General features: G+C 34.1%; 6 protein-coding genes across 8 annotated transcripts in view; 5 read left to right on the top strand and 1 right to left on the bottom strand.

Annotated features, from left to right (window-relative positions):
* LOC133187389 (uncharacterized) overlaps positions 1 to 12,643 on the bottom strand; it is a 15,149-nt gene extending 2,506 nt beyond the window's left edge. The window contains exons 1-3 of one of the 3 annotated variants that reach the window (XM_061322742.1): positions 12,577 to 12,643; positions 11,775 to 11,886; positions 1 to 1,062 (exon numbers count right to left, since the gene is read on the bottom strand). The exon at positions 1 to 1,062 is cut by the window's left edge and continues 2,506 nt beyond it. In XM_061322742.1, coding sequence (XP_061178726.1) covers positions 1 to 968 — 968 coding nt within the window. In that variant the 5' untranslated portion in view covers positions 969 to 1,062; positions 11,775 to 11,886; positions 12,577 to 12,643. Of the gene's footprint in view, positions 1,063 to 4,006; positions 4,198 to 8,616; positions 8,637 to 11,774; positions 11,887 to 12,576 lie in introns of those variants that run through there. The other 2 variants (XM_061322744.1, XM_061322743.1) reach the window with 2 other exon arrangements.
* A 4,821-nt stretch (positions 12,644 to 17,464) lies between these two features.
* Positions 17,465 to 25,079, top strand: LOC133187988 (solute carrier family 49 member 4 homolog). The gene is made up of 11 exons (XM_061323378.1): positions 17,465 to 17,711; positions 17,941 to 18,031; positions 18,445 to 18,608; positions 20,092 to 20,143; positions 20,373 to 20,470; positions 21,331 to 21,460; positions 21,924 to 22,032; positions 22,260 to 22,327; positions 23,341 to 23,459; positions 24,534 to 24,716; positions 24,961 to 25,079. The coding sequence occupies exons 1-11, from the start codon at positions 17,465 to 17,467 to the stop codon at positions 25,077 to 25,079; spliced, it is 1,380 nt and encodes a 459-aa protein (XP_061179362.1).
* A 391-nt stretch (positions 25,080 to 25,470) lies between these two features.
* Positions 25,471 to 46,868, top strand: LOC133187717 (uncharacterized). The gene is made up of 5 exons (XM_061323119.1): positions 25,471 to 25,500; positions 43,848 to 43,978; positions 45,063 to 45,227; positions 45,349 to 45,474; positions 46,553 to 46,868. Exons 1-5 carry the CDS (start codon positions 25,487 to 25,489, stop codon positions 46,654 to 46,656), a joined length of 540 nt encoding a protein of 179 aa, XP_061179103.1. The 5' UTR covers positions 25,471 to 25,486; the 3' UTR covers positions 46,657 to 46,868.
* On the top strand, positions 26,203 to 34,434 carry LOC133187716 (protein rolling stone-like). The gene is made up of 4 exons (XM_061323118.1): positions 26,203 to 26,451; positions 26,850 to 27,072; positions 29,292 to 29,396; positions 33,859 to 34,434. The coding sequence occupies exons 1-4, from the start codon at positions 26,305 to 26,307 to the stop codon at positions 34,263 to 34,265; spliced, it is 882 nt and encodes a 293-aa protein (XP_061179102.1). The 5' UTR covers positions 26,203 to 26,304; the 3' UTR covers positions 34,266 to 34,434.
* Positions 46,869 to 53,391: 6,523 nt separating the features above from the next.
* Positions 53,392 to 55,663, top strand: LOC133187392 (uncharacterized). The gene is made up of 4 exons (XM_061322746.1): positions 53,392 to 53,659; positions 53,798 to 54,038; positions 54,481 to 54,632; positions 54,828 to 55,663. Exons 1-4 carry the CDS (start codon positions 53,620 to 53,622, stop codon positions 55,139 to 55,141), a joined length of 747 nt encoding a protein of 248 aa, XP_061178730.1. The 5' UTR covers positions 53,392 to 53,619; the 3' UTR covers positions 55,142 to 55,663.
* A 379-nt stretch (positions 55,664 to 56,042) lies between these two features.
* On the top strand, positions 56,043 to 66,993 carry LOC133187393 (uncharacterized). Its single transcript, XM_061322747.1, has 4 exons — positions 56,043 to 56,828; positions 60,790 to 61,000; positions 61,089 to 61,222; positions 66,027 to 66,993. Exons 1-4 carry the CDS (start codon positions 56,768 to 56,770, stop codon positions 66,332 to 66,334), a joined length of 714 nt encoding a protein of 237 aa, XP_061178731.1. The 5' UTR covers positions 56,043 to 56,767; the 3' UTR covers positions 66,335 to 66,993.
* Positions 66,994 to 72,089: the final 5,096 nt, after the last annotated feature.

Here is a 72,089-nt window from a genome sequence, read left to right as displayed (position 1 = left end):
GAAGATTTTGGTTCTGGGTTAGGTTCAGGTGTAACAGCAGGTTCACTTGTTGGTTCTGCTGTTGATTTTGGCTCAGAGGTTGGTTCAGAAGAGGACTTAGGTTCTGGTTTTGGCTCAGGTGTAACCAACGGTTCACTTGTTGGCTCTGCTGTTAATCTTGGTTCTGAAGTTGATTCAGAAGAAGTTTGCTCTGGAATTGGTTCTGCTGTAGAAACTGGCTCACTTATAGGCTCTGCTATGGATTTAGGTTCATGTGTTGGCTCAGGTTCTACAATTGGTTCTGCTGTAGATACTGGTTCATGTGAAGGCTTAGGTTCACTTGTAGTCTCTGGTTCTGCAGATGGCTGAGGTTCAGATGTTGGCTCTGAAATAGGCTCCGCTGTTGAGTTTATCTTGTGTGATGGTTCAGGTTCACTTATTGTTTTTACAGTGGCTTCTGGTTCAGGTATTGGTTCTGAGGTTGTTTTTGGTGCAGGTTCTGATGTGGACTGTGGCTCACTTGTAGATTCAGGTGTTGTCTTTGGTTCTATGATAGGTTCTGAAGTTGGGCTTGTTTCAACAGTTGGTTCTGGCTCACTTTTTGTTGTTGGCTCAGGTGTAGCCTCAGGTTCTGATTTTGGAACTAAAGTTGAATTTAGCACAGAAAGTGACTGAGCTGTGACATTGACTGTTTCCTGTTTAGCTACTTCAATTGTTTCATTTACATTTTCTGCCAAACTTAAGCCACTATCTGTTCCATTTAGCCTTTGATAACTTTCACTAACATTCAGTTCTGCATTAAAGGTATCCCTCACATATCTTCCAGGTTTAAGTCCTAAATGCATCAGTAAAAGATGGCCTCTAATTTGGTTGACAACAAGGTTCAAATCCCCACCTGAGGAAATCCGAACTGAGCCACACCCATCACACCAAAACAAAATCAAAAACACTGCACCAAAGAGAGAGACTGTGATCCGTAATAGGTTCATCCTATCTATGGTTTACTTTATAATGCACATTGTTTTCAATGATGTCAGTGTTGTATAACTTTGCCATGCATTCTGGGCTAGTCATTGTTTAACTCTGCAAAAAGAAAAAAAAAAGAATATTTTAATTAATTACATTTTTAAAATGCACTCTAAAAACAATGACAATTTAAATAGTTGTTTCTGTTAATAAGGTATAAATTTCTATCCTTCAAGTTTACATAACCTAGCTCATGATTTGTAACACTATAGACCTGCTTCACTCACATTTTCTGACATTTGACAAAACAGAAAATGGATGTTGGATTAAGTTGAAAGTTAAATGCTACACGTTAAATCCTTTTGCTTTATTCTAATTAACATAATCATTTTAATTTCATAAATGTCCTTTAAAGCGACTGGATACAGGATTTGACTTGTATTTAAATGTCAAAAAATTTTACTCGGAAAAAGATGGTACATGAAAATTAGTCAAATCCGGTTCCGCAATAAAAATGTTAAAAAAGATAAACAAATACAGCATTATTTACGAGGTATTCATCTCAACTGGCATTTATCATTTACAGATTACTGACCCCTTCAAAAAAGAAGAAAAAAAGGGAGATGAATCGTAACATGATGTTACCCAATACATCATGGTAATGTCCGGTTAATGTGGACATTTTATGATGATTAGGAACTGTAACGTTAGGTTTGTTATGTGTATTGCTGGGCAGTCAGTGAACATGTCAGAGCCAGACACACATCAGATAGACACTATATCCAATAATCATGTTATGTCCACTAAGGGAAGTAAAGCAGTACTGTTTGTTGACAAGCACCTGTTTCATTTAAGAATGAGCTACAGACTACTTATTTTTTATATTTTTTTTATATCATATATATAATGTTAAAGAGTTTTTCCTAGTGCAAAGAGGGTGCCAGATGATTGCATGCTCCTTTGTCAAACATTAAGAAAATGTGGTGATACAAATTGCACTATAATCAAATGATAAAATAATCATTTTTAAAAATATTATAATAATCATATTTAATTTGTGTAACTTTGTACATCTGTACCATGGAACTGTCATCAAACAGTAAAAATGGGCATCACAAACATAAACTCTGACCTCTGTTATGCAAAATAATTGGCTCAAAAGGGATATTTCATAATAGGGGCAATAATGGGGCAAATTTTTTGGAAACATTTACAAACGAAATTTAACATGACTTCCTCAAAGTAGCACACATATCATGCATTCATAATTTTTCAAATAATATGTTCCCCTTTTTCCTTTGCATTTTAGCTCTATAATCATCATTCATTTTAACTTATCCATGCCTTGTTTACTGAAATACAATATACTGTTTTATTTCCTCTCTATAGACATGATAGAGGTTAACAGGTAATTTGAGGTTTTTTCCTTTTATCTTTTTCTATTTCTTATTTTTCCCTGTTGGCAGCAAAAAGTGGTAACTTTATGTTCCCATTAATTTAAAAAGACAAACTATATATATCTTACAATATAAATTTGATTATAAGGATATATTAAAATTACATAAACAAACTGATAAGGAAACCATGAAATGCAGTGATACATTACATATGTAAACTAAGTATATAACAGGTTTATAAATTCAACTTTCTCAGGTACGAACAATAAAAAATAGGTAAAGGAAATCAAATTCCATGCAAGTCTTGCAAAAAAAAATATACATGTCAAATTTAAAATGCTTATAATTAAAACAAGACTTGCCTGATTAAATGAAAAATTGTTTGAAAAATACATGTACATAACATATCACATATTAATAATTTTACCTGATATATAGTATTTAATTATCCAGTGTCTGATTCATCAAAATATTAGGTGTAAAAATATACTTAAACTTCCTCTTCAGTCTATAAAAACATTGGCTTGTAGCCGGTGCAAATAAAAAATCCAAGGCAAAGTTTATGGCTAATTAAAATCAAAACATAAAAAATGTGTGTATTCTCACTAGTATAAACACACAGTCATGCATCTTTTATAAGATATCTAATGACTTCAGTGAACTTTTAGCAATTAATCTTGAATGATTGATCACTGCAAGTTACCAGGAAAGAAATATAAACTTTTAACACTTGAATATTTTACACAAAAAAAGAAAGTTGATTAAAGGAATATATTTGCCAATAAATATCTACAAACCTTAATTTCTGATTTGCTGTCCTCTAGATCAAGCAAAAGCACAGAAAATGTTAATTTGCTGTCAATTTCATCAATATTGTGTATGACCTTAGGATAATTCAAGTCATAAAAGTTATTAAGAACTGACCCCTGGGCACCTGGTTTGACAGAAAAGTGAGTTATCTAATGGGCAATCATTTACAGCTAATGGGCCCAAGTCATTTAACCTTAATTCGAACACAATGACCCGTACTTTGGTAAATGTACCATGAGATACAAACTGAGAGTAAAATTTTGTTATGTAGGAAGTTTTTATAAGTTTACATATATTAAATAAATATTGCACTATTGGTTGAAGCCAAAAATCAGTTAAATATGTATATTCATGCAGTTAACATCTGGAAATGTTTAAAAGGAAAATAACCCCAGCTAGTACAATGCTTAAAGGATGAAATGTTGTTCTTCAAATGGAACCTTGTAAAGTACAATCTAATTATTACAAAAATGTAGGAGGAAAATGCTTGCACCTTTAACAAGATTTATGTGCCACACATGCACAACCAGTTAAACATAATCCACTTCAGACTCAAAGTCTATAATTTTTTTGTTGCTTAATGCCTATAAACTGAAGATTAACCGAATTATGTTTAAAGGAAAAATGGCTAATGATACAAAACTGCAAATTGTTAAACTAAATCATACCTGAAAAATGACTTTATATATTCATCCAATCAGAGAATTTCTCAAAAATGAATCAAATACATTTATAACAATATTTCTCAATTCAGAGAACACAGCTGGAGTCACATTCCAAATTGCTAATTTAACTGAAGAATGTCTAAAGAGACATTAATTTTGTTGTTGGGTTCCAAGAAAATGCACAAATACCTCCAATAAAAAGCTTGTTTCATCATCTCTGACATGTGTTTTACAAACGGTCAGCATGTCCAGTAATGTCCATGCAGGGCCTCTGGCCACCTCTTCCTATCCCATGATATAGGTCTCTGACTATTTTGTACAGTATAACAAAGAGGACCTTCCCAATAATATTCATAAAAAAGTCCCACATTACTTTATGCGAGTCATGTCCTTTGATTTATGCGGTTCTGTTACAACATTACCTGACTATACTAGCTGTCACACAACAAAGACAACAGAAAAGTAAACAATGAACAAAATAAAAAATGATATGCAAATGACAAAATGAAATATATAATAATACCAAGAGAATTATTTAAAACCTATCACATTGACATTATACCATTCGCAATGAAAAGACTTGAATAAATTGGTGGGTTACACAATACTAGCAGGTGGAATTTTAGTTCCTGATACATTATGTAGAAGTTAAGTGTACAAACAATAAGGAATTGTGTATAAAAATCAAAGAAAACCCATCTTTGCAAATAAGGAAACTCCATTAATTTCATCAAGAGTGTTATCTAAAATCGAGCATTAATTATAAAATGACATTAATTTGTCCCAATTTCCATTCTAATTTTTCTCAAAACTTAATCTTTCACTTTAAACAATTTGATCAAGTTCAAGTTCAAGTTCTTTATTTCTTTGCGTCATACGACACATCAGATTACATATATTCATAACTAAACATATATACAATATTGTAAAATATAACAATATGAGAGTGAGCATAATCAATTAATACATGTACCTGTCAACACCTATATGTAGCATATCCAAACAAATTCCACATCAAAATGAGCATGCAAATGTCCCACAAAAAATATAAAAATCAAAAATAAAAATAATATGTAGGCAATAATTTCAAAATGCTTAAAAAAAGAAGAAAAAAAAACTTACAAAACAAAGTGCCTTCTATAATAATTTCCCTGTCTTTCTCTACATCTATAATGGCATTTTTACAGCTTTAGGGGTCTGTATAATAAAAAGATCTTTGACTTCTACATTAGCTACCTACACACCATGTCTTTAACCTCTCGACCTTTCCTGTAACAAATCAACCTTATCCTGATTAAGATTCACAGCCTACTGTCTAACCTTTCACACCAATACTTATAAATCACAGGGTTAAAACTCAAACTTGATACCTTCATATACTAACCTAAAAACATACTATATTTCCTTCCTTTATTTTCTGAATAAAGTTCTGCAGTCTATTTTCAAATATAATTTTATGGCCAATTTTGATTTAAAATCATATATGATGTATCAAATACATGTACATGTATTATATGTACAGATCAGAGAAAATCTTTACATATAAATTTACATATATAGTACTAATGTTATTGAAAATTATCATTTACAAATTAAGGAAAAGATTCGATCTTTCCATAATGGACCAATCAAATTGACAATTCTCAATTTAAAATTTACCTGTGTTATAATAGGCAATCTCAGTCTAAGCTTGTCCCAGTGAATGAGCTAGTTCTATATTGCCCTAATCCCCACTATTAACACATTATATGACTGACGTAAACATCTAAAATTGTCCACCTAAATTTTCACGTCTTCTAAGTCATGTAATTCAGTACAGTTGACATCAGAAAAGAATTATTTGTCATCTCTATTCAGGACATTACATTTCCTGTTGGTGATTATATGAGATAAGGTTAATAAACTGACCGAAACACATGATGCATCCTCCATAATAAGTTTATTAATGAATATAGAAGGTGTGAAGTTACTGCAAAATATGTAAACGCATTCAAATTCAACTGACCGAAACACATGATGCATCCTCTATAATAAGTTTATTAATGAATATAGAAGGTATGAAGTTACTGCAAAATATGTAAACGCATTCAAATTCAACTGACCGAAACACATGATGCATCCTCCATAATAAGTTTATTAATGAATATAGAAGGTGTGAAGTTACCGCAAAATATGTAAACGCATTCAAATTCAACTGACTGAAACACATGATGCATCCTCCATAATAAGTTTATTAATGAATATAGAAGGTGTGAAGTTACCGCAAAATATGTAAAAGAATTCAAATTCAACTGACCGAAACACATGATGCATCCTCCATAATAAGTTTATTAATGAAAATAGAAGGTGTGAAGTTACCGCAAAATATGTAAACACATTCAAATTCAACTGACCGAAACACATGATGCATCCTTTATAATAAGTTTATTAATGAATATAGAAGGTGTGAAGTTACCGCAAAATATGTAAACACATTCAAATTCAACTGACCGAAACACATGATGCATCCTCCATAATAAGTTTATTAATGAATATAGAAGGTGTGAAGTTACTGCAAAATATGTAAAAGAATTCAAATTCAACTGACTGAAACACATGATGCATCCTCCATAATAAATTTATGTATTAATGAATATTGAAGGTGTGAAGTTATGACAATATATGTACTAAAAGGATTAAAATTCATGTGCAAGGCAAAGCTGCACAGTACAAATGAACTCTGAAAAAAAAAAAACACAACTGCACATATGTATTGACAATTATATGTAAACAATTCATAGTTTTCTATTATTAAACATTGAATGTTTTTGCTGAAATTTTGTTCTTTTACCATGAATACAGTAGTGATTCACTTTTCATTTCCACAAGTTATCTGTAAATTATGTGTAAATTCTATTTCAGATGCCAATCTCTCTGTAATGTTGGGTGAAAACTGTGTTATAGCGTATATATTTATAATAAGCTCAGTTTGTGTAAAATTTGTGAACCGTTTTTATGAACAGTTACTCAGTATTACACATCAGTATAGCTCATTATCATGGTTAAATTTTTTTCCCATTATGTCTATTTAGCAGAATGTACAAGTGGATGAGTAAATTTTATATGTACCAATATCATGCTGATATAAATAAATGCTGCCAGATGTGAAATCATGCCAGTACAATAATTGGGGGGAGGGGGGGGGGTTGAGTTGGGGGGTTAGGACAATTAAATTACTTGGCAATTTTTTATATGACATATGATATATATGACGCCTGGACTTATCATTTCACAAGGGGTCCTTTTCTGTGAATTTTTTTCATTTCTTTACATAGAAATTTTAGAACACTGAAAATCCAAAAGGGGGGGGGGGGGGGTCTGGACCCAAACCTACCCCCTCTAGGTCTGCACATGTTTAACAACCAATCAGGGACATTATTTCATATTCTAAGTGCAATAATTAAAACAAATTCAAAACTACAAGCTACTGTGTGAAAAGTCAATGTACTCAAAACTTCAAAGTTAATATATTCTATGTAGGGTAATTCATTAACTAAAAAGACTTATTTTTTTAAAAAATCATTTTTATACCTACTGGGCCAACAAATGATTCCTTTTGGAATGTCAAATTATAATATATGACTTATAATTTTATATCGCAGGTCACAAACAGTACTACTGTATTGCCCAAAGGGAAAAAAAATCAGCAAATACCCTACAGAAGGGGAAGACGGAAATGAGGGGTGAAAGAAAGACGAAGAAGAGATGATCGAGAGAGGGGGATGGAGAGTAGGAGGGGGTCCGGATTAGGTAAGAAGTAGAGAGTAGATCGATACACAATCTAATTAAAATAAGATCTAACATGCTTCCATGGTTTTTGATATGTTGTGTACGTTATCAACAAACAGGGAGTGTTTATTTAGATCCAATTTTAATTAGATTTGATTAATACACAGATAAAACTACAACTTACACATTTTAAAATAAGCAAACCTATAAACTTTTAGGAGTAGGTTCATCAAACATGAACATTTGAAGTGTATCATGTGTATGTTGAACAATTGTCAAATTTCATATGTGCATGTTCATTTAGTAAGATATTCATGCATATGCAGTAAGCAAACATAAAATAGTGCATTCAAAATTGAGCATGCTTTGTGTATGTACGTGTTTTAATTAAATATATTAGAGGGTATTTGAATTAGCGAACAAGAAGCAATGTGAAAGGCTCTAAAATATGATTATGATATGATATGATTATGCTAATATAAGGATGTTTATATTACATACAGTATAAAACATTAAATAAATGTAAATGAACATACAATTTGTACATTAAGCACATGTTGATTCTTTTTTAATTATGATAAACATGTCTTAAAACATACAAGTATGGTTTCATATACTGTATGTTTTCCAATTTTATCCATTTTTCCTTCTGAAAATTATTAAGAAAATATGCAAATAACAGTTGGAAAAAGTAAAACAGAAACTGGGACGAGTGAAATGCGAGAAAATATATGGTTCACAGATGTAATACCTATGAGTACATGGTTAATAGACATACAGTAAGATAGTGAAGATTTAAAATCAATTTATCTATTTGACAAATAATTTCTTTTTGAACCAAAAAAGTCGTTAAAACTAAATGTAATTAAGAGCTGAAAAAGTTGTCAATATGATATAAATACATCTGTGATAACTTGAACAATTGATAGACTGTCACATAATCTAAAAGTCTGCAATGTTTACCAACAAAGCATGCAGTATGTGTAGAAAAAATAAATAAACACAGTTAATAAGGAAAATCAGATACATACCATACAATATAGGAATGAACTGTACACAGGGATGGTGTATTGCTGTTGATTAAAACCCTTAGTCACTTTTCCCCAGGCTGAAAAAGAAAGCTCTGATTCAGAGTGTATACCTAAGTGTTATTTAATCTGTATATAGTACTCCTTCATTCATCAGTGTCTCATGTCCATTTAATGATATACCAATGACTTCAATTTAAATCTTATCCACATAAATAATCAATGATACTCTATTGATGTTTTAGCAATTCATTGGGAAAATCTCTTAAACGTAATCTTCACTTTGGTTAAAATCTTCTGGATGGATACACATATTTGGACAAAGGCTTAAAGCTTTTAAGCTTGTGTTAAGTGAAAGTAATTACAATTAAATTTCTACAATGTTAATATTTTTCCTCAACTTTTGACTTTGTCAACAAGTGTCCCTTCCCATTTCAAACATGATGTTATTGAAACACATAATTTAGGTTTTGCAATTTAAGCTGGAAAAAAAATTAAAACCAACAGAACTGTGATGATTTTTTCATGATTTGACACACAATATTTCATGTGTAGGTAATTCCTATCCTAGTCTGATATAAGGACCCCCCCCCCCCTCCATATAACTTCTATTCAAATGCTGTTACTTTCTACATGTATTTAGGGTATCATTTCAAAAAGCTATCTGCCTTGTATTCATTCTCATCTCATTTCTCATTAATCAAAATCACAGATATCACCAAATTACAGCAGATTTAAGGGAAACTCCAAATATTCCTCTCTGATCAAAACATAAAATGGAAAATGCATATTGGCACTATACATGTATGTTATAAAATTCTGTGAAAGTATCATTAAATTTTTTTCAGTGGTATAGGAGGAGTTGCATGATAAGAGATGGGTAGCCTCCACTGTATATTTCAAAGAGAATGGTATATATAATGTCCACTTTTTTCTTTACTGGAAACTCCAAATGTGCAAATGTGTGTCCAATGGAAACATAAACATGAGATGCACAATGCTCCTAGTTATAAAGATTTTGTGTAAATTTCATTAAATTGCATTCACTGGTGTTGGAGGGGTTGCAGAAAGGGATGGCTACCCCTGCAAGTACCGGTATTATAGATGTATGGAAGGACAGCCACCCCCATCACTATATGTATAACCCCCCCCCCCCCCCTTTCAAGCAGAGGGAATAATGACAAAGATCTTTATATATCTTCTTTTGTTGGAGGTATTCAAATGACACCATGAGACATCTATCTGAATTCTCATTTAGTATGAGATTAGTAAATGACAAAGATATTCTTATCAAATTAATTATGCTGACCATGAAGATTTTTATTATATCATAGTGGGAAGCTACAGAATTTTGTCAGAATTTCCCCACACCTGATAAAAATATCAGTTTGAAGAAAAACATCAATGGTACTGCCAGTCAGCAGTGTGAACAGAGACATCCGGCAGGACTTCTGCATTATCTCTGCAATTTCAGCAGAAAATTATACTGCGGCGCATGCTTGCCTTGCATGGGTTTTCACTTTCTGATAACTACATAGTACAGTGTAGGGTGATTAATTTCTTCACATATGATAAAAAACATATTTGCTTCTGTACAAGGACCATCTATACACTAAATAAAAAGAAATTTCTTTTTGTATTAATTTTGGACAATTCTAAGTTGATAATTTTGTGAAAATCATAATGTATAAAATTGTAAATATTGAGCTATCATCTACCGGTATATAATTTTCAACATATGTACCCTCGGGAAAACTGTTCAAAGACAGTGGAGAAAATTGATGAGCAGAAATCACTGTTGTTAATTTCAAGTGGGGAAAATATATGTGTAAATATTGTATGCAGTGGATTTATCTCAAGTGGCTGCATTGATTACAAAATGAGTAATACATCACTGTAAATTATTCAATTCACTCTAACAGAAGAGGAGAAAATGCAACAGACCAGAGCGGGATTCAACTGGGTACCCTGAATCTCCAATCAGGTGCTCTACCAACTGAGATATCTGGTCAAGTGATTAATCCTGTCTGACCACCACAAAGGTGTTCCCCTCCAAAGACACCAACCCAAGCTCTTCCCTGGCAGGTCTTTCATCTGTCAATTCCAGGGCAATGTATGGCATTGGCACCAAATGTAACAGGAGAGGAGAAAATATGATGGATCAGACTGGGATTCAAACCCAGGCCCCCTGAGTATTCAGTCAGGTGCTCTACCCACAGAACTATCTGACTACCGACAATCCAACCCATCTGACCACCACAATCTAATTTGAATCAAAGGGCAGACCACTCTAATTGCATAGAAATGCTACAGATTCAGAACTCTTTGGTGTGCAGTGTATAGAGGGTTCTTAAAAGAAAAAAGGGAAAGGCGCACATACAAGTCTTTGAACAAAAAAAATTCAAACATGCACTAGCCCCCCCCCCCCTTTTTTTTCTCTAATTGATGTAAAGCTTCGATCATCAATGCATGGTTCCTTGAGTGACTGTAATAAATGCTTAAAATTTTAGGGGATAATGGATGCATCTATATAGTCTTAAAAATTTCCAGTTCCTTCACATGTGCTCTCATGGGGAATCATCCCTCCTCTGAATGCCTTAAGAATGAATGGAGTTATAGATATATCCCGAGAAATCCCTGAAATTTAATATTTCAAAAATTTGTTAGTATTCTTGACAGCTGGGTAAATGTACATAAGTCTAATTCCATAAGGCAGTCATTACAAGACCATGTACATGTATGTGTATTATAAAGGATATCTTATCAAATCATGATCATGATGGAAACTATAGGTTTACATTTTAAGGGGGGATACTGTGGACAAATTAAAAGGTTATAATTTCATCATGCAGCTTCACAACTACATGTATTAGTACTGAAACAGATTCACTAGTCAATATCAAGACTGGGAGTCACTTTTGAAGCCTTGACTGCAGGAATCTGATAGCCATATGATAATAAGTCAACATGAAAAAACATTTATCTTCTATAAGGGTTGTACACACATCAGAAATCTCTATCATGCATGCATTCTTCTGTGTAATTAGGCTTGTAACAAAGAGATGCCACCCATTCTTCATGTTCTCTCACTAGCCTACAACCTCCGACATTTGAAATCCGTCTGCAAGTGTACAACTGATACAAATATTCTGCATACTGACCTCATGTTATCCCTAAGCTTCTGTCTATAGCTGTATACTGCCTCAGCGAGTCTCAGTCATAATTAGGTTCTGGATTTTCATAATACCCCTCCCTGAATTAAGCCATGACAGCCTGTCAAAAATAAAGGAAATAAAAAAAATTTTTGATAACAATAAATTGTCATATTCTCTCATATTTTATCTTTCTACCGTCAATTGATTAAATACATCAGATTTTTGCATATTATTATGCAACCACAGATTTTTGAAAAACATGCATTTTACATCAGACCATCTGAAAATCTAACCATAAGTCATTGACATACTATATATCTATAAAATTCATAACTTGACAAGTTATAGCAAAATAGTATTATAACTTGATGGAAAAAGTGCATATGAATCTTCAAACAATTGAAATAAATCTGATTAATTTTAAAAGTAAAGATACCTTTAGAATACATTACAATCATCACTCATATTTTCACACCCAACACATTGCATCAAGTTCTATTACAAAACTAGCTAAGCTGATATTGACAGAATATTTGCTGTGTTACCACGCTCCCTTAACTCTCTATAACTTATCTTTAACCAACATCTAATAAAGTACATAGCCAGTTTAATGTATGCTGTTCCAAGGTTATGAGCAGGAAAAATTTCATCCACCCAAATATATTCTCAGAACACATTTGATAAAGTTATACTTTCTATCATATTATTTGTTAATGAAAAGTTCTAGGATATTAATTTCTTTTTCTCCATTTTCTCACAGTGCTTTGTTATATTGGTACACTGAGGTAGTACTTACAGAAAAGCTTACCCCCTCAGAAATCTCCAATTCCAACATTCCAACATGTAAAACTACCAGTTAATAACACATCACATCAAATTTCCATCAAAAAATTCTCATGAGGGTGTAAACTAATTTAAAACCAACTCATATAAACTCGACACTCCCAACACAAAGAAAGAAAAAAATATAACAATTACCAGCCCAAATGATAAAGCTGGCAAAGATACTGAATAAAAATCTCTCTCATGCTAACTTCAAGGGAAGCAGAATTTTCATAATCACCCAGGCAAAACAAGGTCTTGTACAAACTGTTTACAAATGTGATTTGTTAATCCTAGCACTGATAAATACTGGAAGGTGTTATAACTTTATCCTTTACCCCTTCCTGGAGGAAATGGGAGGAGGGGTTGTTACTGTGGGGGGTCAACTGATCATTAAGAAATTTTGTCCTGTATGGGAAGTACCAACTGTCAGACCTGATGGAATATACTGAGAACCAGCGTCACATGGTACATAACATTAATTTAACTAGCTTATCAACGGTATAAAAATATCTTTCTGCAATCCATGTTTATCACATAAGATGGCATGTTTACTTGAACTGAGGTATATGTATCACAGAGATATTACTCTTATATAATAAAAATAAAATGTTTCAAATTACATCATGTAAACTAAACCTAAACAAATCATATAAACACGAAATATTTATTGAACTTAAAATGTTCACAACATGATTTTGTTGAAGTGAGAACACAAGATTTGCAAGATATCATATACATGTTGCATGGTGTTCAAAACTTGACAGGGTTCCTTAATTATGAGGCAAAATGCATTTTACACACGCCTGAACCACACTGTTGCAGTTTTGTTCTTGGATCTGATAAAACAAGTCAATAAATGTGTAATAATTATATCAAAGACAGTTGCTTGCAATAATGATATTTCCTTAATATGCAAAATGGATGCATGAACTTTATAATCTCATGCATTAAAGAACAAAAACCAAGTCAAAGACAGAAAATATAAAACAGAAAAAATCAAGCATTAAGGCTGCCATATATTTAAAAGTAACACAAGAATTCTCTGAATACAGGGGATAAATGAATAGCTAGGGATTATAAATCATCATCAAAAAAAAAAAAAAAAAATTACTACATGGTTGGCTTAAACTGGCCAATAATAATTCCAATTAACGTTTTTTAGGAACACCAGGTACATGTACCTCTACAACATCTTGGAGCTATCTGATTTGGTAAATATAAAGGGAGATTTACCTATAAATTTTATAAATTCTAGGTAGCAAATTCCCCTTTTCCTTCCAGATTATCTGTTCATCTTGGAGGTAATTATTAACAGTACTGTTTTCTTAGATGTTTAAATTGGTCTCTTCTAAAGATTAGGGTAAAGATTGTACATGCTACCAGTTTCAAAAAATTGAATCTCAATCTTTCCATAAATTATTAAATATATGGCATAGTGAGTTTGGAATAAAATTAAATGAATTATTTTTACTCTTAAAATGATTTAAAATTCAGTTATTCAATACCTGTGAAGTATATTAATTAATATGAATAACTTAGTTATCAATATATGGTACTTCAGAGTTTTTATGATTTAATCCATACAGGTTTTGCATATCAATTTTACTTGTCAAAGTGTCAAAATCTATTTTTCTTCTAATAAATCATGAACAGTTTCATAATTATTTAATACATGTCAATATTTGATAAATTGGTAAAAGGTATCATGGTAAATTATGCAAAAGAAATATACATTTATTTCAATCTGTGTGTACAATCCAAGCGATAAAAGTCTAAAAACATTCTTGGCATAACCCAAAATGAAAGATGATGGCATTATAATAAATACAGCTTCCTGCTAGATGTCAACCAAAATATCAATTGAGACTGATCTTTGTAGCTTCCTCTTTCAAGAATTATGAACATTTCAATAAATATTTGATATTCAAATATTTCCCTATAATTGTAAAAGTTTCCAATTTTATATTCATGAACTAACACCTTGTAAAAAAAAAAAAATAAAATAAACACACAGACGTCATAGGTATATCAAAATTCATAAAACATCTTCAAAATTCTGCATAGTCTCTTATGACTGTATACATAATGAGATGTAGATATAAGATAGTCTTACAGGTAAGTATAAAATGCTGAGGTTATAGGTCTATAAGGAAATACATAATGACATATACATGTATAAAGTATATAAATGTTTCCCATATTTCATTAATCTCCATTTTCCAATCTGCTCTATATGTGAGGACTGTATTTTGGCTGCTGCTTTATTCAGGAATCACTCTTTTTAAAATATATAGAATGAAACCTTGACAATAATACATGCTGCATGCATGTAATTAATTCAACTACACGATAGATGACATCAATCAGAACCCTGTCAAAACAAGACAAAGACAGTAATAGTTTAGGCTTAGAATATTTTTTTTCTACCGGGTATTTCAACTGGGGAAAAAAGAAAATAGTGTTATTTCCAACATGGATAAGCAATCATATGATCATGCATTAATAATATGTCAATGATTAATAAAAGATACACTGTATATTAATAATTTTAATTATTTAATTCTGGGATCAAAATAAAAATCTTACATGAATAGAAGTTTCATGGGGGGGGGGGGGGGGTAAAAAATAACAAATAAAATATGTAAAAATCTATGACATAATACACTTTCTGCCTCCATATCCTCAATGTAAGCTTAAAAAAATCTTTTTCAGTTCTTTAATTCTTTACAGAACTGATAAGAATTGTACAAGCCAAATGATATTTCAATTACAGTCCATATCATATAATTGTAACTCTTCAACAAATTTTGTACATACCTGTGGTTTCCCTGCCTCTGTGTATAATAATTGTGTAAAACAAAGAACTGTAAATTAACACATGCTTGGTGAAGACTGGATGTTGAAGCTAGAATGTCTGAAGTGTACAACTTCCTGTTTCAGATTTTCATTGAAGTGGCTTACGTACAAGATATTTTTCCTCTTTCATCAAGACTCTAAGCATCTTAAATTCTTTATCTTTGTTTCTGCTCATAATATAATTAATTTTCTAACTAAAGATATGAATTTTCAGATGTTAAAGAATGTGAAAGCCATATCCTAATGGTGGGTTTTCATATACTATTGGTATTTTCATTCCAAACAAAAATGATTCATCCATGATTGTTGATAGAATTGGAAAATATATTCATTGATTGTAACTTCTCTTTTGGAAAATGCTTCTTGTTATTAACCTTCCTTAATATCAAAATCTGTAAATTGTACAGGACACCACACCCTCTCAAAAAAAAAAAAAAAAAAAAAAAAAAAAAAAAAAAATACAAACAAACAAAAGAAATTACCATTTGTTTCATTGACACTTTTGAAGTCATTTAAAAAAAATGTAACGTTAAAAAGTTAACGAGGGTTGTATTTAGATATTTTATATATATATATATATATATATATATATATATATATATATATATATATATATATATATATATATATATATATATATATATATATATATATATATATATAAAAGACAGGAAGTGTCTAACGCAGTAATATCTTGGTAGCAGTGTAGCAACTGTGCAGGTGCTTGTTTCATTAATCATCACTTTGTGTGTGCGATTTCCTCTTTAACCACAAAACAACAAGGTCATTCAATGTACATGCCCTACTTCAAATAATGCATAAAAATCATTACAGTGATAACCAGGTGAGCCCCTGGCCTTTTGTGAGGAGGAAGGCGCTTAGCACAATACAGGGGCGATAACTCTTAAATTTCCCTTTCACTTAAATACCGAGATCACATAATGCCATGTGCACTCGCTTACTCCGAGCCTTAATATGTTGAGATGATGTTTCATTTTCTCTGGTATTACATTAAAAAGTCCTATGTATTCATTTAATTGTATGTGGCGCAAATTAATACCCTCACCCCCTTAATCCTGAATGATTGATATATAGTGACCCGCCATTGACATTCTATTTGAAGAGATCTCGAGCATTATTTATTAGTTCTACGTGTTGCTGCTGCTAATAAAATAGTATTGATCATCTTCTCATCTTGTCTCCATGATTATGCAATGTATATATACAGTATGTCACACCACGTACCCTAGAGTGTAAAGTTGCACTCTTAATTACTTATCCCGACAGAGCACCAACATCACAGCCTGACATTCAAACTCCTTAAGCTGGAGTTATCTTTCCTTTCCTATACCGTGTCTTCCACTCGAAGCAAAGGTACTCCCCAAAATATATAACATGTACATTGTAAAGCTGTTGTAGTCGACATGTTTATTCCTAACATTGTCCGTTACATATAAAGTTTAGAAGATATATTAATTTTAGATGGGAGCTGGAGTACCTATCACTATGGATTTCAGGTCCGTAGGAAGCAATTTTCAGTTTTTTTTTTTTTTGGGGGGGGGGGGGCACAGTCATACATCAACTACCAAAAAATCCTTGAGAAGAAAAAAAAAAACAAGGTCATCAGACGTTTTTATTGAGGGGACACAATCATACAGTATCTATGTTTTCTATAGTACTCTATATATCGGCAAAATTATTGGGGGGCACCCCCCGTACCCCCCCGGTTCCTACCGGCATGGATTTTATTTGTACTATATGCACATGTATATGTATAATGAAAATGTGGTTTAATATTGGATTCATGCGCCGAACATGCATACATATACCTGCATATGTACGTAATTTAAAAAAAAAAAATACATACATGAAGATTACACTTCGTATCTATGTACCTACGTTCCAATTTTCAACAAAACGAATTCCTGTGTATCTCTCCCTCTTGTACCTGACCTACCCCATATCAAAGCATAAAAAAGTGAACTTCTGAATCAAGTATTTCGACATCAGATAATATGGACTTAGAAAAGGATAAACAAATCGACGAAACGAAACTTTATAGACGAAGATGGTACATTTTGTTTTTGTTTTCACTGCTTGCCTTTACCCAGGGAGCTTACTGGAACACGTGGGGGCCTATCGCGGAATCCAGCGAGGACGCACTCACATGGGCGGACAGTGACATCGCTTTGTTTGAAAACTGGGGACCCATTGGGTACCTTGTGGCCGGATTTTTCGCAGCTTGGTTTGCCGACGTGAAAGGTATTCCAACACGGAACATTTGTTTAAAGCATCAATTTTGGAGGCGCTTCGAGGCCTTCAAATACCGAAGCAATATTTTTGGTCTAATGGTAAAGCTGATTAAATATTATGTTTTTTGAAGATTTGAAGATAAATCGCATATGTTGACATTTGTCGTTAAATTTGTATGTAATATTTCCAGTTTTAAATTGTGTTAGTTATTTTAAAGATAATCCCTGACCTCTTTCAGGATTACGATTTTCCTGTGTAATATCGGCGTTCCTCGTAGCTGCTGGGGCGGGGGTTCGATGTATTACAATCGAACACCCGTATGTGACATGGTAAACGTTTTATTCATCTATCAAAATTTATGTGATTTGATTTATTTTTCTTATGATAACACTTGCATTACGTATACAAGTATGCAATCAAAAGAGAAGAAAGGAGAGTGGGGCTCTTTGATACTGAACTAGTTAGCATGTGTGGATCCATCAAAAAGATAAACAAGTGTACACACGTATACTTTAAGCAATTGCAATAATCTAAATAATATAAGTGGTAAGCGAATGTTCATATGAATATTTCGAATATGATTAATTATATTATATAATTAAAGTATAGGTCATTTAATGAGTCAGCAAAAACTAAACACTGCCATAATCATATTTAAAACAATGACACTCAAAGACAATGTACATAACTTATACATGTATGTGAAAATATTTTACGTTTCATATTCCCCGATCCATTACAGGACTGTTAACATAGGTCAGGCGCTGAATGGATTTGCTGGTCCTATTGCTATGGGTGCCCCGCCTCTTGTTTCCACGGTTTGGTTTCCGGTACGTGAACGAACGACGGCTACCAGTATTGGATCAGGGTTTAATCTGCTCGGAATTGCCATTTCATTCATCATAGGTATAGAATAGGCCTATCATATAAAATGAGGGAGGTTGCCCAGAAAATATTGTTTATGTTGTGGTGTCACCCGCATACATATGAAAAATATTTTTCCTGCATTTTTTTAAAATTATTTATAATAGTTAAACATTTTAATCTCCAATTTGTTACCCTAAGCAATAGCTAATGATTTCTTTTTCTCCAAATAAAAATAATAAACATAGATGTTCAGTAATTTAATTTTTCCTTTCTGTCATTTTTGAACATCATTAGATATTTGCCCCTTACCTAGGTATGCACCCATTAAGTATAAATGCATTTAAAAAAAAAAGTCCGTAAGATGTTGTGACGATATGTGCGGAATGGGCGACAAAGTGTACATACATGTACATATGTATACCTTTCATATACTGGTACATATTGTGGTCGCGACGTCGACGGCAGCGATGTATGCTGGGAACATTTGCATATTTTGTTGCCAAAAGTATTTGTTTTATGAATGTTTACTGGGGTCGAGGGGGGGGGGGGGGGAGAAAGGCAGAGAAGGATATTTTTGGTACTTAAGAATTAATATTAATGGTGTTAACTGCATCCTCCTCCTTCTTTTACAAATGAATAAATGTTATTTGGTATATACGAAAATACAATATAACACAAAGGATAACCCGTGAAAGCTCGAAAGCTTATTTCCAACGGGGTCCGTTATTGCACGGACGTTGCAAGGGGGGAGATTTCTGTGGGAGGAAATGGAGTACCCAGAGAAACCCACATGTCCGAGCGCGGGCGACAACTTTCTCCTCTCACGTACAACCACTGCTGTTCACAGGGATCGAACTCGGGTCGCAGCGGTGAAAAAGCGAGTGAGTGCGCCAACCATTGTGCTACCGGACACTTGCACTACCCGCGCTCTTCACAGTGTGCAACTTATATTTTGAATTGCAGCTGCTTCATTTGAGTTTAAAAAAATGACAAATAACGTTAAAAAGGAGCTTACAGTGAATAATCTAGCTAATTAAAATTGAAGATTATTATAATATATTTTTAACTTGTATACCATATTTGTGTATATCAATCTTACGTATATCGATACTAATAGACTATTGTGCTATATCTCACCTCATGAAGTTGCAAATAAGTCAGATGGGCGTTGCGTATATCGCATTCCACCATTTTTTGAGATAGTAGTGTCAATGGATATAATATTTGCACGTTTTAAGATCTAAGAGTTTTATGACACAAAATTAATGCAGGAGAAGCTTTGTTCTAACCTCCAGGAAGGGGGGGGGGAGACCAAAGCATACATCCAATTAATAAATGTGAATTTATTTAATATTGAATAATAAATAAATAGGATACTCCTCATCTGCAAATTTACAAAAATGATGACTAATATCCATTGAAAATTGCGGAAATGAAAACAATTCTTTCTCAAGAAATGGCGATCCAGGAATGCAATGCGCCACATATCTGATTTATTTTTATTGGATTTTGTTGTTGACAGGACCACGTATTGTAAAAACTTCTCCATCAACATTTGAAGTAGAAAATAAAAGGTATAAACAATATCTTAATCTTTTTGGTGAATTTTTGTTTTTAAAGAACTTGTGTTATCATAAAAGAAAAAAAATCTTATGAATATAGAATCGCATGAATTGTAGACCAGATGGCTTAATTTTCTTTCCAAATAAATTATATGATTTTTTTTGTCTTTCAAAAGCAAATATCACAAAATTTTCAGTTGAATAACCTAACTTTTCTTATTTCTCCTTTTCATTTTGCAAGTAATCAGACTGTGAACCTCAATGACACCCCAGTCGAGAGTTTCATCCAGGGGCGGATCCAAAAAGAAAAGGATGAGATTATGCTTTTAATGTATGTCGGTAGGTAAAATTATATATTGTAATACACCTTTGATTGGCCTTAATCTTCTCTAGTTTATGTCATTCTTGAAATATTCAACAAATCAAAGCACTCTTTTTAGTTTACCCGGAACCAAAAGCTTAACAGGTTTTAAGTGAGTTTTTCTGATCACCTATCGTCTCTTTGTCTGTCTGTTAAACTTTTCGTATTTTCAACTTCTTTTCAAAGAACACTTTACCAATTTCAGCCAAACTTACTATAAGGCATCCTTGGGTGAAGGATCCAGAGATTCAAATTTGTGAAAAGAAATGAACGGGTCCCGTTTAAATGGGAGATAATTAAGAAAGAAAAAAATATGGTTCGAATCTTAAATGTTCTCCTCAAGAACCTTTGGGTCAAAAATTACAACACTTTGTGAGAGCTTCATGACATAGTGTAGATTCACGATTATTCAAATCATGGCCCCTGGAGTTAGGGTGGTGCCACAATGGGGAACCAAAGTTTTACATGTGAATACATCTAAAAAAAATCTAAAAATCTTCTCAAGAACAGCAAAGCCAGGATGACATAATAATATGGAATCGAAGCATCCTAAAGTAGTTTATATTCAAGTAATTTATTCAAATCATGGCCCCTGGGGTTAGGATGGGGCCACCTTTGGAGATCAAAGTTTTACAAAGGAATATAAATGTATAGGGGAAAAGATCTGATGAGAAAAATCAGGTGAGCGTTGTGCCCCATGGACCTCTTGCTTTGTTTGATATATAAGACCTTTTTGATAAACATTCATATTCAATGTATATGATAAATGAATCTTTCAGAAGCTGTAAATTGATTGAAAAACGGAGAATTTCATTAGTTGTTTTCTTGCATGTTGTAGAGTGTGCCTGGGCGGTCCTGTTATTCCTTGCTATGATAATTTATTTTCCGAACAAGCCACCACTGCCTCCAACAAAAACAGCTGCCATTCCTCGAATTGAGTTCAAAAATGGACTAAAGAAGATCGTTAGGTACTTTATCATGAAAAGAAAAAAATTGCTTTAAAGGTTTTCATCAATGAAGGACCTGTGAGGGAGGGGAGGGGGCATGTGCCAGTACATGATATAATATGTTATATAACGAAAAACCAAATGAATTCATTTTTACTTTTGCCCCCCCCCCCCCTTTCAATAATTCAATAATAATGTCTGATGACTCCCACCTTTTCTTTCTTTAAGTTTACTTTGCATGTGGAGAAAGTTCTGTTACCCTCCCCCACCCATCCTCGCAAGCCAGGGATCCTGAGTCAACACGTCCAACGGCAACGTGTTGACTCAGGACCTCTGTCTTGCGAGGATGCCACCCCCCACCCACCATGAAAATACTCTCAATGTGCCCGAATTTGCTCCATTATGAACTGAAGATAAAAAGTTATGTATTGTACTTTAAAACAACGACTGATTCTATCTAATTTTCGCCACTTTTTCTTAAAAGACTTCGTGAGTTTTGGATCATAGCAGCCATATACAGTGTGTCTATGGGGGTCTTCAATATTTGGCAAGGTGTCCTGGATGTCTACTTAAAACCACATGGATTCAGCCAGGTCTGTAGACACTTATATAAAATCATTAAAAGTTTTCAAAGAAGCTGTCTTTGAGTAAAACCAATATAGACATGTGTATGCATTTAGTGAAAAAGAGGGTGAGTGAGGTATACTTAATGTTTTTACGTATTCATTCTGCGAATTTGGAAAGTGTCCGAAAACAGAGTGCTCTGATTTCCCTCTGCATTCCGTCGGTCTTGTATAAATTTTGTTTGCTCTTTTTTCAGGACCAGGTGGCATGGCTGGGAGCATCTGCAATAATGGCCGGATTTGTATCTAGTGTTATAATCTGCAGGTCTGTATAACTTTCTTCATGAATCATCACTCCAGTTTCCTTTTTGACAGGTTATTCAAATAACTGTACTAGATCTGATCCATATCCTGTTCATTTTCATTTAGCAAAGGAGCTCTACGTGAATGAAAAATGTGTGTGTATGTATTGGGGGGGGGGGAGTATATAGGTCTTGTAGAGTAGGCTTTTCCCTCGAATCCTCCCGGAAAACTGGCTCTAGAGTAGGAACCCCCCCCCCCCCCCCCCGAAAAATAGGTCTAGAGTAGTATTTCCCGTAGCTACGGAAAAATGACTCAAGAGAGTAGGATTTTCCCTACGGAAATCCCACATCTGATTCAGTTTTCTAGGGGAAATTCTACTCTGTGTAATACACGTGTAGTTATAGAGTGCGATTTCCTCCAAAGCCAATCCCCCCTCCCCCCCCCCCCACCATGATGGGCGACACATTGTTACAAGTGTCTCTTCTTCAAAATGGTGATCAGTTTCATTAAAACAAGCGGAGTATGAAAATCGAAAATTTTAAAATCTAATTTTTCTCAGTAACTGTTCGACAATTCTTTTTGAAATATTAAACTATATAGTCAAAGTGTTTTCTGATAAAAGGTACAATATAATTGTTTGGACAAATTTTAACTGTATCCATGGAAACAAAAAGGATTTTTTAAAATTTTAAATGTGTTTTATTTTTCTCCAATTGTATTTCAAACTAGATGTACATATTATATTGAACTCCAAGATTGTGTTGTTTAAATATCAAAAATAGCTGCCGTTGTCATGGATCTAGAAACGTTTCATTTTGCAAATTTTAAATTTTTAAAAATAAATGAAACGTTTCTAAATCCATGGGAACGGCAGCTATTTTGGACATTTAAACAAGAGAGAGAGAGAGAGAGAGAGAGAGAGAGAGAGAGAGAGAGAGTTTCATATATACATGTTTAGACATTCTGCATTTTTTCGTTTAAAAGAAATGTATATCATTCGCAGTTTTTGTGAAAGAGTTGTTCTTTACTTTTTAGATTTGCTGACATATTTAGTCGACATCTTCGATTTTTCCTAGTTGGAATGTATCTAGTTGGAGGAGCAGCCTTCCTTTGGTTTATTTTATTGGTAGAAGATATATTACCAGACTCAGAAGGTATTTAATTATAGTAGTAAAGGTTTCATCTACGTTTTCTAAATAATTATTATAATTACATTTAAAATACCCACTATATTTTGAAACGCCCAATTTTATCTTTTGGCCAATAATTTCTTGACAGTTTTCTTAACTCTTATATTCTTAAATAAAGCCATGCAGCGGACTTCTCGGAGACAGCTGGCCGTGCTAGCTATACTGCCCTCCATACTGAAATCTCCCTAATGTCCGTCTGTTTGCTATACTGCCCTCCATACCGGAATCTCCTTAATGCCCGTCTGTGTGCTATATTGCCCTCCATACCTGAATCTTCCTTATTTCCGTCTGTGTGCTATACTGCCCTCCATACTGGAATCTCCCTAATGCCCGTCTGTGTGCTATACTGCCCTCCATACCGGATCTCCCTAATGTCCGTCTGTGTGCTTTACTACCCTCCATAACGGAATCTCCCTTATGCCCGTCTGTGTGCTATACTGCTCTCCATACCGGAATCTCCCTTATGCCCGTCTGTGTGCTATACTGCCCTCCATACCGGAATCTCCCTAATGTCCGTCTGTGTGCTATACTGCCCTCCATACCGGAATCTCCCTAATGTCCGTCTGTGTGCTATACTGCCCTCCATACCGGAATCTCCCTAATGTCCGTCTGTGTGCTATACTACCCTCCATACCGGAATATCCCTAATGTCCGTCTGTGTGCTATATTGCTCTCCATACCGGAATCTCCTTTATGTCTGTCTATGTGCTATACTGCTCTCTATACCGGAATCTCCCTTATGTCCGTCTCTGATTCGGCCCTTAAAATTATGATTCCTTATATTAGATTATTTTGGGATTGGGGAATTATATAGGATTTATAGCCTTGGTGTGTGTCATATTATTTTACTGGTTATAAATTTGTAACGACATTAGAGTCATTAATCTTATTTTCATTTCTACTACATTTCAAATTACAAGTTATTTCAAGATATACTAGTAAATTAATGTAGAAGGACAAATTAAGAAAGTATTCCGTTATTATGTAGTAAGTGAACGAGTAAAACCTTTTATTTTGCGCATTATATTTCCATTGCAGTATCGCTGTACATTTCCATTATTCTTGGCACCCTCTGTCTCCAGGCCTCCACCCCTCTGTACTTTGAGATGGCTTGTGAAGTTTGTTATCCTGTGGCCGAGGGACTAACCAATGTCCTCCTCACTATACTGGTCAACCTGGCCAGCTTTATATTCCTTCTCCTACACATGATTCCAAACATAGGTAAACAAACATAGGTAAACAACATAGGTAAACAAACATAGGTAAACAACATAGGTAAACAAAACAATAATTCCTTGCAATATAAATATTCACAAAAGTTCACGTGAGAAGATTATGGTTCACTAGCATCTCAAGTCTTTAGCAGATTTTAAATTTTCATTTTTTTTATTGAGAAATTACTCAACTAAGCTTTCATCTTTAAATATGACATGGTTTTTACTTTGTCCGTCTGTTCGTCTTACAGGGTCGGCGTGGGAGAATTGGTGTTTGTTAGCAGTTATCGCCCTTTGTATCCCGTTCATGTACTTGTTTAAAGACAGTTACAACCGATCTAATATCGACGAAGATATCGAGAAACTTTGATTTTGTTTTGTATCAAAAGCTCCCATTATAGTATTTGTAGCCGATATAAATTACATGCATTTTTGGTATAGATATTTCCGCATTTTCTCCCCCTAAAAGTGATCTTGTTGACATTTTTTAAGTCATTGCCCTTTTTTTCACAAAGGACAATTAAGTGTTTTGCCTACTTGATAAGCATTTGTTAAGATAACGGTATAATTATATTACTATACCAGTCTAATGATTTCAATCCATTTGGCACAATTATCGCGCGGTCACTGATCACTCAGAAAGTGAGTTATGTTCATTGTGTGACGTAATGATTGTTACACCATAACTCAAATCCCGAGTAATGGTCAGGGCCCTGAGCTCAGTATCGGAGAACAACAAACTGAAGATTTGTCCTTTGAGGTCAAATATAATAATACATGGAACCCAGTGGGTAAGTGTTCTCCCATCCTTCTTCTTTTAAAAGGATTTTAAATAAAATTGACACTAAGGATGTATTTAATTTCAACACAATTTTAAACTTTAAAATATTTTTCAGAGAAAATTTAAAGCACACTATATTCTTAATAAACAGATCAAATTACATAATATTGTACTAAGCATAAAAAGATTTACCTTTTTTAATTTTTTTTTTTGGTTGTTGTAAATTTTCATGTAGATGTATAACAATAGCGCTGTATAAAATATAGAAGACATACAATTGACGATGACTGTGCACATTTTTTGGAACAACCTTATCACCTATCTTATCTTCGTGTTGTCCAATGTTATTCAATCATTATGAGTTTTGAGAAGTACAAAGAGATTTAAAAAAAAAACATATTAAAGAATATATCAAGTATCATAAAAATGAAAGGTAACTCCAGTTCTGAAATATAATAGCATTTAGAAACAAGCAGACGGTAATGAGATTATCTCGGACAATCAACGTAAAACGTATAATCTTCAAGAATGAACTGGACGACATTTGTGTATTGAATTCTTTTATTTACCATGTCTTTGTGAAGTCGTCAATGTTTAACTTTAGTATTATATTTTCTGTAAGGCTTTTAAATTATCTTTACTGTAGGAGGTAAACATATACAAGTAAAGTTCTGGTAGGGGAAATGAACAGCAACCATAAAAGGCACTTTTCGCCTCAAGTTGCTATAAAACGGAAAAATTATGGGTTTATTACAATCGTGCGTATATAATTTATTAATACCGCAAGGATTGTAGAATTTATGACGGGTATCGAATGAAGTTGACAGATGTCAGCAACATGAGTGTGGATCCGGAGTCTGGAAAATCGACAAAGAAAACCTGTGAGAATGTCAAGGAGGAATTTAGGCTGCAGAATTTTGGATTTGGTGGCAGCCATACCAAGTATTTTGTGACGTCTCAGGTAAGTGATGAGCTGGGAAAAAGTCATATCCTTGGACCCCTCCCGTTTTAAGATGCATGGCGCAAAATAAGAAAAAGAGAACACGGAGAATTTTAGTAATAATTGAATTGAATGTTGAAAAAAGGAGGGGGAGAATGTACATTTGAATTTTCCGATATCAATTATAATCACAACAATGCAAATTTACATAATAATCTTATTTTATATTGATTTGTTATTTTTTTAATTTGATAAATGTTCATATTTAATTTTTTAATTAATGCTTAACGTAATCTGATACTATCAACAATCAACATGTAGAAGAATCAATTATATATATGTATGTTTATATAAACCAAGTTTTTGTGAATATGTATAAAAACGTGAAGATAATGTACGACTTGATTTCCATTAATTAGTGCTTCCATCAAAAACTCTTCTTCCCTGTATGGACTACATTATGGGCCGTATTTCACCTGGTGGTCATTTGTCTGCAGTTTTACTTCGAAGATGACCACCCAAATCCCAAATGGCTAGCATACCTGACAAACTGGGGATACACCACACTGGCGATGTTCTCTATCTTGGACTGTGTTGTTACTTTATATGCCAGTATTTCTAATGAGGAGCTACTTGAAAGTGGTATGTATTCAAAGTTAATGTGCGTAATAGGATTCTGAAGCATTTTTTTTTTCATCAGCCTTTTCTTACACCCCAATTTCCTAAAGAGTACAAACCTTGTACTTGCAGGCCCGTAGAACGCGGGGGGGGGGGGGTCTGAATTTTGCCATAGCTAAATTTTCCTTTAGATGCTGGTTATCCTTCCCCTACTTTTTGATATTGTAATGTCGAGCACTGACAAATTCCAGGATTTGGACGTTAAATTCGTTTTTTTTTTCTTTGTTTGTCAGATTTTTTTGGGAAGTTGCCCCCCTCCCCCCACTTTTGAAACCGTTGCTACAAGCCTGTCTTATAGGCTCTTCATATTTGGTACAAAGAGCTACAGGTACATGTACCTTCTTATGCATACATTATGAAACATACACACATGTATGCATGCATAGTATTATTATAATAAGATTGCATTGTCATGAGTAACTTCCATGATTTGTCATTCAATTTTGCATCGGGGGTGGGGGTACGCCGTCAAACTCTGACAGATTTTTCAGTTTTGCTAAAAATAAAAACACATGTGGAAATGCTTTAAAAGATTTTTTGAAAATATGAATATTTTTAACCATGTAGCAACATACATGTGATTTCGGGGGTAATCTGGACATAATTTCTATTCACACCGTCAATCACAAGTATTGCGGATACTGCAGTTTCGTTGCTTTTCATAAACCTTGACTGCTTTTTCCCTTTTCAATTTGCAATCACATGAAAACCAAAACCAAACATAATTAAGAAAACCAACCAAAATTTATTACATGTTGAGCTTGATTATACAATCCGCTCTTTTAAATAAAATAATGCAGTTTCTATGTGACTTGAAGGACGGTAAACTTCTAAGTAGTACTTAAGACACGACACTGCATTCATTTAAGAGATCATTCGAGTTTTCTTTTTAAGCATAAAACTGATCTTTTGATACATGCAAATGAATCTTTTAGAATTAAAATCACAACTTTATTTACTTACTTCAAAATATCAATTCGCAAGTAATGAAGGAATTCGATATTTGATTAAAATCTAAAAAAAAAAAAAAAAAAAAATGTAAGATCACACTTTACATCGCGTGCAAATATAAAATAAAATAAGATCTTATGGCGGGTTTCTTATTGATTTAGTGTTAGATTACGTGAAAGATTTAAAAAGAATTAAATTTTGTCAAGTTTGAAAAACAGTCTGGAGGTTTTAATTATAGCACATTAAGAATTATCAGGAAATACTCGAAAACCTTATGCAATGATTCTGCAAACACGACCACACAGATTTTTTCCTTTATATACACAAAATCATTTTGGAACATTTGTTAAAGTCCTCCAATATACATGTAATACAATGAACTATATGAAGACTTGGAAAGTGCGTTGGGTGCGATTGCACCCTTTTAAAAAAACACATTGGAAAATATCTTGTTTGAAACAAAATAAATTCATTATTCACCTGTTTAAAGTATTGCTGGTAATTTTTTTTTCATTTGCTGAAAATCTGACTTCGATGAAGAATGCACCAGAACCCACCCATTCTGAGACTGAGATGGGAGTATCCCTCTCCCGCAAATTCCCTTTTTAAAGACACTCTGGCGACGACCCTATATATGCTGATCTACAAATTCCTTATTGAAGAGCAAACTAAGCGGAATGAAATGATCTCAGCAATATAAATCTAAGATTTTTGTCGTTGCTTGCATATGAGTTCAACAAAATACAAACTAATGTTCATAAAGAAATGTACATTAGTGCCCCTCCCCAATTTGTGCAATTATTGGTGCTATAGGAAAAGAACTTTAAAAATCCTTCTTCTCCACAACAGTAAGTATTATAAGTAAGTCATGCTGTTGGTCATATGAAATTAAGGTATCCACGGATTGTTTAGATTTAATCATTGATCAGGATGAGGCCACAATCTTTTAATTTTTTTTTTTCTGAAAACAACATGACCAAGATGGCTCAGCTGATCATTGTGGCCCATGTACAATTTTAAAAGTCTATCAATGACATTCTGTTATCACTATGCCCCTCCCCCAACCCCTATTAAGGAGTAGCACGGTGCTTTGATTTAGTGAAACAAAATATGGCTCCCTTTCTTTTCACAATATATGTGGATAACGAGTTCCACATTAATACAAGATACAATTCCAAGATGTGAAGTCTAACTCCAGATGAAACTACATTGTACTATTATATTTTTTTCAGATATGGAAATTCCTTGGTATGTGAAGATACAATGGATTTTATTTAACGTTTCCACAGTAACGGCTTTTGTGATAACAGTGCTGTTTTATACACTTCTGACACCAAGTGAGTAACAATAATACCACGTCAGTAAAAATCCATGAGCAGACACGAACCCGTCGTTTTCCCAATATTTTATGGGGGGGGGGGGTAGTAGGAAAAAAATGATTGACAAACAGAAAAAAAATATGCAGTTTCACAAAGCTGAAATTCTTAAACACGCTCGTTATTGACAGAGGTTTTTTTTTGGCAATAACTTAAAAGGTTGAACATATATAGTCAAAAAGGGGGGTTAGGGCAACACGTAAGGATGCCAATTCCAATACAAAATTAACGGCAAAGGGGGGGGGGGGCTCATCTGACCAATGTTCGTACTACTGGCTTGATGTGACTGAAAACCCCAAATTCTTTCAGACGATCAGTGCAACAAAAATACAGTTCTAAACATTTACACATGTTTGGATGGATATATCACTTAGAGTTACTTATAAAACAAAGATTAACGACGTGATCTCATTAAATATTAAAAGGATCTTTAACTGAAATGTTTGCTGTCAAGCAAATTTTCTATATAACTTCCACTTCATTTAATTGCGTTTCCACCTTTCGATTACACTGACCTTAAGCTGGTTTATTTAAGTGATGACCTTGGCCGCAAGGCCTGTGAACCAACCTTGTATTTTATTAATGAATAACACAAAGACAAAAACAAACAGAAAACAAAACGCATTCAGTCAAAATTGAAATTAAAAAATATATAAAAGAGAAGGAAGAACAGGCACATGGGGCATGATGGTAGATAGTACACTTCCCCCCTATTTTAATGATTGGTTTCGGCCGATCACTGTTGTTGCCCACACATACCACGACCTTTGTTTACCATGCACTGATCTACCATAACTTGTTTTAAGGACTTACTTTAAAATGCAAGCAGATATCCGAAGGTTGTCCCAAAAAGTCGTAGACAATGTTTATAACTTTGTAAACATTCAACCAATACTTACCAAATTTTGCATAGCCATAATTTAATCGATTTTCCTTAAAAGCGTGCATTTTTAAATACATATTTTTATAGTAATCATATTGTGACGATTTATGGTCTGTCGGCGCACGAACAAAATCCGGAATAATTTACGCATGTAACTATTCCAATTGCACTTGTTTCTCTGGTAATATGTAAAACACCAAACTCAATTTTATATCAGTGAAATCAGAAACAAAATCTTAGTATTGTGTCATATTTGCACGTGAATAGCATCAGAAACAGAGGATTGGTGTCGGTATTTCAAAATGTTGTTTGAATTGAGTTTGCTGCAAATGACGTCGCCAAACGCCTTAGCGACGCAGGGATATGTAATATCAAATGTGGTTTGTCCACTTCAGAGACAAAAAAAAAAAAAAATGATACAGAAGTGACATAACACACTAGAACGCTAGTAGAGAAGTTTTTTTTAATGGTATAAGAAATTCTAGGACAGTTTTTACCTCCGTCCCGAAAATAGTTACACCTGTAAGATGTAGAGTATTGTTTGTTAAATTCAGACGATGAAGTACGTTATGGGTCACGATCAACGTCAATTTTTGTGTTTTCTCTGCTACCTACGTGTACCTTTCGTGTACCTCTCGAGGACTGATATTTGAATTTGATAAAAAAGAAAAAAAACCCAAAACTATGGACATTGGTCAGTTTTACTGAGTCCCTCAGTCAACAGTGGTTTTCCAAAAAAAATAACGAGAAGCTCAAGAGACGCTTGCTAACACACGTGACAGTATACTTAAAAATGATCATGACCTTATAAAAGACGTAAATTACGATTGCTTTCGTGCTCCGATGTACACTTATATGCCTTCTTCATTTTTACATTATTTTCTTATTAAATGTGTTATTATCACGAAACTTTAAATTCTTTATCATAAAATGTTGCTTTTTACCATGAAAGGAAAAGAAATTTAATCTAGCGAAGAAAACCAAAATTATTTTCCCTGTCTACGACTTTTTGGGACAACCCTCGTATATTACAGTTAAATGGGGAATAAAGTTACGATTTCTTTATATGCGCAAGAATTTCACTCTTTCCTTTAATATATTTCATTGGTGTATCGAGTAAGTCTAACTCATTACAGGCCGCGCAAGAGCGCGGTCTGTCCTGATACGGGTTTTGATTTTGTACATGCGTTTCTGCGGGATTAAGGGTTTTCAATTTATTAAACTTTAGCTAACAAAGTACAACTCTCTTTCCTTTTATGTACATATTTTATTGTTTTTCATTATTAAAAAAAATATTTAAACATGTTTTAAGTTCTTCTATGTATTAAAATAATCGTTATATTAATGCCGCATAAACGAAGGTTATCTATTCTATAAATAGACTACGCAGAAAGTAAACATTAAAATGAGGTCAACCGAAGATAGGAACTTGTACGGTGTTTGTTTCGGATTAAGTAATAAATCATTTATCTGTCTATTAATTTATTTAAAAGTTATTTATTTTGTATTTATTTATTTATTTTTATTTCGTCATTGTCTTTAATTTTTCAACATGCGTTTTTATATACATTTGGCTTAAAATGATGTTTTGGTTTTCTTATACTGTGCTAAGAAACAGCCAGTAACATGTATTTTAGATGGTTGTAGTTTTAACTGACAATACGATATGTATTTTTGAAAAAAAAAATATGCATGCTTAATTTTGAGGTTTGCTGAATTGTTGCATAATGCAAGTAGTTTAGACATACATGTAATAGGCTTTTTGATATTAGTCGTAGAATATACTGTAGAAAAGGTTTATTTTTGTCTTTTTCTCCCCATTTGTTCACATAAAGTGCTTTTAAAAATAGAGACAAATTTTAAAATTTAGTCAACTTGTAAGAGTTTAAATCTAGTCGAAATATATTGGACAAAAATAACCATATAGTGTATGTACAATGTTCTCTAGTCATTGTTTACTAATTAATAGCCTTTTGTTTTTACTAGAACTATTACAATTTTTTATGAATGCTTGCATGAATGATATATAATGTAGTTTAGAAATTGTGTTCATTATGTTCTAGTCATAATATTTCTTAAATTGTTAGCATTACATTGCATGTTATTTAAAAAAAAAAATCAGTGAAATCTGGTCCATTCATATATATAATTTTTTTTTGGGGGGGGGGGGGGGTAGGTGATCATGGAAATCCAAACCATATATCATTGTTACTAAACCTTTTTAATGTACACATATTACTTTTTTCTCATGGAAATCCAACCACATATAATTGTGATTAAATTTTTTGCTTGTACCCATGTTCATTGTTTTCTAAATGGAGCACTCCTTTCAAGGAGAACTAAACCTTTTTACAGTTTAAATATTCAGAATTGTCCATAACATTTTAAAAGTTTATTATAAAATATGAATTTATATTCCACAGTTTTTTAAAATATTAAAACATGATGATTTCACTAGTCCTTTTTGATTCCTTATGAAATCCGAAAAGGATAATGTTTAACTTTACTTTAAATGAAGATAATCCACCCCAATTATGCTAAATGAATCATTTTCCACCAAGAAATTGGATAATAAACAAGTTTCATTTTCACTTCCTTCAAATTTTGGCAGACTTTTGATACGATTCTAGATAATTTTAATCACTGTACAGGGGGCCCTTATTTCCTGATAATTGAAAAAGACCTAAGGGGGCGCTTATAGGGACAGGGGCGGTAAAAAGGGATTATACGGTATAGTTTAATTTCCATTTGCAACTTCAATAAATTGTAGTAATTGAACAAAAATGAATCAACACCAAGATTTTGGATTATGGATTATTTTAAAGACTTTCCACAAGGAAACCGATGACAATCTTGGAAAAGGATAATAAACTAACAAAGTTCTGACTAAGCTAAATATATTAATTGTTTGCGCCAATGTGGAAATTTTTTTTTATATGGGCCATGGTGTCCATAATTTTGGGCGAACCTGAAGGTTGGTATGTCAGAGATGAACAGGCAGGCATCCATTCTTCTAATTTATAATCCAAGATTGCTTTGTGTTTGAAATCCCTCTGTACTCTTCATCCTTTCAAATGTGTAATTTCATACATCCATCATTTGACATAAAATGGGATAAATTGCAATCTGCACTATACGACATATTTTAAAATAAATTTATTAGTATTTTAAATATGATATTAGACAAAGATACGTGTAGATTGGTTGACTAAAAAACATTTCCCTTCTGTGTTTAAAGTGTCCTTAAAAGGTTTTGCGGCCTGATATCTTCGACGCTTGCGTCAAGATTGTTTTCTTTTACATTAATGTTTTGAACCTTGTTCGTTTTTTAGGTAATTTGACTTTTCTATACATTGTGTGCCATTACGTAAGCATCTGAAAATAGTTTGATATCTGAATATTACACTTTTAAATGGAACATTTGTTATTTTGTTTGGGGGTATTCCGTGCTCCCTGTGCCTATAAAATAAACTGTTGCTGCTATCTTCTTAATGATAATGTATTAGCTCTTAATACTTGATTTTGTTTAATTTTTTCCAGCTCTCACTGCCAACAGTATACTGACGCATGCTGTCAACTCTTTATATGCTTTATCTAACCTTGCTATATGTGCCAAACCTGTGCGGATTCTACACGTGTATCAACCTGTTATACTCGCTCTACTGTACAGTGTGTTCTCTGTTATCTTCCACGAAGCCGGAGGGGGGACAATCTACTCCATTTTAGACTGGGACAAGGTTCAAAATACTGTTCTTTTATCGCTGGGCGTTATTTTTATAGTTGTGCCTTTGATTCATTTAGTCTGCTTTACTATTTATAAAATACGAGTGTTCGTCTCGACTTCGTGTTGCCGAGGGAACATTGACATCAACCACAATGACGGGTTTAATCATTCCAATGAAAGAGAAACTTCTACTGATTCAGGGAGGAATGGTAACGTTGCCTAAGTTGATGATATAGAAAAAGATACATTGTTAGTAGTTTAATATATTTAAGATGTATATAGATTTATAAACTATATTTATTAAATTATGATGTGGCATATGTTGTTATACACAAATCTAATAGAGGATCCACATAAAATTTTAATTCATTACCATAAACTTTAGACATAACGCCCTTCTTTTATATAATCATCTGTTTTACCAGAGGATTAAAATTTTTAATATTAAACATTATAACCATTGAAATATCGTGTTTTTAATCTTTTTAAGAGGACTTGGTGGTCATGGCTATTTATAGATTATTTAAGCTTGCTAGAAAAGAAGAGGTGTGTATAAAAATATAGGAAAATGCATTGAATATTGAAGGTACATCATGATGTATAGATTTTCCTATGCTAAATAAGACTAGAATGGTTAGAAAAATCATATTTGATATTTTTAGGTGGATCTCTTGGGTAATTGGTCGACCACCCAGCTTCGAAATCCTTAATTTGTCAATTGTTTGGTACTGAGAAATCATTTCTTGCAGAGAATGTTCTCATGTGCACAAGTTTCGTGCATCGCAGTTTGGTTCAAGAAGCGACTTTCTTTGAATATTTCTAATTGAGCAGAAAAATATGTCTGTCTCCCTGAGTCTCTTTCGACTAGGACATAAATGCAAAGAATATCAGTTATAGGGTTACTGCCTTATACGATGTGTCCTTTAGAAGACATATTATTGTTCCAGATTAGTTACAATACTTTGTTATCATGAACGCCAAATACACCATTATAGTCGTGAAATTTAGGTTTGAATTTCCCGATATGAGCGTCTGCTTCATGTACAGTAGATGACAGACTACACTTAATTGCAGAGTACCGAGTGTAATACAAATTTAAGGGCACGGAAAAGTTATTTTCATGTATAATAAAAGAAGGATTTAACACAAGTGTTTTGTATTAATCATATACTGGTTAATCATTTGCAAAATATACATGTATAATAATTAGGTTTTTTTTTCAAATTACGAATGAAATCATAGAGGAAAATAAAAAAAAAAAAACAGGATGTGTTTGTGAAACACTGATGCTACCTATGGCAACTTATAGCGAAGGTTAAACTTTCTCAAATGCAAATCAAATATGTTGCTACCCAAAGTAAGGTCTTGTCTAGAGGAATATACCTGTGAAATATGAAAGCCCTAGCAGCAAACATTGAAAAGATAAGAGAGAGGATAAAGTTTTTCAAAAGCAAGTCCAACATCAAGGTCAATGTCAAAATTAATGATTCCAAAGGAAAGGCCTTTTCACAACAAATACACACGTGAAATATGAAAGCTCTAGCTCCAACTGTTCAAAAGTTATGGCCAAGGTTAAAGTTTTTCAAAAGTAGGTCAAACTCCAAGATCAAGGTAAAAGTGTCAAAGTTGTTGGTATCCAAATTAAGGCCTTGTCACAAGGATTACATATGTGAAGTACGAAAGCCCTAGCACCAACTGTTTAAAAATGATGGCCAAGGTTAAAGTTTTCCAAAAGAAGGTCAAACTTCAGGGTCAATGGGCTATAATTGTTGGTATCCAAAGAAAGGACTTGTCACAAGAAATACACATGCAAAGTATGAAAGCCCTAGCACCAACCGTTCAAAAGTTAAGGCCAAGGTCAATGTTTTCCAAAAAAAGGTCAAACTCTTAAGTCAAGGTCAAAGGGTCAAAGTTGTTGATATCTAAAGGAAGGTCTTGTCACAAGAATTACACATGTGAAGTATGAAAGCCCTAGCACCAAATGTTCAAAAGTTATGGTCAAGGTTAAAGTTGGGTAAAATTTTGCAAAATTTGGTCAAACTCAAAGGTCAAGGTCAAATATGATGGTTCCAAAGAAAGGCTTTGTCACAAGGTAGACACATGTGAAACATGAAAGCAATAGCTCCAACCAATGAAAAGTTATGGGCAAGGTTAAAGTTTTTGCGAACAAACATGCAGCTAGACAGACAGATAGACGGGCGGACGGACAGGGCAAAAACCATATAATCTTCGATTACGGGGGCATAAAAACATGAATCCCTTCAACTTTTCTTGAACAACTCATATATCTGTGATACCGATCCGGGGGTGGAAAGTCTACACTACTCTGACGACAATACACTGAGTTTTGTTAGTTCATTATAGGAGATACTCTAGTTTGACGCCAATTATAGAGGGCATTTCACAATTAAAAATTCACTCATGGCCTTAGGAACCGGGGGGGGGGGGGGCGTGCCCTCATTAATTTTGCCGTTTATAGATTACTTTAGCAAACATAGCTACCATATGCTTGTGCCCCCTCAATAAAAACGTCTGATGACCTTTTTTTGCTTGTCAAGGAATTTTTGGTAGTTGATAGTGTCCTCCAACTGAAAATGTATGACTGTGCCCCCCCCCCCCCAAAAAAAAAAACAAAAAACAAAAAACAACAATTAAAACAAACTGAAATTGCTTCCTACGGGCCTGATTCACAATGTAATCAGCGAAAAGAGAGAGAGAGGTTTAGCGTGGTCTTAAGATTTTTGTTTGGGAGAAAAGTATGATGAATGCATGTTGAATCAATATAATAGATGGCGACCACAGACAAAGCTGTCATGTTTACTTTGTAAGTATTTAAAAATATTTATGTTACATTCCTGCTTTATTTGAAATTTCAAATAGTTCATTTTGCTTTTCGTCCCCATTTGTCTGAAGGTCATTACATAATGTTTGAAATGAAAATAAGAATTTATTAAGTATTAGTTAAATATATTCATAAATATTGCATGTACTGAGGGTAATTGAAAATGTAATCCCCCCCCCCCCACACATACACACCAAAAAAAAAAAGAAGTCAACCAAGTTGCAGCCGAGGTGAAATGCTTCCTAGACCGTATAATTTTAAAGGACACCGTCTTTTTGCTTCGTTGTATGTATTTGTATATGATATTGAGTATATAAAAAATACAAGTTGTGTTTGTGAAACACTGATGCCCCCTATGGCAACTTATAGCGAAGGATAAACTTCCTCAAATGCAAATGCAAATCAAATATGTTGGTACCAGAAGTAGGGTCTTGTCTCGAGGAAATGCCTGTAAAAATGAAAGCCCCAGCATCAACCATTGAACAGATATAAAAAAAGGTAGAGTTTTCAAACATAAGTCAAACATCAAGGTCAAATGGTCAATAATTGTTGGTATCCAAAGATAGGTCACAAAGAATACACATGTAAAGTATGAAAGCCCTAGCACCAACTGTTCAAAAGTTATGGCCAAGATTAAAGTTTTCCAAAAGTAGGTCAAACGTCAAGATCAAAGGGTCAAAGTTGTTGGTATCCAAAGGAAGGTCTTGTCAGAAGGATTACATATGTGAAGTATGAAAGCCCAAGCGTCAACTGTTCAAAATTATGGCCAAGGTTAAATTTTTTTCAAAAGTAGGTCAAACTAAAAGGTCAAGGTAAAAGTTGTTCGTTTCCAAAGAAAGGTCATGTCAGAAGGATTACACATATTAAGTAAGAAAGCCCTAGCACTAACCGTTCAAAAGTTATGGCCAAGGTTAAAGTTGGTAAAATTTTGCAAAACTGGGTCAAACTGCAAGGTCAAATATGATGGTACCCAAAAGAAAGGTCTTGTCACAAGGAATACACATGTGAAATATGAAAGCCATAGCTCCTACCAGTCAAAAGTTATTGGTAATGTATAAGTTTTTGCGGACAAAGACAAACAGACAGATAGACGAATGGACAGGGCAAAAACTATATGCCCCGAATCTGTGATTACGGGGGCATAATAATTTAATAACATGCACTTATGGTACCTTTGAAAAAAAGCATCCCTCGAAAATTATCTTAACCTCGGGTGCAGCTACTCTTGATCGAACGGACGGACAGAGATCTTTAATTTGCATGGCAATCTAGCGATAATTACGTATGAGTTGGGCGCTAAGCCAGCGTAATGAAAGAGAAACTATTTTCTAATCAAATTAGGAATACAAATCAAAGTAGGGTTTTACCTAGAGATCCAAACGTAAAAATCATCGATTAATGGCCCCACATTATTGTCGCACGAAAGTCTCAGACAGCATGACCCCAACATGGATGTCGGTATCCAATTTTATTTTGAAACTGACATTCGAAGGCTACATCGGGCAGTCTGGGACTATTGAAAAGGTAAATAATGTATGATGATAAGGAGTACAATGTATGATCAATTAACGGACAACATGCTTTTAGCGGGGTAGCGTATATAATAAAGAAATAATACCTGGAGTGTGCGACAAAAAATCGAAAGTTTTTACTATGCTTGAATCTGTAGCTCTCTGGTTTTTGTCGGTTCGAATCTCCTCAACTACAGAACAACAGTTCTTCAGCTAGTGTGGATGACCTGTTCAGACTCTCGTCTAATTTACACAAAGGTCAATTAGGTTGTATTATTAGAAACATTTCTATCAAAATTGTCTCAGACTGTTAGGATTGGTAATAGTAAATGGCTATCTTTGATGTGGATGACCTGGAGGTCTCTATACTTGTGACATTATTGGCATCACTGGTGCACTTCATCTCTGCAGTTGTTGTGGATGGCCTGTTCTGATATAATTTACACTAAAGTTTATAAGTCTGAGATGGTTTCAATACTGCCAGTGGAGTTTATCTGCGTGACCTTCGACTTTATAATTGGTCAATGAAATATTACATCTGCATGTTGTGGTTAACTTTTTATAACTATAGCATCTTCAAGTTTCACTATGGAATAATTATAATAAGCAATCCTTTTAATACCCTGTTATATGCTAACTTTGTCCATAACCATTAAATAGATGAACAATTTGAAGGCGGTTGTCTTTCAGTTCTTCGTTGAAGAAAGAGGTAAACTAATTAAGATTTTGTTGTGTATGTAATCCGGAAACTGTGCATGTCCGTTTGTCTTGTATAATAATTGATGTTGTGTACTACGTCATAATTGTGTGTATTCTTTTGTGTGTAGTTTCGAATAAAATGGAGTAACACGTGCTCTGGTGTTCCAGCTACTTTCACCTATATTGTGGCCTCCGCAATATATATATATACAACACTGGCGACGAGGATTTTTCGGTAGTTCTACACTACGACATCCTGTACGTATCACGATGGCGACCTTCGCAATCGGCAAGATTGGAAATTTTGACGATGGCATAGAAACGTGGGAGGCCAGTGTTGAACGCCTTCAACAGCATTTTCTAGCCAACGGGGTAACAGCTGAAATAAAGGTATCAGCCTTACTCAGTTTAATAGGTCCAAAGACATATGCATTTCTAAAGACTTTAGTAGCTCCAGATAAACCGTCTGACAAAACATTTGAAGTGCTGATTGATCATCTCAATAAACACTTGAACCCTAAACCCCTCGTAATCGCAGGACGTTCCCGGTTCCACAAGCGGGACCAAAAACAAGGTGAAACAATTATGCAGTACATAGCTAAGCTGCGCAATCTCGCAATACTATGCAATTTTGGTGATCAACTAGTTGATACATTGCGTGATAGATGTGTGTGTGGCCTACATAATGAACACATTCAGAAAAACCTTTTATCAAAGGATGACCTGACCCTGGACAAAGCTGTAAAGACCGCAGTAGCTATGGAAACAGCAACCAACGACGCAATTGAATTGCAGGGACAACGTGGCCAACAACAGGTCAACAAGGTACACATGAAAACATTAACACCTAAGAGACAGCCCAAACAAAAGACTGCACCTATGCAACCTTGTTTTCGATGTGAGGGTGACCATAAACCAGATAAATGTAAACATATTAACACCGTGTGTCGTTTTTGTTCAATTAAGGGATATATCGAGAAGGCATGTTTGAAGAAACGCAGAGGTAAACGACAGGACAGTAAGAAAACATCCAGAGGCCGAGGAGTACACATGTTACGTGAAACAGAGTCAGATGATGACCAAATCCTACATATCAATGTGAATAGCATACAGGGAAACATTCGAAACCCATTATCGTGAAACCTACTGTAGCTGGTAGACTTATTCGTATGGAGCTGGACACAAGTACAGAATTATCCATTATTTCTGAGTAAGATTATCGATCAACCTTCAAGGATATGAAACTAACTCATGTGACAAGACATTGAGATCCTGCTCTGGGCACACTATGAGGCCCGTTGGTAAACTGAGAACCACAGTAGCAATAAATGGACAAGAGGCCGAATTGGATTTGTTCGTTGTACCCCAGAGCGGACCAGCACTTTTTGGTAGAGACTGGTTAGAGAAACTGCAACTCAACTGGATTGATATTAAAGCATTGCACCTAGAAGGAATATCAAACACTGACCACATTACAAACCTTGACCAGTTACTGAACCAACACAAGACTGTGTTTGCAGATGGTATAGGGAAGCTCAAGGATATTGAGGCTCACCTTACTCTTAAGGACAGTGCACACCCGAAGTTCCTTAAGGCGCGCAATGTACCTTATGCAATGCGACCCAAGAAAGAAAAAGAGTTGGATCGACTTCAACAGCAAGGGATCATACAACATGTGGCTCACAGTGATTGGGCAACCCCATTGTTCCAGTCCTGAAAAAAAATGGTAACATTCGCATATGTGGTGATTATCGAGTCACAGTTACCCCAGTTTTAAAAGAGGATCAATATCCGCTACCTAAGATTAATGATATATTTGCAAATCTCTCTGGAGGGAAGAAGTTCTCGAAAATTGACGTCACCCAAGCATATCACCAGATGGACCTTGATGAAGCATCTAAAGAACTTCTCGTGATCAACACACACAAAGGGTTGTATATGTACAACCGACTGGTATTTGGAATAGCTTCAGCCCCGGCTATGTGGCAGCGAGCCATAGAACAAGTTTTACAGGGCATTCCACACATCCAGTGCATTTTGGATGACATCATCATCACTGGTACTTCTGATGAGGACCACAAGCGTAACCTCAGTAAAGTGTTGTCACGTCTTGATGAATACGGTTCAAGTGTCAATTTGGGCAAATGTGAATTCTTTAAGAAAAGGGTGAGTTTTTGTGGACATGAGATTGATGAGAATGGCTTACATAAAACACCAGATAAAATTACTGCAATTACTGAGGCACCCAAGCCTGAAAACGTCACACAACTCCGAGCATTTCTTGGATTGGTGAATTATTACCATCGGTTTATTCCAAACTACTCCACAGTTGTGGCCCCTTTGAGTGGACTCCTCCAGGACAAAGTGAAATGGGAATGGGCAGATTCACATGATACTGCATTCAAAAAGGTGAAGGACATACTGGTTTCTGAACAAGTGTTGTGTCATTACAACCCAGAACTTCCATTAAAATTAGCATGTGACGCGTCCCCATATGGCATTGGCTGCGTGCTGTCGCACACATTTTCGGATGGAAGTGAACGCCCTATCGCCTACTCATCAAGGACCTTGAAGAAGGCAGAATGTGGATACTCGCAGATAGACAAGGAAGCACTTTCTATCTACTGGGGTATACAGAAATTCAATACCTACCTATTTTGAAAACATTTCACTCTGATCACTGACCATAAGCCATTACTTAGTATCTTTAACCCGTCCAAAGCCCTACCGGCAATGACTCGGCACGACTTCTACGATATGCAGTTTTCCTTTCTGGACATTCCTATGACATAATTTACAAAAGTACGCACAAACACTGTAATGCAGACGCGCTATCCAGATTGCAACTTGACTCTACAGAGACTGAGGAGACCGATGAAGTAGATGTGTTTTACAGTACACAGTTAGAAATGTTACCTGTAACTTCCGAACAAGTGCGCAATTCAACACGACGAGACCCAATATTAGCACAAGTCCTTGACTTTGTGTCGACTTGGAGATTCCCTAACACTTTTGAAAAAAAGCCTGAAACCCTACATTCAGAGAAAGGACGAACCTACATTGCACCAAGGATGTATCATGTGGGGAAACCGGGTAGTGATTCCTGAAAGTCTGCAGTCCAAATTACTAGATGAAATACATATGGGACACCTTGGCATCGTCCGAATGAAGGCATATGTAAGATCGTACATTTGGTGGCCGAACATTGACAATGACCTAGAGCAAACATGTCGCTCCTGTGCAGGATGCCTTTCTGTACAGAATCAGCCTACTGCTGCACCAGTACACCCATGGGACTGGCCTGAAACTCCTCGGTATCATGTGCACATCGACTATGCAGGACCCTTTAAGAATGCTATGTTCCTTATTGTGATTGATGCTCATAGCAAATGGCTTGACATCTACTAAAGCATCGGCTACTGTGAAAACTCTGCGCACCTTATTTGTCCGTCAAGGCATACCGAATGAAGTGATTTCTGACAATGGCCCGCAATTTGTTTCAGCAGAATTTAAACAATTCATGGCCCACAATGGAATAAGACACATAACATCTGCGCCGTACCATCCCCGCACCAATGGACAGGCTGAAAGATTTGTACAGTCTTTCAAACGCGCAATCAAGAGTGCTGACAACGACAAATCTGCTACTCTCAACCTTTTCAAGTATCGCACAACTCCTCACGCAACAACAAACGAAATTCCATCAATAAGTATGTATGGCCGAAACATCCGCTCTCGCCTTGACCTTGTGAAACCAAACACCGCCGATGTCGTCCACAAGAAGCAGCATGAAATGCCAAAACATGTCGGACCTAACATCCGCGAATTCGAAAATGGTCAATCCGTGCTAGTCCGTGACTACAGGGAAGGAAAAAGATGGACTAAAGGAAACATCACTTCAAGGACCGGTCCACTGTCTTATCAAGTTGATGTAAATGGTTCAACATGGCGAAGACACGTTGATCAAATGAAAAACACAGAATTACATGGTGATCTAAGTGAACCGCCATTACCTTTGTATTTGCCCGATGTATCCTTACCAAAGGACATTGTCACACCAGGAACACCGGCCGTTCCTGAGAAACCGGCCAAGTCATCACTGAAAGACAAACCAGTACCGTTGGTTACTAAGCAACAGGTACCGTTGCCAAGGCCCGAAAATACACCACGTCGCTATCCGCAACGGATCCGTAAACCAACTCAGAAACTGGACTTGTAAATGTGTGCAAATTATTAACTGTTTAAGAATTAGATTTAATGTGACTGTCTCAGTTGTTTCTAGTCATTTTGTACTTTTGTTCTTAATCTTGCCATGTGTTACAATTGCTAAAGTATTATGCATATCTGTTCTCTATTCTAGTCAAATGTTTATCATACATTGAAACATTAACGAACTTTACTCAGTAAGATAACATTTTATTTTTATATGTTTTATTAATAGTTTTCATCTTAAGGGGGGAGGAGTGTTGTGTATGTAATCCGGAAACTGTGCATGTCTGTTTGTCTTGTATAATAATTGATGTTGTGTACTACGTCATAATTGAGTGTATTCTTTTGTGTGTAGTTTCGATTAAAATGGAGTAACACGTGCTCTGGTGTTCCAGCTACTTTCACCTATATTGTGGCCTCCGCAATATATATACAACAGATTTGATCACAGCAATCAATCTTTCATTCTATTAAGATGTTACTTCTTTACAATCTGGCTGTATCTTTCTGGTGATTTCTAGATTTATCTCTTCCTATATTACAGATCCACATTAACCGTGGTGGTGGTCCTCCTATTTTTCGTCGTGTTCGTGCTTCTATGTATTTTGAGATGCCGTATGAAGAGGTCAGAACATAAGGACCATGACTTATACAATCTGTTCTTCTCTAGATCAGGTAAGGATGAGATCAGCTGACCATCACCTGTTGTGGCTCATCTTACATAGCCAATGTCTGTTGACAGTGTTGCCAAGGTAAATAAGAATATTAATTTATGGCAACCTATCATATATATCATCTGTTGTGGCACATTATCATAAAAATCATCTTGTGTAGCTAACCAATCAAAACTACCGTAACAACTGTCGTGCCAAACTATCATACCTCTCATCTTGTGTGGTTAACCTAACATAACCATCATCTACTGTGGCAAATTATCATAACTATAATAATTTATCGCGGCAAACTATCATTTGTTGTGGATAACTTATCATTTATTTACTAACATCTGTCGAGGCCAACCTATCATAACTAATCATCTGTTGTGATTAACCTATTGATCATAATGAACATCTTTTTGGCTAACCTATCCCATCATCTTTGTGGCTAATCTATCATAACTATCATCTGTTTAGCTATCAATTAATAACTACATTTATCATCTGTAGTTGCAACCTATCATAAACTATCATCTGCCGAGGTAATCTATCTTAATTATCATTAATTAATTGTGGTTTACCGATCATAACTGTCATCTGTTGAAGCTAACTTATCATAACTATCATAACTTCGTATCTGTTATCTGTTGGAAAGGGATTTATTTAAGGTCAATACGTTTGATGGAATTATGACCATGTGTACAATCTGATTCGTCGCCCGCGTGTTGCAGTGGTTAGAGATTTGCCCTAGAGTCGCGGAGTAAGAGTTGATCCTTACGTCGCGGGTTCAAATCCCACTGCGGGACGTGGAGACCGGTCCTTCGGAAAAGACTGTATAAACCTATAAACCGAGGTCCCATGTCGCATTAGGTTTTGGCACGAAGAAGATCCCTCACTGCTCAATGGTCCTGGGTGCCGAGTATAGGTCTAAAATTTGCAGGACTCTACCGGCAAGTGGTGGCGTCTCAATATGAATGAAAAATTCTCGAGAGGGACGTTAAGCAAACAAACAAGCAATCAAACAACCTTATTCAGATGCGCACATAAAAATCGATCATTTCTGAGATATTTAACTATTTTTTTTTATTTTAATGCTTTGACAGCTCATAGTGGATCCATGTTAGCCACAGATTCACATAATTTAAAGAAGTATACAGGTTCCAAAAAATCAAGGAGCGGTTATGATAAAGAAAAACGAAAACACTCCCTTCAGGAAGGCTATATGGAAAGGCAGAGTAGTTCACCGAACACTCGCTCATTTCGATTGGGTAGGTTATTGATTTGTTATGGGCAAAATCTAATAAAATGAAATGTATCTAATATTGTATGTAGTATTTGAATTAACATATGCCTTTTTGAATATTTGTGTATATAATGTTTGTTTTTTAGAACGGTGTGGATCCGCGCCTACATCATTACTGTTGAAACCCTTTAATATGTATAAAGGTAACGAGTTAATAGATAGGTATCGTCTGTTCCGATGTAACTCCGCGCCATCGTGTCCTCTTGAACACAGTAAGTTTTACTGTACCATTTAATGTATCTGACCCCCCCCCCCCCCAAAAAAAAAAAAAAAAAAAAACTTTCCAAAATTTTGCAATAGCAGTATTTTAGCTACACAAATATTTCTGACAAAGAGGAATCAAATGGGCTTACAGGGGCAGGATGAGGTTAATTCATATACTGTATGATACATCTAAGAAAAGTAGAATTTGAAATTATTTGTTCCTGTTTAAAAGTGAATTCCTTTTCTCCGTCCCATATGTTTTATACATGAATTTAACTACACACAGTATTGGTTTAAGGCATCTGTCTATATGATTTACATAGGATTAGTTTAGCTAATTCGGAAAAACCTGCTTGAACATTTTAATCACAATTACTCATCCGTAAAATGTCCAATCGCAGCACCCAAACCCTAATTTTCTTATGTAGAAATTTTTTTGAGCACAGAATTGACCTCTCCAAATATAATTCTTCACATGTCTATTTTAGCCTAATGTCCCATACTTTTCTAAGAGCGGAACCCTTCGAGATGGTCACCATCTCAATTTCTAGTTACACTTCTGCCATTTTAGCATAACTACCCCATGACAATTACATGCTTGAGCCCCAAAGTATAGTTCTAGTGGTAATTCAAAGAAACGATATGTGAGAATAAAATACTGCCAGTCCCCCAAGGCTGCTATTTCAACTTCTGTTTTAACTAATATTTTGCTATTTTGTGTAGCTCCTGCATATCATTTAATTCATTTCAGAATGTACTGTTTACTTAATGTATCATTGGGACTTGTGATATAAGATATCAGTTTAAATATACGTGTTATAAGTTTGGGTGATTTTGTTGTGCAATAAATTTGCACACATTAAAAGAAATCAACCCAAACTGCATCACTTCAGTTAATTGTGACAAATAAAATGTTAGTCATAGTTTAATATATTATCCCCACAAAGTATTTTATTTATCCTTTTATTAGAAGATCACAAATAAATTGTTTTTGTAAGATGTTTTACAGTCAGAATTAAATTGTTTTTGTAAGATGTTTTACAGTCAAACAGCTAAAACTGGATTATATTCTTTTTATTTTATAAGATGGCAGCTTTCAAGGCAGGATTCCGGCATTTACTTTTTCAGTAGAGAATCGATTTCCGGAACAAAAAGAACCAGATGATGAAAGCAATCCCAGACTTGAGTAACACAATCAACAGTTCATCTGCATTGACATGAATTCTTCTTATTCTACGAACGTGTCTTGATAACATAAGATGTACAAAATTTCTAGTGCCGCATTGTCTGATCATACAATGGGGGTGACAGTTTTTTTCAGGACCGTCACCAAAAGGATAACTTTACATCTTTTCGAGGAAAACAACATACATGAAGCCTCACAGGAAACCTCTTTATTGTACCATCGTCATATTTTATATTATTGATAACAATAAAAATTAAAATGATGAATTTACAAGATTCCGATTCAACAAATTTTTAAAAGCCAATGTGGCGGTCATGTTCGCATGATAGTCGATGGCCAGATAGCTTAGTTAGTAGAGCACCTGATAAGTGAATCTAGAGGACCGGGTTCGAATCCTGGTATGGTCCATCACACTTTTCTCCTTTACATTTGGTGCCGTGACCAGGATACTTTTCATATACTTTTGATCTGCATATTTAATATACTAATGATGACTTAGGCCAAGGATATCATAAAAGACCGTCATAAAAAAATATGAGTTACTGAATTCAATAGAAATATAATTGTTTTTAAATTTGCAAATTATTACATCGCAATTTGTCGAATAATGAAATTAATTTTATGGTCTTGAAAAGAATTTAAAAATACTGTGATTTGTTTGTGATGATTAAATTAGGATTGCATGCTCAAAAGAGGCTGAATACTATTACATAATATCTTCCGACCATCAACAATATCTAAGGGATGAAATTTAACACACATTGGGGAACATTTATATTATATTCCTCACAAAATCCAAATAGTCTTAGGCTACGTGGGAAGGACGAAATGCCATAAGTAAACTTTCTTCTACATATAATACAAAATGACACTCAAACCCAGCATAATTACTTAAATATCTTTTTTTCACTAAACCCTGAAAATATTCACTCTCATTACTTTGATAGCAATTTGCTAATTGATTCACGTCCTCATCAACCCATTCATATAGATGTTTGTATCGGCTACTGCTAATTGATAGGATTTTAGATTCGTTGCCTTTTTGGAAGGTTGCTTTTGAACCCCTAAAACTTGTTGAAAAAAATCACTGAAGTTGTATTTAATGGAGAAATACTTTTGGTAACATAAAGTGTTTCGTTAGCATGATGACCTTTACCGCAATACCTTTACCTTTTGGCCAACTAATAACTGTTTGACAAACGAAAAGACTTCAGCTTTTCCATCATCATCTTCCCTTATTTATGTAGTAATATCCCAACATCACCTGCGTATGTTATTCATGTCCCCTAACTGATTCTCTTAAGCACCTGATCCCACCTTTGATGTTTCCAGGGGTTCGTATTTTCTCCTGTTCGCGATTCGTTTTCTTTGGATTCATGAGATTGATCACTGTTCGTTATCTTCAACTTTAACATAAGCAAAGAAAATGACACCTTGTGTGTACCCAGACAAGTTGTGTGGAATCAGTGATGTAGCTAGGAATACTTTTGAACACAAGGGCGTCCATCACATTTTCATTAAGAGAGAGAGAGAGAGAGGGAGAAAGAAAGAGAGTATACTTAAACTTAATTTACACGTAGAGAATAAAATGAATGACCTCTACAAACATGTGGTCGCTATATGAGAAGGGTCTTTAGTACATCTATGACTAATAATGCCAATTAACACATATAGGAGTTTGCAAAGCCGGTTATTACTGAGTATATTGTTCATGTTTATCAAACGTATATTAACACATGAAAAATATGGTCATTACGGTCTAATGAGAATGTACGAGAAACAACATGAAGTAAATAAATGACAAAGTATAAAGATTGGAAATTTGCCTTTGTTTTGTAGGAATATAGAGGAAAAATACACTGTATTGTTCTTCGCAAGACAAAATTGAAGTCTACCATAAATAGTATATGTATGCTTATTAGTACCCTACAGGTGAATACCGGGGGAAAATATACTTATTTATCCCATGTTTACCCCTTTATCCCGTGGATATGACTCATTGGATAATTTTTTCATATTCCACAATTAAGTGCAGTTGTGACGTCACAATGGTTTTTGCGTTAGAGTGATGAAGTAAAATAAAGTGGAGTCCTGTATAAAACAGTGTAAAACATTGGTTATGAAGTATTAAACATGGGATAAAAAGAATCTTCCATGATTGGTAGTTGGATATGACTTTTATCCAACTCGTTGTGTGTTTTTATCTCCTCGCCAAGGCTTGGGGATAAAAAACACACAACTCGTTGGATAAAAATCATATCCAACTACAAATCATGGGAGATCCTATATTTATTATATAGTCTATTTATAGTTCCTATATAAATTATACAAACACAAACAGTTCATAACACTACATATTCACTGGTTTTGAAGCCGTATTCACCTGAGGATCGGTGCGCGTGCTGCGGCATTGTGACGTCACAATCAACATCTCAAACAACGTTGTAAACAATGGTTGCAACGACCGGAACCAGCTGTGTATCTGAGCAGGAAAAACATTAGCCAAGCCTATCGCAGGATTATTTTCTAAACATTTCGATGTCATACAAACAACAAAAGGAAAACACTGAAGCTATAATTTTTTTTTTCCACGACAGAAGTTCGTAAATGAAAGTGGTATCATCATGCAGCCTTCAATGTCTTATTTATTCAAATCCGGACTATATAATAAAACAATTATGGACTCTTTCGGTGGTGAATATGGTTTGTTATTCACCAGAACTAAGGCACAAAACTAAAAACATAAAATTTATTAGGATTGATGAAAAGGATATTTTTACCATTTGAAGATATGATAAATTAATTTTCATAGGGAAAAAATACATAACACTCGCGGACCGTACAGCTTTAATTATACATAATAATGACTGGACAAGGTATTCCTGCTACACTTATCTACTTTATTGTTGGAATGCAATATAAATAGAAACATACTAGTCACTAACGAAATAAATTCACTAATAGCATATTCATATCAAAGTATAAGTGGATAACATTTCGTTCGTTATAGATAGATAGATATATATATATATATATATATTTATTACAAGTCGACGAATTTGTGTTAATTGTAAACAAATTCAAATCATAAGTGGATAATCTCGCCACATAAAAGACAAGATGTGTTTACGAAACACTGATTCCCCTGTATGGCAGCTTATGGCAAAGGTTAGTTTTTTTTAAAAGTAGGTCAAACTCCTAGGTCAAGAGGTAAAAAAATATTGGTACCCAAAGAAAGGTGCTGTCACAAGGAATACACATGTGAAATATGAATGCCCTAGTCCAAACCGTTTAAAAGTTATGGCCAAGTTTTTTCAGAAGTAGGTCATATTGCAAGGTCACGGTCATGAAGTCAAAAACATTGATAGAAAAAGAATAGTCTTGTCATAAGGAATACGCATGTGAATTATGAAAGCCCTAGCATCAATGCTGTAAAGATATGGCCAAGATTAAAGGTTTTCATAAGTAAGTTAAACTTCAAGGTCAAGAGGTAAACCTCTTGTTGGTACACAAGAAAAGGTCTTGAGACAAGAAATACACTTGTGAATTATGAAAGCCCTTACACTAACTTTTCAAAAGTTATGTGCAAGTTATGTGCAAGGTTAAAGTTTGGTAAAGTTTGCAAAGTTGGGTCAAACTCTTAGATCAAGTTCAAGTGGTCACTGCACCACTGCGTTCAAATGACTCATGACTCAAATAATTGTCATCATATTTTTTAGATAAAAATTCAACATACATAACCTGGGGTTTTGAATAGATATCAAATGATAAATATGTTATTCAAACAAAAATTACCTAACACATAATTTTAGCTGGTATTTCCTCAAACATTGTTTTGGAAGAGGCATCAGGCATAATAAAAGTTACACACATGTCCTTCAATTATTAAAACTCTTCTATGTTCTACGTACGAACAATATCAAAAAGAGGCAAGCTATTGACAAGTAAGTTTATGATATAAGGATATCAACAGCCTCGTTTAAAATCAACATTTCGATAATTCTATAGTCGATACAATGTCCTTGTTTGCAAATACAATCTGTCGTTAGGTCGAATATTGATTTTCAAACAAATTCTTAGGCCATAATTTCACACCGAATTGTCTACGGATTTGCCGTTTACTCAATCATAACAAAGAGCAAACGGCGGAGTTTTTATCGGTTGGAAGAGGATGCTTACTCCTCCATGGCACCTGATCCCACCTCTGCTTTTAGAGGTCCGTGTTGACTCTGTTCATTAATGTATTAGTAAAATGGACTTTTGAGACTTCTGGACTGTTGACTAATGTAATCTTTTTTTTTTTTGGGGAGGGGGGGGGGATACAAGATTATCATTGTATAAAAATTATTCTTGTAAAAAATCAAATATTGTATATAAATCAAGCATTGATAATCTATTACATTAGATTTAAAAGAAAACATCAATATTATTGTTGTTTTAATTCTGGAAATAATCATTTTTTTCTACAACGCTGACAACAGGATTTTATTTGCTTGACAGAGGTAATGAATACTAGTGGAAACAAAATGGCGTGAGTAACGTTACACAGCGAGATAATAATGTTAACTGTGTTGTTTGGAGTGTTTGGAACTGCATAGTTCACAGTTTGTATCACCAGCATTGGGGTAGCTGGAATAACAGTTGTAAAAATAGCTGACTGCAGCATTTTAAACGTTCTCAGTTTCCATCTTCTGCCTGGTTTAGCATTTATTACGGTGTTTGAAGCCCTTGGCAATTCCTGGGAAGTTTGTATATTTTCTGACGTAGAATTTGCATTTCCACAATCATTTCTAGGATGTACCTTGAAAAGACGTGCCTGCCGAGTACCTTCAATACAAAATGTCTGTAGTTTAACGTCATTTTTACTTGGGTTTGCGTGTGCTACAGTGATTCGCTGAGAGTAGGCGGTGTTTGAGATTGGTAAAGTTAATGTATGAATCTTCTTGGTTAAATAAACGTGTATCACGGTCATAGCTACAATTTCCAGCGAAAACAGAGTCCTGCTAAACCCGAAAACAAACCGTTCGTACTTCCCGAACATTATGTTCGGTATACATGAGTATGCATTTTTTTGTGTGTGCACTAAAATAATTGGAGTGAAAACAAGGGTGGAAGAAACGACAGAAATTCCTAGAAATATCATTCGACTTTTAATGGTTATCATTTTCCGAAAATATTCATTTGTTGTCATGTTGAGGGCAAAACATCTTTCAATACAGAGATACAGGAGATGCAGTAAGATGTTTTCCCGCCCAATTACAAAGAGAAGAAAGACAATCAAGCAGACGTAATCAGCGTCTCCCCTCCAGCGCACCATCACTAGGTACATAGCATCAATAAAAACTTCAGTCAGAGAAATGATAATGTAAACCAGAGACTGGTTGTGTTTCCTTAACTCCTTGTCTTTCACGAGGATGACGCAACAGAGCAAATTCACTGAAATCGCCACAGCCATGATAACTCCCAAAATCCAATTCAAAAGAGTTACATGTTCTGCAAATGGTTCCACAAATGTTATATTATGCATTTCCATATCAACAGATGTCAAAGAGACCTAACCTTATTGAGTGCCAAAATCGTCAGTTTTTTTTTATCGATATGTGACGTTAAATATTTCACCAAAAGAATTGAACGTGATGCTCACGGTTAGTAAACCAAACTAAGACTGAGCTCACTTAATATATACTGAGGCCCATTAACACATTCTGAATTTCAGCTTTGATTCGATACAAAAACCGGTAAACAGATATTAACAAGAATGCTAATTAACACCAAGCTTTCAATATCAATGCCTTTGGGTGAGAAACGCCCTGCTGTGTGGCCATGACTCAACAAGTTAATAACTGAGTATGACGGTAAAACACAAAAGACGAAGGACGAGGACAACATTTTTGTCTGAGGGTCCAACAATTGACGCGATCCTCGATCCTCAGTCAGTAACTTTTTCTTCTTATCTCCACATGCTAACGTGTTGACAAACCAAAACGATGTTTCATATGAACATGCATATTCTTTTCTGATACTTCAGAATAACGACTTCTAATTTAAGATGTGACGAAAGTTGGCCTGTTGGACCGATCTCATCGCCATAATCGGTTCCAGTATCAAAATCCTTCAATATCTGATTTATTGGACCTTTTATCTGTAGTATTTGTACAGTACTAGTGTATTGGAAACTATATTATTTTACATACATAATTAATGTTATATACACAAGAATATACATCATTTTCTAATACTTGAGTATCAGTTTTTACGGCATAAGGCTTTACATTCCAAATGTTTCTTTTAAATTTAATGAATTGTTCTTACGTCGTACAAATTTCAGTATTTTACATATTACATTTAAGAGGTATGGCCGTGATATTCATGCAATACTAATTTTACACAGATAGTAATGATTTCTTTCTTTTTTATGTCTTCGTCATTTCGCTTTCAAGCTGCCATTTTAACGAACGGGTATAATCTAAAATGTACTTTATTTTAATGTAAGCTATTAGAATTTTTCTTCTTACTAAAAATTGATATTAGATATATATTTATAAGAATATTAAGTAAAAACATTGTGATCTAAGTGTTTATCATCAAAATCTACTTATCTGCAAAAATGTAGAGTTGGGCATGTATTACCAAGTAATGTATGAATGTTATTTTTTCAGGATGTGCAAAGCTTCAAATTAGCATGTAAAATTGTCCCGTCTAGGATACACTACCGCGCAGAATACATTATCCGTTTATCATGGATTCTTTAACCAGCAATCAATACTTCTCTTATGGAAAAGAACAACATTCATTTAATAATAATAATATATTATATCTGTTACAAGACCACATGAGGTGCTGATAAATCAGGAAACGTAATTGATCCTGCATAAAGTTTGTTACTTTAGACGTGGAACGTTCACATTCCATTCTTCATCAATACGGAGGCTTTGTAGGACAGTAAACAAATATTTCCTCAGATGTGATGGACTACTTACCTCAAGTGGTGACTTTGTTTTCATCAGGTATTTCTTATTTTTATTTCTTCCTTCCACTTAACAAGGTCGCCTGAAATGATTTCATTTTAAAACACCTGTATTTTTTTATTTACTGAAAACGTATGTGGTAAAATTATTTTTTATTAATTCAACAATTCGTTTCAGTTCTTGTAGACGCAGAATATTGCTTGTATTATACGAAATCCTTGGCTTGGACCAGTTTCTTGTCAGATGAGAACAAGACATCTCTCTCCCCACGATACAAAACTAAATCGTTCTCTGTCTACTGTAGCTATGGCGAGTACTGTTGTGGAAGAGTCTGTTGTAGGAACCAAAGTAACAACAATTATTATATCAGCACTTATTACGACGAAAATCACTACATGACCTCGGAGGATGACGGACTGTAAGGTCATATATATATATATATATATATATATATATATATATATATATATATATATATATATATATATATATATATATATATATAATTATATATATATATATAATTTTGTTTTAAAATTCTTATGTTCTAATGTGATCATGGGAAGAAGGAAAAGTGGAAAACATGCATAATATCAAAGTAAAGCCAAAGATGCAACATCAATATACTCATCATATCAATAAACTTTTGTCTTAAGAAAGCGTTTTCATGGTGTAAATTTGGATGGGGATGGGGTGGGGTGTTGACAGTGTTGGTGAGTGGGTGCACATGAACAACAACAAATTAGTTTGGGATGTAATTTTTTTTATATTAATTATTTATGCATAATTTTGTATCTGGAACATTGACTTGTGCATTGTCGAATTAAGTATAACACCTTTTTCAAATTTTTTGTTTGAAGGTCCACTGGTGGCACATTTGGTTTAGTATTCGCTTTGGTTGTCGCAATTTCAGTCTGTGCATTATGTTGCAATGTTTGCTGCAAACAAAACGGAAGTGGAGATTCACCTTTTCCTATCAGACATGTGCCGACCATTGCTGCTTATTCTTCAAGTACGTTGAACGTGCATGTAGGGAAAATAATCTTGTATTCTATGATAAAAAAAAAAGTTAAATAAATCAAAAAAGGCTCTCACTCTACCTTGATTTTACCATTTGTCATTGTGAAATGAAAAAAAAAATCAAAGTTACCCTCAATGTTAAAACTAATGCAGATTCAAATACAACAGTGATTATGTGTATTTGTAGACAGTGGAACAGTGGTCATACAACAAACACCTGCACGTAACGAAAATCTTATCAGGTCAACAGCTACCTCAGGAATAGAAAGTAGACCAGAACAGTCTTCTCCATCCACTAGGCGAATGTGTAGTCATACAAATTCTCCCTCATATGAAATTCAAACATCTCGAATTCCAATAGATTCAAATGACTATGCACAGTGTTTAGATTTTACAGCTCCCCCACCATCCTATGATGACGTCATTTCACAAAATTATCCAATTTTGAGTGAAAGTGAAACTTGGAAAACTGAGTCAGTTGACATTAATTCTCATAGATAATGTTTATTTGCCGCAGGGTTTTTAATTAGTTTTTTTTGTGTGTGTAAAAACACAATAATGAAAAGGTTTCGATATGATGGAGATTACCCCCCCCCTTTTTTTTTTGCTCCTTAAAATTTTTTTGTATTTAAGTTAATTTTTAGAAAATACAAATTTGTGTCAAAACACTCTTCAAAATTGAATATTTGTATAAAAAGACTTAGAGGATATTCATTCCAATTTTTTATTGAATTTTGAACATATTTCTCAATCAGTTATTTAAATAAATCTAGTTAAGTCCATGCTTGAGGCATTTTAAAATTAAATGCACCTTACATACTTCCTATAATTATTGAAAAATATACCTTGAATATCTGGTAAAAGAAATGAAATTGAGACATGTATATTTCAAAAATATATCGTTTATTGTGCATCACTGGCTCAAATTTCTTAATTTTTTATCATTTGGAAAAAATTATAGTTGAGATCCAATTATATGCAATGCAGTTATGATAAACACATGTATGCCTATTTATTAAAATACAGTCCTCATTTTTAATATATACTCTAAACATTTCCAACTTTGATAAAATCAAACAGGGATAAGCAGGAAATATAAATCTGCATTGCTTTGTTTTATGGTAGATGTTTTATAATCAACGCTTTGGGGCGAAATATGTCCAGTTTATATATAATTGGCTTATTATCTCTTTGTCCTACATGCGAAGCGAAATCCATAGTTGTTACTTAGCTGTCAGTAAGAGGCTGACACACTTCAAGGGAAAGAGACCTAAAATTTCAAGGATTGATATTTGCAAGTTTTAAGAACGGGATAATACCAGTGATTACATGATCAACTGCCATAAAACAAAGTTATATTTCGATGCCGATGGTCATTGAGAATTGGTATCTACGCTGGTTTATGGCTCTTTCAACAACACTGTTTCCAGTACTTATACTGTGAAAAGAATATCTCCATTTGCATAGGGATAAAATTTTGAACTGGAATAGGTACATTTTCCTGAGGACGTAAATTCAAACGCTCGTTTTTGGCACCGAAAGTGTCGGCTATCAGTCGGATTATAAGGTCACTATCAATTGTGAATAGTATGGAATCTCGTAACACTTGGGACTGAAATGTAACCATCATCCTGTTACAGGGGCTATGAATGGCGTCAAGTTTATCCACTTATAAAGTGTTGAATTCCGACATAATTTATATCTATACTGACTACGTTGCAATCATTGTTATAAGAGTGCCCTGTTCAGACTCAGACTTATTTTTTCGATGACTCACGTAAAATTCTGTTTCCACAAAATAGTTGCTGCCATGAATAATCATATATGCATGAAAACAAGACATTTAGCTGGATGCATTTTATCAAAATATTATGCCGACTATAGCGCGCCATAAAGATTCAGCAATAATGGATGTGAGTTGTATTTATTGTGTAGAGGTCAAGACGTGAAAATCCTATATTACTTTTAAAAGATGCACGACAGAAGCTATTCGAAAACAGTCTAGGTTCGCCGACTTTTCAAACTCGACGGAAGATTCTGAGATAAAATTAACATGAATTTAAATCTGAAATGTGCTGCATGTACTTTACACAGCTCGCAGAGGCGGTAACTTAAGGTGAAAGAAATATGGGAGCGTTAAACTGCTATTATATATTGGTGTGGTGGATATTTTTCATTCCTTTGCTGGGTAAATAAATAGATCTGTTTCATGAGAAAACAATCTGATTCTGTACTGATATGTACAGCTACATATAATGATGTTGATATTTATCGATAATTATGCATGAATATATATACATGTAGGTATATGTAATATGTATACAATTCTTTTTCAGTATGTAAATGTTTATGATTAAGAATTACAAACATTTTAAAGATGAGTGAATTATTCTATAATTATTCAGTAATGGTTATAAACTGAAAAACTGTTCATTATGTAAGATAATAGACTAATATCTGACATACATGTATATGGTCAGCTTTAGTCTTAGAAATTACTTATAACATTTTACCAATGTCAAACACTTCCGTTTTGGGCATCTATAGGTTAACTTTTCTGCTTGAATGACTCTACCTGGCACGGTCCATAGGCCAAAGAAAACTAGTTTTTGAATTTACTACTGCAGTTTGTCAATAATAAGAGTTATTGAGCCACTGTAATATTAAGAAATAATTCTGGCGTCGGAGGAAAATTTTTGCTGGCCTGGTCCCCTGGCTCATTCTTGCCAAGGCAGTGTCGCGGAGTATACGAAGCATAACGGGCAGGGAACCAGGCTAATTTTTTCCCACCAATTTGCGTCACAATCAAAAGAAACTTCTATCATTTTCCTAGTGAAGGCAGTCAAAATTAGAGTAAACCGATTTAAAATTATCGATAATTTATTGATGACGTTTGTGATTTATTGGCTCAAACAACGCGGGAGTTGACGAGAAACTATAATTCATAGAAGAAAAAAATGGCCGCAAATCACCATCCGGAATACATGCTTAAGGAAATAAAAAAATTCTGTATTTCACTTTCTGGTGTCTAGATGCAAGGAGAACAAAATTCCAAACAGTTTGGTGTATACAAAGTTAAATTTGGTCCAGAAATAGCCAAGAAATTGTCAATTTAGTATTACATGTCTTTAACATTGGTCGACTCCTTAAAGCTGAACATGACTCGTAAATAGGCATACGCCATTTTCGATAATACTATCTTAGATATCAGCACCAGGGTATATTCTTTGCATTCGTTACACGTGACTGCTTTATTGTCACGGGTATCGGCGTGGAATGGCGACCCGTGTTCGTGCTGGTTATCTTGCATTACTTTTGTTTACATTTTATTGCAGTTACGTATATTTGTGTTTGTATACTGCACTGACCTGTGCAATTGTTGTAAATCTCTTTGGTATCTTACTTTCCTGCATTAGAAGAAGTATTACAGTTATTTTTGTCGCTAACAAGTGCTATATAGCATACGTCCGTCTACACCGGTGACGATTGATTACATTGAACAGTGACCAAGTGAGCGGCTCTATATATAGGGGCCCTCAGGTATAGCGCGATTCCAATTGAATATGGCGGACAGATTCTTTTTACGAAGCGTGTTCAGCTTTAAACAGGACTTTGGAGATAAATTTCAAAACTGTGACTAGCAGCTTACAAATTTTACTTTATTTTATTCGATGAACATGACCGAGGAAGTTGAGAATTTAAATTAATGACATGTTAAAATATAAATTAAAAAGCATCCGAAAAATACAAATTTTTATATTTTACACAAATTTCTGGTTGCAGTATGACCCCCCCCCCCCAAAAAAAAAGGGGGGGGGGTACGTCACAGTGTTAAATTGAGAGATTGCCTTAGAAGACCAGACTGTGTCAACATAGCAAAATATTCATTATGAAATGTGATATAGATGCATATATCCCTTGATTATGATCAATTATATTCAAGATCACGACCTCATGAAGCTTCCTTTTTGACATGACGTCACACTTTGATGTCACAATGCAAATTCATCATAATATAAAATAATACATCACATTCCGTCTCGTCATTTAATATAACATACATGTAACAAAGCTAAAATCATGTACCTTATGCATTATACAAGAATAAATGTCAACATGAAGCTTTAATGCATGGTTTCATACATTAAGTAAAGCTAAGATAGCAATATTCTCTGACCTACAGATAGATAAATGAAGGAAAATGTCATTTAGTGTCACTCCTTAAGGGTGCAAAACACAGTTTTATGTATGACGTTATCATGACGTTACTCAATGAGGGACATGCTAAAGTGACCCCCATAAAGAAATAATATGAAGACTTGCTACATAGACATCTATATATCAATAGAAAGATAAAATTGTGAATTTTATAAATATATAAATATATTGCATTTATCATTTACTAATAAGGTGTATTTGACACGTGAAACATGGGGGAAATAGGGAAGTTTATGCCTCTAATTGTAGTACACCTGTGCATTTTTAGCTCCCTTGATCACAAACAGCGCAGATATCAGAAAATATAAGTGCTGTGCATTTACATGTAACAGAGCAAGTCCTTAGGTTTCTTTTTGTTGTACTTTTAGGGTACATTTTCCAGCTTTTTAAAGAGCTACTTTACCTGCTACTCAAATCATGCAATTCTGCACATGTGAAAAATGAGTGATTTTAGAGTTATCTCCCACTATTAAAAAGTCACACAAAAAATAATTCTCAAAAAATATTTGTATACTTTTTTCATTTAATCTTAAGATAAGACTCTACTTTATGCAAATAAAAATAAAAAAGCTGCAAATTTCATGTACACTGCATAAAAATAGCAGGGAAATCCCTACCCATCATGCTTTTCTCTGAGGAAAACCCTGGATTTTATACGAAACTGTGTTTAGCTACCTTACATCCCAGAATCAATTAAAAGAAGATGGGCGTGTGATCTATCCAATTTTCAAAACACAATATTAGCAAAATATATCCCTTTCCTATTTCATAGGAATCCCGATACATCAAAAGAATGATAAAATTTCATGTGATAGATCAATGAAATTTTCACATTTCAAGTGAGCCCAGATTCCAGCCGAATGTCAATCTAAAGTACCATCGTTCTTAGGTGAGCGGAATACTTGCTAGTAGCTGTTACAACAAAAGGCAAGGGATGAGTGTAGTTAAACACATGATTCGTCTTTTATATCTCCAGGGTTCCGTGAATGTTCTTAATTCAAGTGTATTAATCAGTGTGAAATTCATAATAATGAACCATGAATTAATGAGATTTTAAGATCGGTGCTTAATGAGATTCTCCCACAACATTTGCTGTGATACATTTAGTTAACCGTGTATCATTTATGTCGATTTCAATTGAAGTATTGTGTTTTAATTTATAGGCTGCTAATATCCGTCATTGTTCATATTATTTAAACTGTTTTATTTATCAAAGCCTTTTCAGTGTTGTTTATTTTTCTGCATCGCCCTTTGTTTTCATTTTAATGTTACCTGTAGTTGTCAAATAAGCGGAGTCTTATCGTACAGGTAAGTTATTGGATTGAGTGCAGAACAATAACTTATAAGAAATTTACTGGACAAATGTAAACAAATGACATCAGAAAAAATTAACTGTTTTTAACCGGATAAAAATCATTCATAGCATAAATCAAACAATTTCCAGTCGCCCGCGTGGCGCAGTGATAGAGCGTCCGCTCTAGAGTCGAGATGTAAGGAGTTAATTATTACGTCGCGGGTTCGAATCCCAATGTGGGACATGGAGACCGGTTCTTCGGATGAGACTATAAACCAAGGTCCCGTGTCGCAGAAGATGCTGGCACGAAAAAGACCCCTCACTGCTCAATGGCCCTGAGTGCCGAGTATAGGTCAAGATTTGCAGCTCTCCACCGGCAAGTGGTTGCGTCTCCATATGAGTGAAAAATTCTTGAGAGGGACGTTAAACAAAAAACAAACAAAACAAACAATTTCCTAATCAATAGCGTCAACATGGATTGCATAATGCAAGATTCTCTTTCTTTTCAAATGCAATTATTTAGTACATATGCCTACGAAAATAACTATTTATACAAATATCTATAATTATTATTTATTACATATGCTTACCAAAATATCAATTATTTATTACATATGCCTACAAAAAAAATTTTTAGATGCAGAAATATGTGAATTCTACGAAAAAGTAATGGATTGGGATTGGAATAATTGGAATACTTCAGCAATAAAGAAAAAATATTCCAGAATTCGTTACAAAATTCAACGGTCCTCGTTTTACTGCTATTCTAACCAATATTGTTGTTGGAAGGACTGTTGCTACAAGTACAAAACTGAATCATACGAAGACGACGAAGATAAAACAAAACTGTAAGTGTGTATGATTAAGAAGTTCTTGTTTTTATTTTGATTTTCTGTGGATGAAATATAAATGAAAGCGTTCCTTTTTTTCAAACAGATCTACAGATTCTGTATGGGGTATCATTATCGGTGTGACGGTTGGATGCTGTTTGTTCTTAGCCTGTTGTGTACAGTTATGTAAAAGTGGCCACACAGCACAAACAACTATACCAATGACGGTAGCTCGCTCTGGTAGGTTTGTTTACTACACATGTTCATTAAAAAAATCTTTCAGTATTTTTGTTTAATTTGCAAGGTTAATGTTTCCCACATACAGAGAATATATCATAAATAGGACAAATTGTATATTGAAATGGCAGCTCTTTTAATATTTATAAAATTGTACTTATTATTAAACTTGCTTTTTATGTCATTTCTAATTAACACAGATGAAGACTTTTGACTTGGAAGACATAACTTAGACTCCATAGTTTTAGATTTCCTGGCATTGAATTCATTTATGTACTATTTTTTTTAAAAATGGAAATTGAGAACATGCAAAATTTTCTCTTTTTTTAGTGACAAAGTTACCCGATACCAATCATATAATACTGTCAAAATAGTTAAAGGTTCTATAGCCGTGCGTGCCCAGTAGTCGTGCACCATTTTAATTCCTGTGCGTGGTTCACATGATACAATTTTACATCAAATACGGCTGATTTTCAAAGATTTGAGTGGGAAGTCTTGCTCTAGAAATGAGTTAAATATGAGGAGGAAACATGTATGAATATAATATAATATAATATAATATAATATAATATAATATAATATAATATAATATAATATAATATAATATAATATAATATACATAGTTGTCAATATAAAAGCCGCCATTTTGTTATACTGGGTACACATTTCTTACAGTTTCTAGAGTTATTATAATACTTCAACCACGCAGATTAGCGTCACCTATGGACATGACGAGCCAATGGCCAGCCTAATCATAAGTGAAAGTCACTGGGTATTTAAATTGTTTAATTGGACCAAGCAGTATAAAAGCTGACTTGATAAATATTTGATAGTCCTTTTACCGAAGACGTAATTAGTACGTAGGAATACATGTACAGGAAGAGTGATGAAATAAAATTGTGATTTATTTTAATAAATCAATCTTTAAGATGATTATACCAAATAAATTCGAAAAATAATTGAAGAATAGAATTTCAGTCACCAGGGATTTGCTCATATTCTGTTTTTAGGTCGTCTGAGATGCTCAGGTGACCTATTTCAATCTGTTTTCGTCCGTCGGCGTGCGTCGTCAGTCGTTCGTAAACTTTTGAACATTTTCAGCTTCTTCTCTTGAACCGCTGAACCAATTTCAACAAAGTTTAGTATAGAGCATCTTTGGGCAAAGAGGGTCAAAAATTGTGAATTTCATGATCCCTGCCCCCCCCCCCTCGGGGCCTGGGGGTAAGTCCAAAACAATTAAAATTAATGCAATTTTCAAAAATCTTCTCTACTCCTGGACATCATGCAATTAAACTGTTGTCATGATTATAACATACAATGAGTTCTTTACCAAAATTGTGAAATTCATGGCCCCAGGATCAGGGGTTCAGAGTCAGGGTGGGGCTCTATTGATCATAGAGTGAAATTGCATAAATTCTGTATAAAGCTTCTTTTCTCCCCTTGTTTATTAAACAAAGAAACCAAGTGCATGGTTATGATTAGCAAAGGTGCCTCTTCTAAAATTGTGAATATCATGGCACTTAGGTTCTGGTGTAAGAAGGGGGAGGGGCTATTGATTATATATTGAAAATGCATCATTTCTTTGAAAATCTTCTTCTTTACTCTGGGGTATTTGGTAGATATACTATGTGCATGGTTATGATGAGAAGGACTGCCTTTTACGAAATTGTGAATATCATGGCCCTTGGGTCAGGGGTTCTGGTGTTAGGGTGGGGCTTTATTGATCATACAGTGAAATTGCATTATTTCTTTGAAAATGTTCTTTTTGCTCCTCTGTATTTGGAAGACATATTGAGTGCATGGTTATGATGAGCAGGGTTACCTCTTCCACATTTTGAATATCATGCCCCCTGGAGCAGGGGTTCTGATACTGGGGGCTCTATTGATTATATAGTGTAAATACATTATTTCTTTTAAAATCTTCTTTTCTTCTCCTGGGTATAAAGCAAAAAAAAAAAAAAAAAAAAAAAAAAAAAAAATAAATAAATAATAAAAATAATAATAAAAAAATAAATAAAAAACTAATGCATAGTTATGATGAGCAGGGTGCCTCTTTCAAAAATATTAAAAAAAAACATCACCCCTGGGTAAGGGGTTCTGGTGTTGGGGGCTTATTAGATATAGAGTGAAAATGCATAATTTTTTTTTGAAAATCTCCTTGGTATTAAGTAGTTAAAATAAGTGCATGGTTATGATGTTCAAGGGTGTCTCTTTCAACATTGTAAATTTTGTGGTGATCCCTTGGACAGGGGTTCTGGTGTTGAGGGGGGGGGGGGGTGTCTCTATTGATTATATAGTGAAAATCCATTAATTCTTTGAAAATTTTCTCTTCTCTTCCAGGATATTTAGCAGATAAACTAAATGCATAATTATGATGAGCAAGAGTGCATCCTCCAAAAATGAATTTAGAAGCCCCAGAATCAGGGGTCAAGTGAACCACTTGGCCAAGCTTTCTGATGCTGAGTAGGGCTCTATCAATTTGTATTCTACTGAGAGAAGTTATTCCCCTTTGCTATTTACCTATGATAATTTAATTTTTCATGGTGATAATTAATCATTGTAAATGATGTTACTGAAAGGTTTAATAAAGGGGAGGGGGCTATAATATTTACAAAAAGTTCTTTCATAGTTCTTAATGGTCAGGTAGACTTGTTAATTATAGATAATTAACAATGAGACAGGAACACCTTATCTTTGTACATTAAATGTTCTTCATAGACCAAGAAAGGTCATGTGAGAGGGAATGAGATGGGTTTATCAATTGTGCTCAAGCACTGTTGTTTTCTTTAGTTTACAAAATAATTGTGACAAATGGGGGCAGGTACAGATAAGTAAATAGATCTAGTTTAAGATTTACTAAGGAGTCCTATACTAATTATTTTGTTGATCCTTAATCATTATAATTCTCTTGCATTTGGGCAACATAGCTTCATCTATCAGTTTGTTGTATTTCATACTTCTATTGATTATACTCAAGTGACTGTTAAGGCCCTTGGGCCTCTTGTAATTTTTTTTTTGGCTGACATCCGAGTGCACGACTACTGGTCCAAAACAAATATGACTGACGTAAACCTCACTTGCTATGATAATGAATTTAATATAACGATTTGAAAAATTTTGAACAACCAGGAAAAGACAAAACATTGTATGTTAAAATATCTAAAGAAATAACTACGGATTTCATTTAACTGCCATTTAGCAATTGTCTTGCATCCATATTTGCTTTTCATACAAAAGAAATAAAATTTTGGCTTGGGAGAATCAAAACGTTTGAAGTTGGTTAAGTTCATAATTGGAAAGAAGTGAAGCATGCAGTGTTTCACAAGGAATGGAGGCTCACAAGGCGAGGACAATCCCCCGCTCTGAGAAAAGACATTTCTCAATTCTATAGGTTCATGAAAAATAATGCATTCTTTTTAAAAAAAATTAAGTTGTCAATATCATCTTTTACACATTTGCTTCCTTTAGTATAAATATCTTTTCTGCTTGAACTTTCAGTAAGGCATCTCTCAAATAGTGACCTAGATTCTCACTGGTTGCCAGATTAGCTCATCAATACTGAAATTTACACAGCTTTTCATTCACGGGTGAAATACACATGGGATAAAAATGGTTCAGAGGTCAACGAGTGACGCAAGGAACCTGTGGCTTATGTCATCTCATTGTATGTTAACAACAATCTAAAGTTGCTAATGTTATTAATTTCTTAACCAATGAGAATCAAGGTCACCATTTGAGAGACGCTATAATTATGTATCGCCGAGATTGTCACGCCTTACTGACAGTTCAAGCAGAAAAGAGATTTGTACTATTTTATTGAATAACTTATTGATACATAACTTGGTTTTCATTTATGTATTTAAGGTATGTGAAAAGAGAAAAAAAAAAGAGAGAGGTGTCACCCATGATTCGAACCTTCTCCAAAGCTCACGGTTAGGCGTAAAACTGAATGCGTTAATCACTACGCTAAGATTGGTGTGTATCAGCGTGCTTTAAATGAACGATTTAATGAAAGATATATACATAAAATTAAATTCGTTGCAGTCCATACTTATCACGTGATCACATACTATATATATCCTCACTCATTCATGTTCGATTATCGAGTCTCGCTATAACCTACGGGTATACACGTATATTTAAAAATGAGATAAACATTATGTATTTGATATTTTATGTATGTTTACGGTTCTCAATGTATTGATTAATGAAAAATTTATTTATAATAGACTGAATCAATATTATAATTATATAAGGTAATGCAAAATAAAAGGTTATAGCGAGTACCATTCCTAACATATGAGTTCTTTTCATTACTATCATACTTAGATTATTGTTTTATATTCGGACGAACATAGTGAGGGAGAATATAAATGTTCCTTTCTCATGTGTATATGTAGAATGGGTTCAGACTCCATTTTTTCGAAACATAAAATAGAATTTACATTTATTGTTCCGTCATTCAAACGTTAATGTAGAATGGAGATGACCCATTCATATTCAAAAATCATTTTTTTTATGGCTCCAATATACCCATTTTCCTCTAAAGATCTTAACTGTCAACTATAAAACAATTATCAATCAATAAGTCATTCAATGAAGTAAATGAGTCAAATGTATTGAAGATGACAATTACTGACAACATAATTTTAAAACAATAAAACTTTTCCGCGAACTTTGAAAATTGAGAAATACATGGTCATAGAGCGGGGGATTTTCCTCGCCTTGTATGCCCCCTTTCTTTTCACATAATAGCTTTAATGATGATAATAAGATTAATTTCTTGGTAAACTTCTTACAATTGTAGACGATGGAACAGTTATCGTCCGTCAGAGAAATTCAGAGGAGCCTAATGCTTCAGCATCAATGCCTCTTTTTCCTGACGGCCAGAACACAGTGCAACACTCCCGATCACCACTGGACGACAACAGCTGCTCTGAGCGTGCAGTTCCTGGCAATCAGTCAGACCTGGGGCCGATGTCATCTCCAAACGAATACAATAATCGGTCATCTCATACCACAGATTATACACTACCCCCACCATCTTACGAATATGTCATGTCACATGATTTTCCTGGTAGTGGGAGTCAGCATTTAAATAAACAAACAGATTAAATGGAAATATCCGAAATATGCATGAATTATATTACTTCTATGACCATTCTTAATCAAACAAATATATCTTTTAAGGACATTATCGGAATGGATGAAAAGATGAAACTCAGCTAACCCCCTCTCTTTGTCCACAAAAATGTAAAATCTTATGCTCGAGTTAAATTTTCTTTCTGAAGCATTTTTTTTTTATTTACAGTTTAACCTTTCCACATGTAAATTAAGGATTTTTGTCCGATAAAGGAGTGAAAAAAATCTTTTGCACATTTAGATCACTTGTTTTATACACAATGTAGCATAAATATCATAAGGTTAGTTTAATGTTAAATTTCTTTTAAAAAAATATGTACCAAGGCTACTGGAACCCGCAGAGCAAAAACATATTTTAATTTCTCAATGTGTGCAGGCAAATGGTTACATAGTGTTTCGTCTGAAATCAACTGTTGCTGGCCTCTCCCAATCCTATAGAATAGGGGAATCAATCAGCGGACTTGATCAGTATTTAAAGACCTAATTTTTCTCAACGACTTTTGAAGAATGTATTGATCATGTGAATCTGTTTTATATTAATACGCTTTCAAAAATGAACCCAGATACTATTTTAGAAATAGTTTTAAGAGTTTTCTATGCACATCAGTAAATAAAATGATTATAAAAATATACTTCTAGAGTCTGCCTACATTTCCTGTAATAGCAAAAAACTAATATTATATTTAATACAAAAGAGCATGTTCTACCTACACTTTCCTAATCAAAGAAGGGTACTGAAAAATTAGTTGATGATACAAGGTTATTTATCAATAATCAACATTTTGCATATTCTATTGTCGATACAATGACATTGTTTCCACAACCAGTCGGTTAGGTCGAGTGTTGACTGGCGTTTTTCATATAAATTGTAAGGCCATTATATTCATACATATTTCTGCGTTTATTATGACAAGGCGGTCACGACGGGTGTGACCAGTAGGCAGAGGATGCTTACTCCTTTATGACACCTGATCCCACTCTGATCATTTAAGGGGTTCGGTTTGCTCTGCATTCATATTGTATTGCTTAATGGGATTGTGAATGATTACAGTTAATGTTCTTTATGTTTCATTTTAACCGCGTCACATACAGCCATCTTTGCTGGTGGACAGTCTGTTCCTGAGGATACTTGTCGTTCGGATCTGATTTATGCATAATTAGGAAAAAGAATAGCGATATCATGCATACTTGCGGACGCGTCATACATACATCTTTTGAGTTTGTAAGGGACACAGATTATAAGGATTTCGGTTGCTGTTCCTTAGATCATCCCCCGGGATATAATTATTATGGCATACGTGCTATCTTCATATGATCAGCTTTGGTTCAAAGCAAACAATTCATGCGAAAAATTGCATCATTGTAAGTTTCATTTAAAATTTGCTTTTGAAAATAATTCTTGAAACCTCATGTCTACTTCTAAATTTTCTGGCAAAAACTGTAAAACTTGTGATGTTTTGATTACAAACAGTTCATTCATGAGTAATTTCACTGGACAAAATTTTTAATACAGAAACTTTGGCAACTCTTAACTTACAAGTTTCTACGGATTAAAATATACCCGTTTTGCACTTGTTTATGTCGGGAAAGCCAAGTGGTCACTCAATAAAAGAATATCTGGACATAGATTTCAAATTAACAAGCTTTATTCCTCCGGATCCATGATACTTGAACCCAATCTGATGTTTTCAGGGATGTTTGCTCTGTTTTCAATTTGTATTGTTGAGTTTGACTTTTAGCATGAAAACTGTTCGTTTTTCTTCACATTTCATTTACTATCATATGACCAGTTATGCTACCAATCAAATCTGCAAACCCGGAAATATTAATGAGCATCTGGTGCATCAGAATTGGTACCGTATAAAATTTACATTATGACCCCAGGTCAAGGCCTCTGCTGGTGGACTGTAAAACCCCGCAGTAGCTAAGTACCTCGGTACTAACTTGAAAATACGGATATATATTTAATTGCTATGGTAAAATTTAGAAATTTATTTCAAAATTAAGGATTATCTCCCTCATGTATACCTGTGATCCTTCGACGCATTTGGCTCCAGTCTTTGGCACCCCCTTTTTCAGCTCTTTAAAGTTTTTTATTTAAATATTTCGGATTTCCAACGTTTCGACATAAGCACAAGAGACACAATTTGTCGAAATGCGCATCTGTCGCGTCAAAATTGGTACCTTACCGGTCAGTAGCTGTCTGGGTTTCAAAATTGATTGTACGCAGAGTATACTCTTAAGTATCAAATAAGTTGGGAGACATAAACAGCATATGCAGGTGATAGCGGAATATTACTACATAAAAAATTGACGATGAAAAACCTGAAGTCGAAGTTTGTCTTACAGTTTAGTTGTTAGTTGGCCTCTATCGTCTATAGTCCGTAAATATGAAACAGACTCTTTGGTGTCTTTTATTTCAACTTCATTTGGATATATCGAGTAGACATATAAATAGAAGTAACTATACTAATTGATAAAACGTCGTTGATATATTTGAATGTCGAACTGAAGGCCAAATGAACTGTTTTCTTCTCATGTAAAAGTTTTTGTATTAATTCTACTTCATGGGAATGCTAATAAAGGAACACAATAAGTGTCCTTCGGAATTCTAACAGTTCGTTGGCAGACCTGGTCTCCGAAGACTACATAAATGTTGTCAATGAGGAACTCAAATGTCCTTTAAATATCAACTTCTGAGCACCTGTGTGTAAAATTAGAGTGAATTTTAACGAAGTTATTTTGTTGATGACTGATCACAAGATATTCCGAGTTCCATCTTTTATTGAAGAAGCAGTTGTCTATTGGTATCAAAAAAGGTCTCTTTTTAATTCATTGTGAGAAATTGTTGTATTAAGTGTAAAAAAAGTCGTACGTTTTGATGTTACTAACTTTTGAAAAAAATGTGTGACTTAAAGTTTCCAAGAGTCCTGAATTTCACCACTTCTAGAATTTTTTAGCACAGTGCGTCTGGAGTTTCTCCGTTACAGCATTTAACATTTTTGTATATAAGGAGTGAAGATTTATAAAGGAATCAAGTTTGGGTTGTATAGTAGAGGTATAAGTATTGTTTATTTCTGTAAAAATTCTGATTTTTTTTGTTTTACATGAAAAGAAGAAAAAACTTGCTCTGGCCTTCAACTCGACATTAAGATATATCGACGACATATTATAATTAACGGTAGGTACTTCCAATCATATGACAATGGAAACTTAACAGCAAAGCTTCATGATAAACGTGATAACGTCAACTTTTCAACCGTCAACTTCCCTTGCTTATGTGGCAATATACCCTTTTGACCTGTTTATGAAGTTTGTGTCTCTCAGTTGATTCGATACGCAAGAGCTTGCTCTACTTTTGAACAATTTCTAAAACGATGCGAGATGTTGACAGAGAATATCAACAGTCTCGTTTAAAGTCATCATTTTCATGTTCTATGGTCAATATAATGACCTTGTCAGCAAATACAATCTATCATAAAGTCAAATGTCAAATGCTGACTGATGCTTTTCATACTAATTGTTTGGTCATTATTTACACACTGAATTGTTTCTGGATTTTTCCTTTTTTTCCGGATAATGACAAGGAGCACACTGCGGGTGTTACCGGTCGGCAGAGGATGCTCACTCCTGCATGGCACTTGATCCCACCTCTGATGTTTTAGAGGTTCGTGTTTGCTCTGCTCCTGATTTATATTGCTTGAAAAGACTTATGAGCTTGAATACTGTTCGTTATCCCCATCTTTCATTGCAAATAAATTTGTTTCAACATAATTGTGTTGATATATTTTTTTTGCATATATAAGACTTAAATAAAGTAGTTATCTTTTAGCATTTTCATGCAATTATGCTAGAAGATAGCTTATCTTGATATTAGCCGGATTATAATTTCATATTTTGCAATAGGTTTAATGAATATTTTATGTTTGAATTAAGATTCTTGCTTCAGGTTATTTCTGGCACTGGCAGCTTTGCTAAATTCGATGAAATTTCCTATAGATGTTTAAGATGAGCATTCTATTTTTCAAATAGATTTCCACTCTCATTGTTAAACTCAAGATATGAATGTGCATATACATACACTTCAGAATTTATTTTTTGACTCTCGGAAATAAAAATGACCATTTTATCAACAAAATGGTGATTATTCAATCGCAATAGATTTAATTTTCAAAGTCAAATTAAACTCTGACTGTAATTTACAAGTAAAAACATTTAAGATATTAATATACTCACACACCCTTGTAATAATAATCCTTTTCCAGTTTCCATTAATTGTAGTTTCACGAAAAAAAAAAAAAAAAAAAAAAAACATGCTTAGATCATACCTAACTATTAGCAAATCCACTATCAATAATGATTCTGCAATTTCCAGTACGCCACTTCATTTTGTCTTTCAAATATCAAATCTTTTTACAGCCCTTCCCTATTTCTTTGGTATCATGTCCAAGGATTGTATCTGTAAATACCTTTGCATTTCAATCAGAAGATATTGTTTAAATATAGGAAAAACACCACACTTTGTCTCTACACTGTAAGTTATCTTTCTGTATAAAATCAATGCTGTAGATAGAATGTATTGTAATTAATTAAGGAATAACTGTCTTATTTTTTGGATTCATGATGTGATCAATCGAGTGGCTTGCGTGATAATTTGCATAAACGCCGAAGGCGTTTATGCATAAAATTATCACGCAAGCCAATCGATTGATCATCGTCATGAATGCAAAAAATCTGACAGTTATTCCTTATATTTACATGCTCCTGATTCTGCAAATTCCCGTGCTAATGGCCCCGCTTCTGTCTCTATTTGTCCCGCCCTGCACGTGATTTTTTTAACCGCGCCTATCGATGAACCAGTAGATTTATGTAGAAATAAAATATTTTTACAATTTGTAATTTTATCTCGGACAAAGACATTGGATATGTAAATATTTATGAATAAAATCTAATTTTGGTGTTTTCACAGGTTATATATATATATATATATATATATATATATATATATATATATATATATATATATATATATATATATATATATATATATATATATATATATATATATATATATATATATATATATATATATATATATATATATATATACCATATGATGATGGTGATTCTTTGAAACAAAATTTTGAAACGCATCAAATATGAAAAAGAAAGATAACTCTGATAATTTGATATGATCTTAACTCTTTAGTTAAAACGTGTCTTTATGTATTTAAGTCTAGGTAGACTTGTCGGGAGGACAGTAGTATGTATTCTTTGAGTGTACTTAAGCCTTTTTTCTGCTCTTGTCAAGTTGTAGATTATCCTTAAATTGTCCCATAACAAAAATATTGAGGTGTAATATCAAAGGCATCTGTGTCCTTTGCACAATTATATTACAATGCGCGTTTATCTATCTATTATTGGATGAGCTCTATGTAAGACTATAAGAAGTATTAATTAATTCATTCTAACGGAAGAAGAGGTTGGAGCACTGATGTAATATCTTCTAGTGTCATTGTGATGGATTAAGTATTTGTTTATCCCTCTTTTAGGATCAAGGTACATGTTTAGAAATAGATAATATGTATAATTTCAAGAATTTTATTCAGGAGTAAAAAGAAGATTGATATGTCGTTTTGTTTTGTTGTAAGAGAAACAGACCCATATAATTTGTGCCATTCTCTAAAAAAATGAAGATGTTGTCATGTGGATCTTTTAACCTTAGCAA

This window comes from Saccostrea echinata, unplaced genomic scaffold (assembly GCF_033153115.1).
Source record: "Saccostrea echinata isolate AGI-Se365-2 ecotype Australia unplaced genomic scaffold, CSIRO_AGI_Sech_v1 ptg000015l, whole genome shotgun sequence".
Lineage (NCBI taxonomy): Eukaryota > Metazoa > Mollusca > Bivalvia > Ostreida > Ostreidae > Saccostrea > Saccostrea echinata.
Note: the sequence above shows the minus strand (reverse complement) of the source record. Positions and strands in the feature narration are given on the sequence as shown.

What these genes read in the sequence shown, in the direction of transcription:
- LOC133187716 (XM_061323118.1), top strand. Translation starts at nt 26,305, where the DNA reads ATGAAGTTGACAGATGTCAGCAACATGAGTGTGGATCCGGAGTCTGGA. An exon ending in TGAGGAGCTACTTGAAAGTG is followed by an intron (nt 27,073 to 29,291) that starts GTATGTATTCAA and finishes TATTTTTTTCAG; the next exon opens with ATATGGAAATTCCTTGGTAT. An exon ending in TTATACACTTCTGACACCAA is followed by an intron (nt 29,397 to 33,858) that starts GTGAGTAACAAT and finishes AATTTTTTCCAG; the next exon opens with CTCTCACTGCCAACAGTATA.
- LOC133187393 (XM_061322747.1), top strand. Translation starts at nt 56,768, where the DNA reads ATGGGAGCGTTAAACTGCTATTATATATTGGTGTGGTGGATATTTTTC. An exon ending in GACGAAGATAAAACAAAACT is followed by an intron (nt 61,001 to 61,088) that starts GTAAGTGTGTAT and finishes TTTTTCAAACAG; the next exon opens with ATCTACAGATTCTGTATGGG. An exon ending in AATGACGGTAGCTCGCTCTG is followed by an intron (nt 61,223 to 66,026) that starts GTAGGTTTGTTT and finishes TTACAATTGTAG; the next exon opens with ACGATGGAACAGTTATCGTC.
- LOC133187392 (XM_061322746.1), top strand. Translation starts at nt 53,620, where the DNA reads ATGGACTACTTACCTCAAGTGGTGACTTTGTTTTCATCAG. An exon ending in GGTGACTTTGTTTTCATCAG is followed by an intron (nt 53,660 to 53,797) that starts GTATTTCTTATT and finishes AATTCGTTTCAG; the next exon opens with TTCTTGTAGACGCAGAATAT. An exon ending in CATTGCTGCTTATTCTTCAA is followed by an intron (nt 54,633 to 54,827) that starts GTACGTTGAACG and finishes GTGTATTTGTAG; the next exon opens with ACAGTGGAACAGTGGTCATA.
- LOC133187988 (XM_061323378.1), top strand. Translation starts at nt 17,465, where the DNA reads ATGGACTTAGAAAAGGATAAACAAATCGACGAAACGAAACTTTATAGA. An exon ending in TATGCTTTTAATGTATGTCG is followed by an intron (nt 20,471 to 21,330) that starts GTAGGTAAAATT and finishes TGCATGTTGTAG; the next exon opens with AGTGTGCCTGGGCGGTCCTG. An exon ending in TATATTACCAGACTCAGAAG is followed by an intron (nt 23,460 to 24,533) that starts GTATTTAATTAT and finishes TTTCCATTGCAG; the next exon opens with TATCGCTGTACATTTCCATT.
- LOC133187717 (XM_061323119.1), top strand. An exon ending in CACTCGCTCATTTCGATTGG is followed by an intron (nt 45,228 to 45,348) that starts GTAGGTTATTGA and finishes TTTGTTTTTTAG; the next exon opens with AACGGTGTGGATCCGCGCCT. An exon ending in ATCGTGTCCTCTTGAACACA is followed by an intron (nt 45,475 to 46,552) that starts GTAAGTTTTACT and finishes TTATTTTATAAG; the next exon opens with ATGGCAGCTTTCAAGGCAGG.